Source organism: Mesoplodon mirus (genome assembly GCF_964341445.2).
Source record: "Mesoplodon mirus genome assembly, chromosome: 3".
Classification (NCBI taxonomy): domain Eukaryota; kingdom Metazoa; phylum Chordata; class Mammalia; order Artiodactyla; family Ziphiidae; genus Mesoplodon; species Mesoplodon mirus.
Genome location: NC_138978.1, coordinates 123,075,208 through 123,136,470, shown reverse-complemented (window position 1 = coordinate 123,136,470; position 61,263 = coordinate 123,075,208). Strand labels below are relative to the sequence as shown.

At 49.7% G+C, this 61,263-nt stretch overlaps 2 protein-coding genes across 3 annotated transcripts; both read left to right on the top strand.

Moving 5' to 3' along the window:
- Nucleotides 1-5,376: 5,376 nt before the first annotated feature.
- Nucleotides 5,377-28,130, top strand: CFAP45 (cilia and flagella associated protein 45). 2 transcript variants are annotated; one of them, XM_082613200.1, is made up of 11 exons: nt 5,377-5,610; nt 8,075-8,211; nt 10,070-10,214; nt 10,549-10,719; nt 12,480-12,658; nt 14,970-15,099; nt 18,678-18,824; nt 21,510-21,623; nt 22,210-22,403; nt 27,326-27,550; nt 27,929-28,130. In XM_082613200.1, exons 1-11 carry the CDS (start codon nt 5,455-5,457, stop codon nt 28,005-28,007), a joined length of 1,677 nt encoding a protein of 558 aa, XP_082469326.1. In that variant the 5' UTR covers nt 5,377-5,454; the 3' UTR covers nt 28,008-28,130. The 2 variants fall into 2 exon arrangements, with proteins under 2 accessions (XP_082469326.1, XP_082469327.1); XM_082613201.1 differs by lacking the exon at nt 21,510-21,623.
- Nucleotides 28,131-37,894: 9,764 nt separating this feature from the next.
- On the top strand, nt 37,895-45,422 carry VSIG8 (V-set and immunoglobulin domain containing 8; the record flags this gene model as incomplete). Its single annotated transcript, XM_082612207.1, has 7 exons — nt 37,895-37,943; nt 41,537-41,712; nt 42,269-42,470; nt 42,594-42,812; nt 43,559-43,684; nt 44,020-44,197; nt 45,140-45,422. The coding sequence occupies 7 exons, from the start codon at nt 37,895-37,897 to the stop codon at nt 45,420-45,422; spliced, it is 1,233 nt and encodes a 410-aa protein (XP_082468333.1).
- Between the last annotated feature and the right edge of the window lie 15,841 nt (nt 45,423-61,263).

Below are 61,263 nucleotides of genomic sequence, written 5' to 3'. Positions count from 1 at the left end.
CTGGGGCCTCCATGGGCTGGGGATTGTGGGATGTGATGTGGGAAAACCATTGGTAAGGAGGCCAGATAACAGGTTATGGTACACGTTCTGCCTCTGACCAGCAGGGTGACAATATGTAAGTCACCTAATGTCCTGAGCCTAAGTTTTGTCTTCTGTTACTGGGGCTCTGGGTCACTCTTAGGTACTCAACAAACATTTGCAAATGAATGAATGAATGAATGAATGCAGAGGGTACCAGATTTGAAAGTCCCTGGAGAGGGATTGGGACTGTCTAGCAGGCCTGGGTTTCCCCAGGATGGAGAGGACAAGAGTCATGAGGGTTGAAAGGGCAGCGGGCCTGGGAGGAGGTATGAAGGTGATGTCTGGGATCCCATGAGGACGGTGTGGTCCCTGAGGAATAAGTGAGAGGGGCAGAGGATAGGTGTTGGAGCCTTGGGTTACTGGAAATAACCTTAGAATTTCTGGGTGCACACCTGGTGGCAAAGGAGTCTCTGATGTACCTGTGGACACACTTTATGCTCAAAGGTCACACTGCTTTTCTGGGACTCAGTGGTTCAAATTCAGGGTCCCCAAGTCAGGATTTCAAGAAGAGCCTTGTTAATTATAAAAGAAACAAATCTCCCACAAAGAGCATTTATGCATTTTATGATGGTGCATATTTATCTCCAGCTTTCCTGGGTGATTTACAGGCCCAGTACTGTGTGTCTGTTTCTGAGAGCCTAGCATCACACTTGGCATCTAAGGGCACACAGTAAATGTTAGTTCTCTTTTTCTCCTGTTTCAAAAATGTCATATTTCCAAGTCCAAATTAATCAGTGAGTTGCACTTGGGCTAGACTTGTGGGCTGTGGCTCATGCAAATCAGGGACTACTCACCCAAGGGGTCACTCAAGGAGGGGTTTTGGTCTGTTGATTGAGCCCTTCTGAAGTCCCTTGGACAGGACTGGGCATATGGGCACCTTTGAGAAGCAATGGGTCAAGTTAATGATCTCTGCCCTTCTGTGAGACCAAGTGTGTGTGTGTGTGTGTGTGTGTGTGTGTGTGTGTGTGTGTGTATGGTGCTACTTACTAGCTTTTGAGAGTGTTTGGAGGAGTGGGGAGAGGTGATAGTTGGGGAGAGGGTCACAATTAGGCAGACCTCCAGGATTCTTACAAAAACAATGAATAACATCCCCCAGAAGGAGGGACAGGGCCTCAGTCCTGAGTAGGATGTCATCTTCAAATGGTACTCCACAGATGGCCAACCTAGTCTTATTTGAGGAAAGAGGTGACCTGAATGTATCACTCAGTGGAAGGTAAGGTACCTGGTTCATGGGCATCCCCACCTTAGTAACCAAAGTCTACAGAAAGCAGGAAGAATCAGGCTAAGAGCTCAAAGCCTGAATTTGCCAGCCTGTGGTGAACCTAGATGTAAAAGAGACACTAGATCCCAGGGTGGAGAGGACATCCAGGAAAGGACAAGCCTTTGTCTTTGTTCAGTTGACAGGTGTTACAGTTACGTCATGGAAACTCCACACTGCCCTGTTCCAGCCCTGTTCGAGATCTGTCTTGTTGGATTTGAGCTGAACATCTCGGATCTCGGGACATCTGGCACTGCAGCTTTTTAAGGGCTGCACTCTCTGTGTTCAGAGTCAGGGCACCAGGTCCACTGCTTTGTTTTGTAGTCAAATAAAAATAGTTCCCCCCTCCCCCTGCCCCAGTCATAAAGAGAGTTACCTACTCAGTGCAGAACATTATTCAATACAAGAAACAACTTAAGATGCTAATACTCACCTGAAATTACTGTTAAACATTCTTGTGAACTTTCTTTTAGTAACACATTCTGGGTGCATACCCTTCATTTTTACTGCTGTACTTGCATGTTTCTTATAATCTGCTTTCTTTAACACTTAATATGGGGACTTCCCTAGTGGTCCAGTGGTTAAGAATCAGTCTTGCAATGCAGGGGTTGCCGGTTCAATCCCTGGTTGGGGAACTACGATCCCACATGCCGCGGGGCAACTAAGCACGTGTGCCACAATTAGTGAGCCCGTGTGCCACAAGGAAAGATCCCACATGCGGCAACTAAGACCCGACATGACTAAATAAATATTAAACAAAAAAAGAATGGAAAGCAGGGACTAGAACATATATATATATATATATAAACTTAATATGTTAGGGAGATCATCCTGTATCTATAACAGAGTGAAAATCATCTTCTGAATACCAGCTAATCTTTCGGCATCAGTCTCTCCCAGAGCCCCCAGCAATGGCTGAATTCTTATAAACCTGGGATGGAATGGTATTTGAAGAGACAGGGAGTCAGCTAGGTCACCAAAAGGAAAATATCAAGGCAGAGCTGGCATCTTTTTCTGTCCCAGTCCTCGTCTCTGCCAATCATCCTTGTCTCCTCAGCGGTCTTTCCTTACTTTCAAGAGCTGCCTTGGGAATTCCTTGGTGGCGCAGTGGTTGAGAATCCGTCTGCCAATGCAGGGGACACGGGTTTGAGCCCTGGTCTGGGAAGATCCCACATGCCACGGAGCAACTAAGCCCGTGCACCGCAACTACTGAACCTGTGCTCTAGAGCCTGCAAGCCACAACTACTGAGCCCATGTGCCACAACTACTGAAGCCTGCATGCCTAGAGCCTGTGCTCCGCAGCAAGAGAAGCCACTGCAATGAGAAGCCCGCGCACCGCAAGGAAGTGTAGCCCCTGCTCGCCACAACTAGAGAAAGCCCGTGTGCAGCAGTGAAGACCCAGTGCAGCCAAAAAAAAAAAAGAGCTGCCTTCCCCCAGGGAAGACTAGCCGGCTTCTCTCTAGGTATGGCTCAGCTTCTTGGGGATATTTATTTGGTCATGCAAGAAATAAAACCAGCCCTTCACCTCCTGAAAGAACCTCTTGGCTATTGCCTGTAGCCCAGAGGGTTCTAACTTTCCATTTCTGCTTGGTTCCTCATTTTTTTCTAGTACTTTTACACAGTGGCCTCCCTAATCCTTCTTGTTGCTTTTGGCAAAACTGGTTATTCTAACCCTGGTGTAAGGCTTGTGGCTTCAAAGTCAGCATTTCCCCAATAAGGTTTTTCAGCCACCCAACCCCAAAGCTCAGGGCTTCCTTCTGCTCTGCCCAGTGGCCGCTTTTCTGTGGTCATCATCTGTTTTCCTTCCTATGTTCTGACTTCGAAGCTCAGGCAGTCGAGTATCTCTTGTGTGACTTCCTTTTGACCTGGGTATCAAGAGCATAGGAGAGAAGCGATGCAGTCCCAGCCCTGGAGGAACCTACAGTCTGGTGGACACCCAAGGCCAAGGGAAAAGCTTGTAGGAGCCCTTGGAAAGAAACAGGAAAACAAATGCAAAACGACAATAATGCTTCCCATCTGTGCTCCGAAGCCCTTTCTTATACATTATTTTCCACAGTGAAGAGCACATCCGTGATATGGAAAATGTGGAGTGGTGGCATACTCGGGAAAGGCTTCCGTCTCAATCTGGTCTGCAGCCCCCAAGAGGACGTCTTGTTTGGCTTCATTCATTCATTCTTCCTCAAATACATATCGAGCTCCTACTACGTGCCAGGCACCTTTCCCCTTAGTTGTCTACAGAATTCACACCATCTCTCATGTTCCATTGCCCTCCATCTTTTCTGGTTATTCCCAATGTTTTGCCTCAGTCCCACCTATAGTGGTTTCTATTCATTTCCTCTTATTCTATCTTTGGTGGAAAGGGGAGCTGTTGCTCCCCAGTTACCATATGATAACCCTTCAGAGTCTGTTATTAGGCATCCTTGGGGCTGCTGTATTTACCTTTTAATAAAGCCGAGCTTCTCTGCTCTACTATATGGGGGCTGACTGAGGCTGTAAAGGGAGGCGCCCTCTGTAAGCCTTTTGCTGGCTGTGCCAGGCTGGGAGGGAAAGGGTGCACACAGCAGTGCTCGTTGTATGGAACAGAGCCAGCTGGAGAATAATTGCCCGATTTAGTGTGAAAACCTGATACAGGTGGAACAGGTGCTGCTGGGGTGGGAGGGTGTCTGAGTGGTCATGGCAGATCAGAGAGAACTTTCAAAACACACTGTCCAGTGTTTAGTGACATGGAATGCATCTCCCTGTCCACCCTGTCCTCTTGAAAGCTGCTCATTCCCAGGCTTGGTAGACCCGAAGTGTCCAGCCCATTCCCCCTAGGTGTCCCAGATCAGAGAACTGCGGGAGACGTGGGCTCCTCCGGAGAGAGATTTGAATCAGCTTTAGATTAAGCCTGGAGTTGTCCTGCAGTCCTCACAGAAACTGCCTCCTGGAGATAGACTTCTCCTCTTGGGTGTGAGCTGAAGCTGGACTGACCTTGGGAAAAGGAGGTTGTATCAGTCAGGGTCCTTGGTTATAAGCAACAGAGCCAGAACTGGAATTTAAGGAGAAGGGAATGTATGGAGAGGATTTTGGAGCACGCACAGACTTCGCAGCAATGCTGGGCGAGTAGGCTTGGAAAATGAGAACAAAGGAGGCACTGCAGCCAGAACCTAGGCCTAAATCACAGTCCAGAAATGGTCTGGCAAAGACCCTCGATGCACTGCTGTACCTCCAGCACTGGCAGCTTTATTGTGGGCAGTTGCCGCTGGTACCCTTATCAGCAGTGCCCCAGAAACGGGGTGTGGCTGCCTTTGTCAGAAGGGGTTTCCATGTTCTCCTTCTTGCATCACTAGTTCCCTATTTATTGTCAGGCTTGGGGCATCTGATGGCTCAGCCTAGGGGTCCTTTGCCCAGGCTTGGACGGCAAACATCTGGTGTTTTCAGCTTCTACATTCAGTGATGAGCCTTGTCTCTCTCACCTCATTAGATGGGGAACTCCCCCAATCTAGAAAGTACTGGTTGGTTAAAAACTGACTAATGAACATGAAAGGGGTGCTGGGAGCGAAAGAGCATCATGGTGGATGCTCTGAACCGGCCTGCCTAACTGTAGCTGGCAGCTGTTAATACACTGAAGTTTATCAGGCACCAACCACCTGCCAGCAGTGGGCGAAGTGCTCTTCCATCCTGAGTGCCCTCAGGTCCCCACCACAACCTTGTGAGATGGTGGGGACATGAAGGAGGGCAAATAGTAGTGTCAGTTGTGAAGGGGGTTTGGCGCTTGGGCTGAGGATTTTGGAGGTGAAGAGGACACTGTACAAATCTGGGCAGGAAAGCCCACGTGGCCTCACAAGACTGTGCTTGTGGGAAACTAGAACCGAGCTGACACTGAGGCCATCCTCCTGCCATCCTGTGTCCTTTCTCCTTCCTTCCCTGCTGCACGGTGTCTTGGCCTCCTTTAGCTGAGGAGCCTCAGGAGTCCTCCTCCTCACTGAGCTGGTGTGCCAGCCTCTGCTCCTGTAGGGTGTCCCCTACATTTCAGGGCTTACCCAGGGGCTTTCCCACATGCCCATCCAACGTCCCCCCAGCACGGGCTGGCGAAGTGTCTACCTTGCCCGGGGTCCAGATGGCACTCAGTACTGATGACCCCAACTCTCTGCCTCTCCCTGCAGCCGTTAAGCACAGCCGGCGTCCTGAGCTCCTCCTCTACCACTTACAACAGGTCAAGGAATAGGCCTTGCTATCGGACCAAAGCCCTGAACTCCGAGGTAGATGAGAGCCTCTTCGGAGCTATCAAGGTAACCCTCACCCAGCCCCTCCAGGGAGCTGCCACTTGGAGGCAGTGACCCAAACTAGCGTTGCTCAGGACAAAGCTAGCTCTGGGCAGGCCAACCCCTCCCAGGTAATTCTCACACTGAAGACAGGGAGCGGTTCTGAGGCTCAAGTGCTTGAGCTCGGACGCCTAGTGGAGCCCAAGCAAACAGGGCACCTGGCTTCCTCCACCATGAAATCCTTAGGTCTTCACAGCATTTAAAAATCTGTTATAACTTTGAAGGGAGTCTCAGCTGCAGAGCGCTCAATATTCACTGTTTGCTCAGTGAGCGCCCCGTGATGGAAATGCTTGAGGGCCACTGGCCCAAGCTTGCAGATACAGACCAACATAATTTCCCCTCCATAGGAGAATAGCATCAGAGTGAAAAAACACAAAATCAGCCTTCTTTCCCAGTTGCTCAGCTAAAACAGTTACTTTGGGCTTCCCTGGTGGCACAGTGGTTATGAGTCCACCCGCCGATGCAGGGGACGCAGTTTCGTGCCCCGGTCCGGGAAGATCCCACATGCCGCGGAGCAGCTGGGCCTGTGAGCCATGGCCGCTGAGCCTGCGCGTCTGGAGCCTGTGCTCCGCGATGGGAGAGGCCGCAACAATGAGAGGCCCGCGTACTGCAAAAAAAAAAAAAAAAAAAAATACAGTTACTTTGCTTGGGAAACAGGCAGGTGTTTGTTTGCAAATGTCATCCCACCTAAGAGGCTGATGACTAGAGAAGGAGAGCCAGAGTGTAACTTGGAATAACCTTGGTACACGTGATGTTCAGACGGTAAGAAGGAAGAGAGGCAAGGAGTGAAAGAGGATGAGATATGGAGAGAAGGGTGGTGAGAGATTGAGAGAGGAGAGGGACACTGCCTGTATGTTATCTATGAAAGTTATTAGAGTAAATCCTAAGAGTTCTCAACACAAGGAAAATGTTTTTCTCTATTTCTTTAATTTTGCATCTATATGAGATGATGGGTGTTCCCTAAACTTATTGTGATTTTCACTTTATGATGGATGTAAATCAAATCAATATGCTGTACACTTATACAGTGCTGTATGTCAACTATGTCTCAAGAAAACTGGAAGAAAAGAAAAAAGAAGCAGAGAAAAACAAAAAAGACAAAAGATACCAGTGGTGGTGTGAATACTAGTGTGAATAGCTCTGGCTGCAGGCAGGCTGGGGAGACGAGAGTTGATGTCTACCCCTGCCCCTCACTATCCTCACTGTGAACAAAAAAGGACTTTCCAGAGTGTTCCAGATGGGCATCTTTATCCATTTAGAAGATGCCCACTCTGCAGCAGTTTCCTATTGACAAGGGAAAGAATCAAAGCAATGCACTTTCACTTACAGACGTGTCGTTTATTTGTTTTGAGTCCATGGGGAGTCTTCTAGTTAAAGTGAAGATAGATTTGGAAATGGCCGAGTTCTCCAAACTTAGTCCTGCTGACTTGCAAGAGTGTGCAGGCAAAGTAATGCCTATTCCTGGCCTGTCCTTTGGCCGTTTTGCTGGGTGAGAGTCCCGGAAGCCTCCCAGCCAGCAGTAGGGGGCAGAAGGGGCCTGTGGCCTGACTGAGTTGTGCCACTTGGAAGCAGAGATGGGCACCAGGTGGCGGCAGCAGTCCAGGGACGGGTGTGCAAAGCCGGATTCTCCAGACAGGAAGGACCTCCACCGAAGCCACGCCCCTGCCTCTACTCGGGACCACAGATACTGCGGCCCTGACAAACGAAAGTCTCTCCTGTGTTCAAAACTTCCTGAAAAGTGATTTCATTTTCTTATTATGTAACTCCTTCATGGTCAGAGCATTTTTTAAAAACCTCATATATCTAATTTGTATTCTCCTTGCTGAATTCTAACTCACTGACTTCCTCACCCCATTAGATTTAAGGGCAGGTCTCCACCGGGGCCATTTAGCTATTTCTAACTTCCTCCATATGGCTTTTTTGGGGGATGAAAGTAAATGAATCATTAGAAAGGATTAAAAAGAACAAATATCATAGATTGGATGAGTCTGTAACAAATTGTATGCTTCAAACCCACGGTGTGGTCAGGAGAGCTAATTCTTTTTTCTTTCGTAAACCACGGAGGGAGGAGAACCTAGAGAACCCAAATTTTCGTTCCTGATGGTTTTAGGTTAGGAATGGACGTTCGCTAGCAACCCTCCCCCCGCGCCCCCATCCCTCTGGGAGTATCTGTACAAGGTATAAGAAGCCTTGCTGTCAGAAGAGTTGGTCGGTACAGAGCACATCTGGCCATGTTCAAGGGCAGAGTACCCTGCTGCTCTCTCAGTGCCCTGGCTACTCTTGGTGGTCCTGCAGTCTGGGCCCCAGCCAGCCTCCCCTGCCACTGGATGGGGTAGAAACCCCAGGAGAGGGGAAGGCTGCACTTGAAGTTAGGGCTGACCAGCAGGAAGTGTGGTGACCAGCTTTTAAGCTGTCCTTCCTGACATCACAGCCTCTGACCCAGAGCGACAGCCCCATCGTGCTGCTCCGAGATAAGCATGTCATTCGGAAAACTCTCACTGCCCTGGGCTTGGACCACAAGCCAGAGACCGTCCAGCTCATCACCCGGGACGTGGTCCGGGAGCTCAAGTGAGTACCTAACACACAGAGCCGTTCCGCTGAGGACCTCTGCGTAGAGATGGGGAAACCCACCTTGTCTCAGTCTGTGATTGCAGACCCCACCTCTTTCCTATTCATTTCCCCCCTTTTGTTTCTTTGTTCTCCTGTTTTCTCCATTTTGGTTTCTTTTGTTTCTCCCCACCTTGAATCTATTACTGCCATTGCCCTTAATTCCCAGCTTCTTTCTCTTCCCTTTCTTCTGGCTGCTGTGGGTCCTATGGGGCTGGTAGAGAGGAGGTGCTTAGGGGTCCTCTCTGAGCCCCCATTAGCGCACTTTCCCATTCGTAAAGGGAAATGTCCAGATGAGTCACTTCCTTTTGGCTGCATCAAGAATAGGAAGCAAAGGGAAACCGACCAGATGCCTAATTAGCCCCTTGGCTTCTTCCCAGGCTCTGAGGCCAGAAGAGGAAATTCCCAAGGGCTCTTGGGTTCCTTTGGGATTAGCTCAGCATGGCTTCCTGACTGGAGCAGCTCCCTTGCTTGGGCCCCTCCTGTGGGGTTTAGGCCCAGCTCAGCCATTTGAAATGAGCCAACGCCATCACTCCGTGGTGTAACTCTTGTACCACTGCTTCATTCTCCAAACCGTTCTTCCTACTCCGGCTCCACTCGCTAAAAACCTGACTTCCCAGAAAATGCAGCCTGTGTCACAAGCTGGGGAGGCACGACTGGGACACAGCTCCAGGAGTACTGTCTGGTCAGCTCTGGCATCAAATGGCCAGATGTGGTAGCAGCCCTGCAGATACTCCTGGGGCCCAAGAAATGTCTCCTTCTTGGACTGGTCCAGTCCTAAAAAACAAGTTGGAGGTGAAGTTGCTGGTGACTTGTCAGGGCTGCTGAGAGCAGCATGAGATGCTGTCTCAGATTTAGATCATTTTTTGTTATTCCAGATCCCAGATGTTTGGGGCCACGCCACCCAGTGAACCACAAGATCTTGGCTAAGCCTCAGGTCCACTCGCTCATTCGTCCACATCCTGGACACCTCCCCTGAACCAGTTTTATTGGAGGAAGCTTAACTTCCTGCCTCCTAACCATGTACCTGTTAAATCGCCTCACCCAGAAACACCTTTATCCCCACCCCCCCGCCGCTCCATCTTTAACGTGTGTCATTTGTTTGTAATCATTACAATTATCTGTTGGGTTGTTGAATGTGTTGGGCGGCTAGAAAGGTCTATAGACATGTCTCTGACTATTGTTGATCAGAGAGTTTAATTAATATTTAGGGTTCAAAGCTCCTCTCTGGGCTGGATGCACAGGGATGTTTTTGTTTCTCACTGGCATCCACTTCATCCTTGTCTGGCATCCCCTTGCTCTTTTCATGTCATCCTTGAGGAATCATCTATTTTAAAAGTTCAATTCAACAACTTTATTATGAGTCCTCACTCTGTGCCCAGCACTGTGCCAGACACTGGGCTGCCTGTGGGGTTAAGACAGAGTCCGTATCCTGGAGGAGCCTGTGATCCAGCAAGGGAAACAGAAGTTGCCCACAACACTGGCAGGTAGAGCAGAGGGAAGGAGGTGGTGTATGTATGTATACATGGGGGAGGGTCATACACGGCGGCGCAGAGAAGGTAGCATATGAACTGGACCTTTTAGAAGAAGTCCTTAAACTGTCCCTTCTTTAGCCCGTGACGCTACTCCACCCTTGCCTGGGACCACTTTTCCCCAGTGGACCCGTTGCACAGTTGGCTGTCTCTCCTACCCTTGCCCGAGTCCCTGCAGGCGGGTGGGCAGTGATGAGGGGTGGGGAAGAGAGCCGAGCAGCCTGCAGTGTGGTGCTGAGAGCTTGCCCTCCCCTCCCCTCCCTAATTTTGTTCAATCCTTGTGTCAGCATCCCCACCAAGGACCCCTTCGGGGAGTCCCTTATCATGAGCCCTAAGGAGTTTGAGCGGATCAAATGGGCATCCCACGTCCTGACTAGAGAAGAACTCAAGGCCAGGGAGCAGGCCTTCAAGAAGGAGAAGGAAGCCATTGTGGTAGCTACCCCCGTCCCCCATCTATGCAGAGGGGGGTTGAAGAGAAGGGCTGGGGAGAGGCTGGCTTCCCACGAGACTGGGAGCTCTAGTTAGGGGACCATGAAATGGGGCGTGAATGTGCTAAAGAGGACATGTTGTAGAATTAAGAGTGGGCGTGGGAGGAACCGCAGGGCAGCGGGAAGGGCGAGGAAGCCAGGCTGAGAAACCCCTGGGCTCTGACAGTGCCGTGGGGTGAGGCGAAACTCATCTGGGGTCAACCGTGGCAGCCAGACTAGCGCCCAGGGCACAGAGCACAGGCAGCAAACCCCCACTAATCCCGACGTGGCTCCCACAGGATGCAGTGACCACACGCAAGAAGATCATGAAACAGAAGGAAATGGTTAGGAGGAACAGCAAGAAGCTCAACAATCTGGAGGAGGTGGACAAGGACAGGGCCCAGAACCTCCTTCAGAGAGCCAGGCAGCTGCAGATGGAGCAGGTGGAGGAGCTGAAGGACATGAGCAAGGTGAGCTCTCCATTCTCCCTACCGCCTCTTATCTCTCTTTCTCTCTCTTTTTTTGTTTTTTTAAATTTAATTTTATTTATTTATTTTTGGCTGCGTTGGGTCTTTGTTGCTGTGTGTGGGCTTTTCTCTAGTTGTGGTGCGTGGGCTTCTCATTGCGGTGTCTCCTCTTGTTGCAGAGCATGGGATCTAGGCGCCCAGGCTTCAGCAGTTGTGGCTCACGGGCTCTGGAGTGCAGGCTCAGTAGCTGTGGTGCACGGGCTTAGTTGCTCCGCGGTATGTGGGATCTTCCCGGACCAGGGCTCGAACCTGTGTCCCCTGCATTGGCAGGCAGATTCTTAACCACTGCACCACCAGGGAAGCCCCTCTCTCTCTCTCTCTCTCTTTTTTTTTTCTTTCCTTTGGCCGTGCCACACAGCTTGCGAGATCTTATTTCCCTGACCAGGGATCAAATCCATGCCCCCTGCAGTGCAAGCACAGAGTCTTAACCACTGGACTGCCAGGGAAGTCCTCTCTTCTCTTATCTCTTATTCACACACCTGACAGCATGGGCTCCAGCTGGAGACAGGGTGCAGGGGTGAAAGGTCAGGGTCTGGCCTTGGCAGGGGAACGGGGTGGAGAGCTGCACTTGCCACGTGCCTGCTGTGTGACCTTAGGCAAGTCACTTTCCCTCCCTGAGCCTCACTTTCTTCATTTGTAAAATGAGGGTGGTGAAACTACTTAGCAGAATTATCGGCAGGATTAAATATGCTAATATATGGGAGAGGCTTTGCGAACTGTGGGTTGATAAATGCATGTGAGGATGTTACTTGTATCTTATCCTGCTAGTTCAGTTCTGGCCACATATGGTGGTCCCAGGCAATTGGGTTCTTTTTGTCATTTTCAAAGCACTTGCCTTAGCTGAGAGCATAAAGAAGACTAGAGGTTCATTTGGAATTCCATTGTGTAACTCAACTGCATGTGGTTCACTTCCTGGCCAAATGAAAAATGCTGACTCCCCAACCCCTTCATCTACAGTTTCTTTCTGTCTCTCAGGTAAATCTTCTCTACTTCCTTTTATTTTCCAAAGCTTGTACTCCATAGTTCTTATTGATGGCTCACGGTTTTTCATTCCCTTATGTGTCATGTTGGGCTCTTCTAGTTTAAAAATCTAGTGGCTTGGCCTCTGCAAGAATGTTTGTTTCCCCGAAGTGTAGAACAGCGGGTCTTCACTCGGGGTTCATGGGTCTCTAAGGGGGACCATGAACTTCTGAAGTTTTATGGAAATTTTGTGTGTACAGATGCAAATGAATTTTATGGAGGAGAAAGCCCATGGCTTTCATCATATTCCCAAAGCGTGATCCATGACCCCTCAAACACTAAGATCCAATACCCTGAAAGACGCTATTGCTTTTTTTTTTTTTTTTTTTTTTTTTTTTGTGATGCGCGGGCCTCTCACTGTCGTGGCCTCTCCCGTTGCAGAGCACAGGCTCTGGACACGCAGGCTCAGCGGCCATGGCTCACGGGCCCAGCCACTTCGCGGCATGTGGGATCTTCCCGGACCGGGGCACGAACCTGTGTCCCCTGCATCGGCAGGCAGACTCTCAACCACTGCGCCACCAGGGAAGCCCCAACGCTATTGCTTTTCTGGGCTTGTGTGCGCACTCAATAGGATTTTGCTCCCATTTCTCCCCGCTCCAACTTCCACAGCCCTGTGATGCAATCCCCCCCCCCCCCATCCTTACTCCCAGGCCTAGTACCACAACTTTATTTCCACTCCCCAGATCATCCTCAATGCTAAGTGCCATGCCATCCGGGATGCCCAAATTCTGGAGAAGCAGCTGATCCAAAAAGAACTGGATGCAGAGGAGAAGCGGTTGGATCAGATGATGGAGGTGGAGCGGCAGAAATCCATTCAGAGGCAGGAGGAGCTGCACAGAAAGAGGCGGGAAGAGAGAATCCGGTAAAGAGATGGCTTTGGCACCTCCCTCTCTAAGTCATTTCCATGTGTCTTTAGGTCCATATAGCCTTGCAAAGGGGGAAGACGCGAGAAATCGTCATTATCCTCCTCTGTTATTATCTCAAAACCTTTATGGAGTGATTCAGAGAACCACAGAACTTCTTAAAGCTTATTTCCAAGATCACAACAGGTGCTTCATAATCTGGCCCCAATTCAGCCTCATTTTGCACCATTTCCTGCCATCCATTCTATGAGGCTTTCCTTCATTTCCCCCAACATGCCAGGTCTTGACAAAAGCTCATGACTTTTGTTGTTCCCTCTCTTTTGAATACCCTTCTCTTTCTTTTCCCCCCGAAAAACTTGCTCTCTTCCTTTAGTATGTAACTTTGCTGTCTCCTCCTCTGAGAAACCTCCCTCACTTCACCTGGCAGGCTTTAGGGCCCCCTTCTCTGGGTCCCGCCACACCCTGTTTATACTCTGGCACACCCCTCCTTGCACTGTGGCTCCCTGACCCTCACCAGGCTATTTGCTCACTGAGGGCAGGGTCCCTGTCTTATTCATTTCTGTAGCTTCTGGGCCTACCAGAGTGCTTGGACTGTAGTAGGTGCTTAATACATGTTAGAATGAGTACATTCAGTCCCCTTCATTTTGCAGGAAAGGACAAGTCCCAACGCTGGTAAACTAGAATCATAGTATCCTGGATTTAGAACGCCAACCATATAATTCAAGAATTACCTCTATAAATAGTCCTTGTAAAAAAGATAGTCATTGCACCACACTGAGTAGCAGTTCTTTCTCCCCATCTGTATTCTGTTCTCATGTACCATTCATCTTTGTACTTCTAGTAGGTACCTGGTTCACTATAGCAGGCTCCCAATAAAAGTTTATTTCATGGCCAAGTGGCTCTTCATTGTTTGCATAAACAGTTTCAATGAAAGGAAAATCCCTGCCTTATCAGCAGCTCTAATGATTTGACCTGGTCCTTATATTGAGTCTAAACCTGCTTCCATGTAACTCTTTTACTCATTGCTCTAGTGTATTTCATCTAGAGTCATGAAGCCATTCAAGATCTCTATCTGAATGTCAATCTCATACTCCTTCCTGGAGATTCTTACCCGAATCTGTGTCTTCTCCCACTCTCCCAGCCTTTAGTCATATAGCATGGGGCCTGGATGCTTCCAAGTTTATTGACATCCCAATAACACATAGGGAGTCCCTGGCAACACTGATTGTAGAATCTGGTTTCTCTGCTTTCCTTTGTTGAGCCAGGGCACTGCTGAGTGGAGAGACTTCCTCAGACTCAGCCCTGTCCACCCGCAGCTGACGGTCTTAAAATATACAATTGGGTATAAGAAGGACACTTAGCAAACTAGGCATGGGAGATGGAGTGGGAAGACGAGATACACTGGGTGATAGCAGATGCACCAGAGACAGGAGAAGTCATGGGCTTTTTTTTTTTTTTTGCGGTACGCGGGCCTCTCACTATTGTGGCCTCTCCTGTTGCAGAGCACAGGCTCAGCTGCCATGGCTCATGGGCCCAGCCACTCCACGGCATGTGGGATCCTCCTGGACTGGGGCGCGCACCCGTGTCCCCTGCATCGGCAGGCGGACTCTCTACCACTGCGCCACCAGGGAAGCCCAGTCATGGGCTTTTTAACTCTGGGAAGCTCTGTGAATCCAGCTTGAGAAGGTCACTCCCTCTGATTACTCTGGGAAGGCTTGGGAGGTGGTAGGATTTCAGAAGCTCTTACACACTGAAAGGGAGAAGGTGTATTACAATGTGGATGCCTCTTGGGCAAACAAATGAAGTGAGGGAATATCAAGAAGGGTGAGGGGCTTCCCTGGTGGTGCAATGGTTAAGAATCCTCCTGACAATGCAGGGGACACGGGTTTGAGCCCTGGTCCGGGAAGATCCCACATGCCGTGGAGCAACTAAGCCCACGAGCCACAACTACTGAGCCCGTGAGCCACAACTACTGAAGCCCGCGTGCCTAGAGCCCGTGCTCTGCAACAAGAGAAAAGTACAATCTATGAAAGAAAAAAAATCAATAAAGTGGACTGCATGAAATTAAAAAAAAAAAAGAAAAAGAAGGGTGAGCCCCAGAACCAGGAGTTCAGAAGGGAGAGGACCAACCTGCCAGGACCCTCTGGGGAAGGACTTTGGTCTGGGTTCATGAAGCATAGCCATGTTTAGGGGGCACTTGTCACATTGTTCCTATGATGCCTCCCGTCTTGGGGGTTATTTGGGTGGAGGTGAGAACAGAGAGACACAGACCCTTGGTTTCTAAGACACCGTGGCACTGTTTCTTCCCAGAGGAAGAAGGCACATTGTGGAACAGATGGAAAAGAAGCAGGAGGAGCGATCGCTGCTTGCCGAGCAGCAGGAACAGGATAAGGAGCAGATGCGCGCATATATGGAGCAGCTCCAAGAGGAGGATCTAAGGGTAACAGGGCTGCCCAGATAATGCCAACTTCCACCGGCAACAGCAAAAAAGCCCTCCAACACTGTGGGGTTTGAGCGTGTGGGCTGATGTTCTGTCAGGCACATGCTCATTTCACATCATTGTCACCATCAACTTTTTATTGCCATATGAAACTTGTTTGGCTGTGGAGTCATGCTGGGGGAGGAGCAGTGATTTGGATACCGTCCCTGCCTTACTGGGACTTGGGGTCCAGAACTGACATATCTGTGTGAATGGACACATGAAGGAAAGATATGGCTACATGCTTCGCACAAATAAACATAGGGATGTTTTATTGTCTTCCCTCAATTATCTAGGGGTATCATAGACTTTGTAGGTGAACAGTAGCAGTGTCTTAGGTCTAGACTCCCTGCTGTTGCCTCATCCAAAGTACATTGCATCCCAGTGTCATTAATTGTGTTGAGGAGTCACACCCTTTTTTCCTGTTAGCGTAAATATAATTAGTAAGCATATCCATTGCAAAAGAAATGATGACACACCTGTTCAGACCAGGTAGACTTGAACAAATCTTCTTCTATTGACCTTAGCTGATCTGCTGCAATATACAAACGTCCCTGGCACTGTGAGGTACATGGCATGCATTTGGGGCATTTATTCTTTTTTCCCCTCAATTTTTCACTTTTAAAAAATTTTATACACACAGACAAGTTGAAAGAACTGTATCACACCCATCAATGCTTCACCTAGATTCAGTGGTTGTTAATCTGCCTGAGTTGCTTGTCTCTTTTAGATGTATATACATATTTTGATATTGTTAAACTATTTGAAAGTAAGTTGCCAACATCTTGACAATTTGCTCCTGAATGCTTCAGCCTGTGTCTCTGAAGAAGGACATTTGCTTACAAGTCAACAACACCATTATCAACAAAATTAGAATCCAATGATTCTATAATATCGTTTAATATTTACTCTACACTCAAATTTTCTCAGTTGTTACAAAAATATATTTTCAGTTATTTTCTTTCATTCAAACCAGGATTCAGTCAAGGTTCACACATTGCATTCACTAAGTCTTTTTAGTCTATTTTGATCTAGAAGAGTTCCCTCACTCATTCATTCATTCATTCATTCATTTTTATAGCACTGATATTTTGAAGCATCCAGGACATTTGACTTGAAGAATGTCCCACATTCTAATTTGTCTGATTATTTCCTCATGGTGCCATTTAACTTGTGGAACACATATTCTTTTATTGTTCTCCTCCTTCCCCATGTTTATGGGTGACTGAGTTGTCATCTCCCAGTGAATCTGATGGTGAGGAGTGACAGGGGGCCCTGAAGGATCTCATGGGGGGCCTTATAATTATGAGGGCTTCTTGAGCACTTGCAGTATGAGGATCTGTGTGAGGGGTGGGAGGCTGATCACCAGATGGTCAGGGAAGATGAGGGGCAGGCAGCCTTGTGAACTGCTTGAGAAGGGGAGCAACAGGGCTATGAAGACAGACAAGACCTGGCCAAGCTCCTGGCTCAGGAGAGAGAGGGAAAGGGACAGGAAGGACAGTTCTGGGGTAGATATGCAGGAGACTGGAAAATCCACCTTGATTGTGGGGAATGGACATTGGTGGGTTCATTGAGAAAGTTCCAGGTGTCACTGAGTCAACGCAATTACTCCAGTGTTACATCATTGTCCTCTTCCTGTCCTCCTAGGCACTCCCTAAGTCTCCAGGCAGTATCATTGGGCAGAGATAGAAACCTCTGCCTCCCCAGCCTAGAACTGGGTCATCTCACGGTGATGCAAGGGCAGCTTTCCCCACCTTGCTAGCAAGATGGAGAGAATGAAGGGAGTTTATCTGGGGTTGCTTTATGATGGCTTCAAAGATGAGAAACAGGGGAAGTCCTGGTTTCTTGGAAATGAAATGAACCCACAAAAACAACAAACCAAAAAGTAAATAAATAGGCAAAGAAGTAAGTAAATGTATGATTATATGTATGTCATAGATCAGAAGTCAGCAGCTTTTCTAGCTTTGAGGGTCAGTGGGATTAAATACTGCCTGGGGTACCAATGGCATGCGCAAAACTGATGGGAAGAAGGTAGGAAGGAAAGGAAGAAAGGGAAAAGGGGAAAGAAGAGTGTGGGAGTTGGAGTGTGAAGAGGGGAACTGTGGCGTGAGCAAGGAGGCAGGTGCCCGGAGAGTGAGAGGATGCTGGCGGCCCTGACTCAGGCACCACGTGGACCTGGGGGGAGGCACACAGCACTGTGCTGGTCTGGTTCAGGAGGCTTCCTGGAGGAAAGAGCCCTGCACTGGGCAGTGAGCCAAGCTGGGGGAGGGTCAGCAGTGTTGCCTGGGATGCGTCAGGGCAGAAGCTGGGCTGAGGAGGAGCTGGGAGGCCAGGTAGGGGTTAGTCTTTGAAGAAATGGAAGGAGCTGGGAGCAGTGTGGGAGGTGGGGTGAGTTGATGGGTAGGGGAGTTTGAAGCAAGGAGTCCAAGTTTGAGACGATAGGGAGGCCACTGCCCAAGGTCCCAGTGCCCCTCCACATTGGGACCTGAGGATGTGCTCAGAAGTGGTCTGATCACTGGGAGCTTTCAAAGGCTCAGGCTCATTCCTTAGAAGGGATCTTGTCACTCAGGGTGGTTGGGATTCTGATGTCCATCACTCACTGTTTTTCTCTCTGAGGTTTTTTCTCTTTCTCACTTGCCACTCACCTCGGCCCCCTCTTCCCTGCCTCATTAGTGAGTATTTGCTGTTTCCCTCTCAGTATTGGGAAAGAGAATAAGTGTTACACATGGTCCCTGTCCTCTGGCTGGGACAGAATGAACACACAGGAAGCGAATGGGATCCTCACGGCAGCATATGATCAAGTCCGAGGAGGTGTGGCACCATGTTAAGTCTCAAAGGAAATTCAGAAATGCAGAGAGAATGAAAACTTGGGGCAATCAAGTAAGAGCTCCAGAGAAGATTGGAACTTTAGTTTAGACAGACCAGGTTCCAAAATTCTGGCTCTGGAGTTCATTAGCTGTATGGCCCTGGGCAAGTTGCTTAAACTCTGAGCCTCAGTTTTTCCACCTGTACAAGAAAGATAACAAGGACTACCTTTCAGGGTTTTTGGGGGTATATTTAGGTGCTAGAGGTAGGTTATATAAAGTGTCTTATGAATAAAAAGTACTCAATTAGTGCAATACTCTATTTTATCTATTTTCATCATCACTATTGAACAGAGACCAAAGGTTTGGGTTTGAATAGGGGAAGGAAATTGAAGGCAGGAGGAAAGCATAATGAACAAAGGATAGGATTTTGCCTGACATGGGGGAGACACTGAGTAGAATTTTAGGAGCCTCCACTTCCTGAGAGTTCAGAGAGATCAACAGTGTCAGGGGCTGCCGCAAAGTCAAGGTGGATGAAGACTGCAAAGGACCATTTGGCTAGAAGAGGTCATTGATGACCCTTGAAAAAACAGCTTTAATCAAGGGCAGTAACTGGAGCTAGACTTCAGAGTGTGCATCTCTCTCTCTGCCTCCATCTGTGTCTCTCTGTCCTAATAGGCCAGTATCTTTTGATCTTTCCCCTTCTACTCTGAGCCTCTCTCCCTTCGGTGGCAGGACTTGGAACGAAGACACCAGCAAAAGCTGAAGATGCAGGCTGAGATCAAACGCATCAATGACGAAAACCAGAGGCAGAAAGCAGAGCTGCTTGCTCAGGAGAAGCTGGCAGACCAGATGGTGATGGAATTTACCAAGAAGAAGATGGTAGGGATCTGCTTACTGATGCCTGGGACTTCTGAGCAGGAATGGAGTGTCTGTCTCAGGGAGATGCAGGCATGAGAACTAAGCTAACTCAACAGAAGATAGTTATGTCATCATCCTAAAATTCATGTCCTTAGTTCAAGGGCCTGGCTTCTTTTTCTCTTCAACTTGGCCAGTCCCCTTGTTCATTACCAGAGAGTAGCCTGGAAAGGACACCCCAATTAGGGTGTTATTGTCCTTGTTAACACCTTTGATTAGAAGTTGGGGTGAGGGTCAGGTGCAGGCGGGGAAGAAAATTAAAACTATTGGTGAAAGTAAAGTTTTCGTGGATTCCTCATGACCTGGATAATTATATCTTCAGTAATCAATCATGAGTCAGCTGCCCCATAAATTTCTCGTGAAAATTCCTATATTGGGTATCCATCCTATACTGGAGGCTAGGCTCAGAAAATAGAGCCTTCAACCACCACCCCCTGTAGTACTTGTAAGAACAAATGCACCATGGAACAGGGAGCAATACCCTCGAACAGTTATAGGGAGATGCAGCTCATGAATGTGTGGACTCATTCTGGGACAAGAATGAGTAATGGCATGATTGGGGTCTGTGAGGAATGGAGGACAAAAGGAAGCTTTTAGACATGGTTTGGATGGAGTGAACATGGATTTCTATAAGAAGAGAAGGAAAGACTTGAGGTGGCAGGAAAGTTATTCAACTCCTCATGCGTGAGTCCTGCCTTCCCTGCTAGCTTTGAGGTTCCATGACAATTCCATACTTCTCTATGGTAGGGTTTCTTAATTATGGGCAGGGGGAGGGTGTGGGTGCAATTGGAAAAGGCATATTTGATATACCTCTATACTCCAAATGCAAACGATAGAAAATGAAGCTCAGCAAAGCTCATTTATTGGCTTTGGCTTCCTTACTGGATGCCAGAGATATGCAGGCAACAGAGTGAGAACGCGAGACTGGGGACATGGGGGTTCCAGCATACTAATGATCACACAACTACCATTAATCAAGCACTTAGTCTGTACACAGGCTCTGTGCTAAGGGCTTTGTGTGTGGTCTTATCTAGTCATTACAACAACCTTGTGAACCTAGTCATTGACTGATTGAAAAGATCCTGAAAGCTTCAGTGTGTGTCCACTATCAGACAGGCTGAACGTACCTAGAGTAATGTTATGTACAACATATGGAACTCAGCAACTGTTTCCCTGAATGGGCGAAGGTGGTGATAATAAGCCAATCACGTGTTGGAATTGGTGAACAGTTTCACTGGCTGCAGCAGAGAGTCTCTGGTGATTGTGATGGGAAATGAGGTAGTGAGATGATGGAGAGCTGAGAGCAGTTGTTGGGAATGCCTTGGACCTTGAGCAGAGCTGGAAGTGTGGAATGATGAGGAATTGCCATTGATTTCTGAGCAGGAGAGGAATATGTCTTGTCTTCATACATGAAAATGTCATTGGCAGGAGGAGCTGGGAAAGGCAGGAAACTGGCAAAGGGATCGGGCACTTGGGCATGCCCACAGCCCACCAGAAGTATCCAAGTATATCACAAGCCCTTCCCTGACCTCACAGTGGTCTCTGCTCTTACAGCCGGGGCTGCCGCTTTAGAGCTAAAGGCAGAGACTGGTGGTGGAAGCCTCCAGAGTTCCCTGCCCTGCCATCTAGGGCAATGTGGAGCAGAGAAACCAGCTTGACACACAGCCAGCTGTGCACAGCTCACAAGCTGACAACTCATTGGGTGCACAGAAGTCTGGAAAGGTGGAATGAGGTTAAGGAACATTCTTTGAGGGATGATCACATTTCCACCCAACCTAAGCCATTATTAGTCTTATGACTACCCAAGAATTGTAGTTGGGAAGCTGTGTATGGAAAGCTTTTAGGGATACGTCTGCTCATTCAGAGAAGTGGCAAAGGGAGCTAATTTTGGTAGTTCATTCCTTAGATATCTTCTAACCACTGGGAGGCCGCACATCGCACGGTTGGCCATTTGCCCAAAAGGACTAATGAGATAACTTCCACCTCCTGTACTTTACATGACAGGCAGGAAGCCACAGTTGTTACCTCTAGAAACTTGGCCCAGCAGCCTTGCAACCTGGAAATTGTGAAGTAGCAGACAGAGCATGAAGGCTGGGCTCACCTGCATTTGAATCCGTTTGGTAGTTTACTAGCTGTGCCATCTTGGACAGGACCCTTGAATTCTATGAACATCAGTTTCTTTATAATATCAATCTAATGAGATGTTGTGAGGACCATCTGGGATATTACAGGAGAAGGCATTTTTTTTTTTTTTTTTTGCGGTATGCGGGCCTCTCACTGTTGTGGCCTCTCCTGTTGCGGAGCACAGGCTCCGGATGCACAGGCTCAGCAGCCATGGCTCACGGGCCCAGCCGCTCCGCGGCATGTGGGATCCTCCCGGACCGGGGCATGAACCTGTGTCCCCTGCATCGGCAGGCAGACTCTCAGCCACTGCGCCACCAGGGAGGCTCAGGAGAAGGCATTTTGTAAGCAACGAAGCATCTTACAAATGCCGATTAGTTTCATGTCAATGCATTGCTAGTCATTTTGCCCTACCTTAAAAGGAGTCAGGAAGGGGTAGGGGGAATATTGAATAGACAACGGGCTCAGTTTCTCTCTGCAAGTCTGGGGCAATGGGAGCCATGCTGTGAGGCCTTTTCTTCCTGGCAGGCTCGAGAAGCAGAATTTGAGGCTGAGCAGGAGAGAATCCGGAGGGAGAAAGAGAAGGAGATCACCCGCCTGAGGGCAATGCAGGAGAAGGCCCAGGATTACCAGGCAGAGCAGGTACCTATTCAGTCTCAGCTTCTCTCGGCCTCTCCCATCCCCTTAACTATTCCTTTGACAGCCTGTAGAATGGTCTCAAGGCTGAGGGTATAGAAGAGAGGATGCAAGTTATCTTCAGTAGCTGGAGGGCGGAGGGATGGGCCTGCTTCCAAGCCTATGGCGGCAAGGATCGAGAAGTGTATTACGTGCTTAAGGTCCAAGAGAAAGATTTTGGCTGCCACATAAAGAACTTTCAACCTTAACTAACCATTGAAATGTGTCACCAGAGGAAACTGTGCCATCTCCATCAGTAGCAGTTATTAAATTAGAAGCAATCGCAGGACAGCCGGGAAGTGTTTCAGGTATAAGGAAAGCACTGGGATGAGCTGGGGGTGGGGGAAGGACAAGATGACCCCTCAGGGTATCTTCTGACCTGAAAGTTCTATGACAGGATTCCCTTTATTCTTTCCTAGCATAACCCTGCTGCTAGAGAAATTCGGGGGGCTTCTCAAAGTAAGCTGGGGCAGAGTCCGAAGTAGGTGTCTTCCTAAAGGGACCTGAGGGTATTTCACATCCTCACTGGTCTCCCCACCCTCTCCTTTCCCAGGATGCCTTGCGGGCCAAACGCAACCAGGAGGTTGCCGACAGAGAGTGGCGCAGAAAGGAAAAGGAAAACGCACAGAAGAAGATGGAAACTGAGGCCAAACTGCGGAAAAGTCAGCTAGAACAGGTGGCTTTCAAGGAGCACGCTCTGGCCGTTCAGGTGCAACGGGACCGGGATGAGTTCGAGAGAATTCTTCGGTAGGAGGAGCTGGAAACCTCAGCTTCCCTTCCTGGTACTGTGGCAGGGATGGTCCGTACTGGGTGGAAAGGCAGTTTCTGGCATGTCCATGGACAGATGTGCATCCACCTTGACTAGGTTGGTGGGGTCATTCTAACTAGATGGATAATTGAAATATTTCAAAGACACTTGAGCCAAGAATTTTATTAAAGAATTGGAAAATAGCACCTGGAAGTGATTAAGGAATTGGGGATTATAGGGATTATTTCCCCGGGAGCATTAAAAGTGTAAGTAAAGGTATAAATCTGATCCCTTCTGCCCTCCCCACCTCCATGTCCCTCGACAAGTTTGGGCTGAAACTGCAGCAGGGGAGGTTGAAGAGAGAGGGAGAGAAGAACTCACACACTCAGGGTTGCGAGTCATCAGAGCAGGGCTTTGAAGGAGGTCTTTTGACAAATATGTACTAAGCACGTAAAGTCAAGGCTCTGTGTTGGATGCTATGGGAGATATAAGAGATGAATAAAACACCATTCTTGCCCATTCATCTAAGAAGGATGTTAGAGACTCATATTTGGATGGACTTCACCTGTATTTCTCCATCTTTCTGGCCTTGTCAGCTCTTTGTCCTTTTATTTTTGTTCTCTAAGTTGGCTTAGTTATAATTCCAACACATAAGTGGAAGTCAAGTGTTCCCATCTCTCACTGTCTGTCTCCCTTCTCCTACACCAAAGCAGTGAGCAGTCTCAGTAGTTCTACTTTCTACCAGTTAGATCTGCCACCACCTGACCTGGACCCTGAGACGTTCTACTGGCTCTAAGTGTTCTGGCCTAACTGGGAAAGACTCTCTTCTTGCTCTGATCCAGACTCTATAACATCAAAAAAAATTTTAAAGGAAACAAACAAGGGAATTCCCAGGCTGTCCAGTGGTTAGGACTCGGCACTTTCACTGCCAGGCCCATTTTTGATCCCTGGTTGGGGAAATAAGATCCTGCATGCTGTGCAGTGCAGCCATTAAAAAATAATAAAAATAAAATAAAATAAAATAAACTAGGAAATAAACCAAACAAAATTTTAATTAGGGTGAAGGGCCACAAAAATTACAGAAGTTATGCTCAGATAAGTAGAGATTGAGTGATGCAGCCTATCTTTCTTTTTTTTTTTTGAATTTTATTTAAGTTATTTTTTTATACAGCAAGTTCTTATTAGTTATCCATTTTAAACATATTAGTGTATATATGTCAATCCCAATCTCCCTATTCATCACACCACCACCCCACCCCTCTGCCACTTTCCCCCCTTGGTGTCCATACGTTTGATCTCTACATCTGTGTCTCAATTTCTGCCCTGCAAATTAGTTCATCTGTACCATTTTTCTAGGTTCCACATATATGCATTAATATACAATACTTGTTTTTCTCTTTCGGACTTACTTCACTCTGTATGACAGTCTCTAGATCTATCCACGTCTCTACAAATGACCCAAGTTCGTTCCTTTTTATGGCTGAGTAATATCCATTGTATATATGTACCACATTTTCAGTATCCATTCATCTGTCGATGGACATTTAGGTTGCTTCCATGACCTGGCTATTGGAAATAGTGCTGCAATGAACATTGGGGTGCATGTGTCTTTTTGAATTATGGTTTCCTCTGGGTATATGCCCAGTAGTGGGATTGCTAGGTCATATGGTAATTCTATTTTTAGTTCTTTAAGGAACCTCCATACTGTTCTCCATAGTGGCTGTATCAATTTACATTCCTACCAACAGTGCAAGAGGGTTCACTTTTCTCCACACCCTCTCCAGCATTTGTTGTTTGTAGATTTTCTGATGATGCCCATTCTAACTGGTGTGAGGTGATACCTCATTGTAGTTTTGATTTGCATTTCTCTAATAATTAGTGATGTTGAGCAGCTTTTCATGTTCCTCTTGGCCATCTGTATGTCTTCTTTAGAGAAATGTCTGTTTACGTCTTCTGCCCAGTTTTGGATTGGGTTTTTTTTTTTTTTTAATTTTGAGCTGCATGAGCTGTTTATATATTTTGGAGACTAATCCTTTGTCCGTTGATTTGTTTGCAAATATTTTCTCCCATTCTGAGGGCTGTCTTTTCACCTTGTTTGTAGTTTCCTTTGCTGTGCAAAAACTTTTAAGTTTCATTAGGTCCCATTTGTTTATTTATTTTTTTTATTTCCATTGCTCTAGGAGGTGGATCAAAAAAGATCTTGCTGTGATTTATGTCAAAGAGGGTTCTTCCTATGTTTTCCTCTAAGAGTTTTATAGTGTCCAGTCTTACATTTAGGTCTCTAATCCATTTTGAGTTTATTTTTGTGTATAGTGTTAAGGAGTGTTCTAATTTCATTCTTTTCCATGTAGCTGTCCAGTTTTCCCAGCACCAATTATTGAAGAGACTGTCTTTTCTCCATTGTATATCCTTGCCTCCTTTGTCATAGATTAGTTGACCATAGGTGCACAGGTTTATCTCTGGGCTTTCTATCCTGTTCCATTGATCTATATTTCTGTTTTTGTGCCAGTACCATATTGTCTTGATTACTGTAGCTTTGTAGTATAATCTGAAGTCAGGGAGTCTGATTCCTCCAACTGTGTTTTTTCCCCTCAAGACCACTTTGGCTATTCGGGGTCTTTTGTGTCTCTGTATACATTTTAAGATTTTTTATTCTAGTTCTGTAAAAAAATGCCATTGGTAATTTGACAGGGATTGCATTGAAACTGTAGATTGCTTTGGGTAGTATAGTCATTTTCACAATATTGATTCTTCCAATACAAGAACATGGTATATCTCTCCATCTGTCTGTAACATCTTTAATTTCTTTCATCAGTGCCTTATAATTTTCTGCATACAGGTCTTTTGTCTCCTTAGGTAGGTTTATTCCTAGATATTTTATTCTTTTTGTTGCAGTGGTAAATGGGAATGTTTCCTTAATTTCTCTTTCAGATTTTTCATCATTAGTGTATAGGAATGCAAGAGATTTCTGTGCATTAATTTTGTATCTTGCAACTTCACCAAATTCATTCATTAGCTCTAGAAGTTTTCTGGTAGCATCTTTAGGATTCTCTATGTATAGTATCATGTCATCTGCAAACAGTGACAGTTTTACTTCTTCTTTTCCAATTTGAATTCCTTTTATTTCTTCTTCTCTGATTGCCATGGCTAGGACTTCCAAAACTATGTTGAATAATAGCGGCGAGAGTGGACATCCTTGTCTTGTTCCTGATCTTAGTGGAAATGGTTTCAGTTTTTCACCATTGAGAACGATGTTGCCAGCCCTAGCTTTAAGTTCAATTTCATCTTTTTCTAGGTTAGCATCTGGACCTAGGGTCTCCAGGGCCATGTGACCACCACGATGGGCATCTCCAAGTGCTAGGAGTGTCTCTTCCATGGCCAGCATTCCAACTTTTCCTACTTCAAGAGCATGGCCTCCTCTATGGCCTGTATATGGACTTCCTGCTTCTGGACAGAGTGATGCCTTTAACTGTCAGCCTGTTGACTAAGCAGAAATAGCTGACCTTCCCTACCCAATGGTTCTTAGAAATGCCTGGCAGCTTTCAAAGAGTACTGGTGCCCAGGAGCCAACTCCAGAGATTCTTATTTAACTGGTCTGGGGTGAGGCTCAGGCATCAGTAGTTTTGAGAGTCCCAAGATGATTGTAATGCAGCCAGCCTCCAGGATCCCTGCCCCAGCCCTGTGAAATGACCAGGCCCTTCCCCGTTTAGATTTCCAATTGCCTGCCACCCCAGGGGCTCTCTAATGACACATACAGTTTCCCCATTTCCACCCTGTTTCACATAATGTGAAGCAATAGAAAACTGCTCTCTATATAGGAAAATAATGGCAAGGCAAGGAGGATAATCTTTCTGCTTTCATAGATGTGTCTGAGCAGTGGGGATTTGGTGTATAAGTACAGAGGGGCAAGGAAGTCAGCAGTTTTCTTCTGATAAACCTGAAAGGTATAGAATTTTAGGAGGTGTCTACATGGTGTAAAAGAGTTGCTGAGCACTGAGAGGACATGCCATGCATGGTGGAGCTTGGAAGATAGCTAGAGGGAAATGAGTCTGTGAAGTGGTGCTTTTGGTTGGGGTATGAGTGACCTCAGCTGAGAGGTCCTGGCCAAAGGTGATTTTACATTTAGTTTTTATTTTTGATTACATTGAGGAAGAAAGAAGGAGTTAGCTCAGGATGGCCTATGACTGCATTTCCTCTGAGATGTGAATACATTTCATTTGAGTTTTTTTTCTGGGGACATCTGGTCTACATTAGCCGTTTTCCTTCTGATGTCAGGGTTCATGAAGTTTTCTTGCGGAAGAGGCTCCTGAGAGTCGTAAGAAAAATCAGAGATAACAGGCTAAGTTCCTTCTTCTTCCAGCAACTAAGAAGAGCCAGCATTGCAGAGTTTACAACTTCTTTGAACTTCCTAAACATCCTCTTTGTTGGTTTTGTTAATATCATTATTATTGTTAGTGGAAAGGAAGGAAGAGAGAGAGAAAGAAAGCTATCTCAGAACAAGCTGGAGAGGAGTTAGGTATCCTTATAGGAGAGAAGAGTAGGAACAATAGCTTCCAGTGGGTGACATCCTGGGTGTAGGGCCAGCTACAAAATTTTCAGGGCTCAGTGAAAAACGAGAATGTGGAGCCCTTTGTTCAACAATTAAGAATTTCAAAACAGTGACATCAGAGCCTTAGCTCTGGGCCCAAGTGTTGGGCCCTTTTAACATGCCCATGGCATAGAGTCACATGCCATGAACCCGGGCCTGGCTGGGATCAGCCTTTGGGGCTGATCTCTGAGCCACAGAAGAGGAGGGCCTGAGTGTGGAGGGCCTTGGTCTCTGCAGCGTGTCCCCTGGAGGAGCCTACCCAGCAGCTGCCCCAGAGACTTCCCTGGGCTGGGACAGCTCAGCTTAGCCCATTCGAACGTGTCCCTCCTCTAGGGCTCAGAGAGAGCAGATTGAAAAGCAGCAGCTGGAGGAGAAGAAAAAGGCCATGGGACGCTTACAGTATGCCAATGAGCTCCGGCGCCAGGTGCGGGAGAACCAGCAGAAGCAGGTGCAGGACCGGATCGCCACCTTCGAGGAGGGCCGGCGCCTCAAAGAGGAGGCCCAGAAGTGGCGTGAGCGCATTGAAGACATCAAGAAGAAAAAGATAGAGGAGCTGAGGTGTGCTGGAATCCCTTCCTGCCCAGCTCCTCTCCTCTTCCCCAGGGAGGTGGGCTGGGAAGTGTGGGATTAGGGGAATGAAGGGATGGTGACAGGGATGCAGGGAGGGCCTTCCTCCTGACTCCAGGCCCACATGGGCTGTGGCCCTCTGAAGGGGGCTCCTGGAGAAAGTTCCGGGATGGGGTCTTCCTGGCTCTCTGGGAACTCCTTGGCAGGATGCTGGAGCCTTGACAGGGATGTGTTTGGGGGATGGATGGGGGGACCAGGATTGGAGTACAGGTCCCTAGATTCTGTAAACACCTGCTTCCGCTGCCTCCTCTTTGGTCTCCTTCTCTATCCCTACCCCTTACACCCCTTACACCTGTGTTTCTCCTGCAGAGCCACCGGCCTTCCTGAGAAGTACTGCACTGAAGCTGAGCGCAAAGCTAACAACCCACCCGTCACCTCTGTGTACTGAGGGTGCCTCTCTGCCCCTCGGGATGCCTTCAGAGGGCAGCTTCCTCCCAGGCTCTCGGTGTCCATAACTGCAGCTAATCTAGACACTTCTGAGTTACAGATTAAATCTATTCTACTTCTGTAAGGAACAGTCCAGCTTTCTTGCTGTGGGGATGTGGCTGCCACGGGCACTTAACGAGGAGCAAAATAGGTTATGGGAGCCCCAGGTTGTGGGTGGTATGATGCTCAGAGGCAGAGAATGGAAGGATGCTCTCTCATGGTCAGCCCTCCTAAGCCAGATGGTCCCTTTATCCTGGTGTCTCTTGGCTTTTCTGTGACTCTCTGGGATGCTGTCATCATGTCCACTTTCAGCTCAGTCTTATCTCTGTCCTCGTTCCACGCCAAACTCAGAGGCACTTTAGGTCAAGGAGCTAGAGATGCTCTCTCAGCGTGGGGCTGGAGCAAGGGCTGGGTTGGGCGGTGCTGGGGAAGGAGGTGTCAGAGCTCTTACCAGTTGCGCGCCTGTGACTCAGATAATGAATGTGGAGAGGGTGATGTTTGAACCTGTGGCTCACACTCCTGTCTCAACCCTGTCATGCCAGAGCCCTTTCAATGCCAGGCAGTGTCACGACATAGGCACCCACTCCATCCTCCATCGGGGCATGACCAGGGCCCAACGTCTCAACCTGCCAGGCTGGCACCCTCACCCAAACACAGCCCCCCACCCCACTCAAGTGGCCGGCTCTCCTTAGTCCACCTTTCTCCAACAAGTGAGGCTCTCCAAAGCTTTATCCCCAAAGATAAAATCTGTGTTAGCTTGCCTCGCTTTCCCCCCAAATATTCTTCATTCATTCATTTACTCATCCAAGTACCTCTGAGTGCCTACCATGTGCTAGGTACATTCTAGTGAAGTCAGTTCTCAGTGAATCAGCAGACCTGTTTCCATCTCCACAGAAGCTTCTCATCAGTGTCAGTCAGTCTGCTCTTGCTTCCCACTGCCCCCGTGCTGCTTCCCACAAAATTTCTTGTAGCTTTAGAAGAGTCTCACCCTATTTGGAAGGACCTGGATGATCAGGCTCCCATTTTGGGCTGTGTGCTAACTTTCCAGGATGGAGCCATTTCCCCCATTTTTGTATACCTTTGAGGGGAAAGGACCTCCATCCGGCTCCCATCACTATGGCAGCCTCCTTCCCCCTCGGTTTCATTTCTCAAATCCAAAGCCGAGTCTTGTCTCCTTCGGTGGGTTCTGCACTAAGACAAGGCAGAGGATAGCTGCTGGGTGCGTCCCCAATGTTTACAATGCCAGGTTACAAGGACCTCCGGCAAGAGTCCTCTTTTCACAGGGCCCAGGGAGAGTGGGCAAGCTGCTTCCTGTGCTTCCTCTGCCTCAGGACAACTGCAGCTTCCCCAGGCACCTTCCTCACCTTCCCCACTACAGAAGTCTGTGGCCCCCTTTTCCCCCAAACCAGGTGGGCAGCCCCACCAGCTGCTAGGGGAAGAGACTTTCTCACTTTCCCTGCTCCATACCCCTAAGTGCATACCTCGTACCTAAAGAAGTTAATCCCTTCCTCCCTAGGGATCTTGGGAAGATGTGGTACCCAGCCTGGGATGGGAGAGAAGACATGGCAGTGCCACTGAGGCAGCTGGCATACTTGCTTAGGTTCTCTCTAAGCATTCCTATTGCACGATTAAGAATACCTGCAGGGACCAAGGAGTGAGACTTTACTTGTTTCAGGGGACCCTCTTCCCAGGAAAGCCAGAAAGGACCTCAGGTGCCTGGAGTTTGCCCAGCTTCCTACTGATGTCATCCATCTCAGGGCTGAGAGGAACAAGCTCCCTTGGAGTACAGGCCAAGACGTGGACCTCCCCCCAGCTGCCCCCACCTGCCCTGCTCAGGAACAACCAGCCTCAGACTTGTTGCTAGAGGTTGGACTTTTGGGTGGGCAGTGTTTTCTCCTAGGGATGGATTCAACTTTCCCTCTTAGGGCTCAAGGGTAGAAATAAACTCTGTGCACCCCTCCAAGCTGCTGAATCATCTTCGGGGTATCTAGGAAGCTGCGAGATTCCAAGCTGTAGAGCAGTGTTGGGGAAATCCGGAGATAAGTAAGAAGTGCCGTTTGGTACATTGTCTTTGTTGATGTAAGGATATTAGAAGCTTTCAAAAAATAAAAAAATAAAAAGTGCCCAAGCTACTAACTTTGTCGTATGTGTACCTGATTGACTTCCCAGCTCCCTTCCCAGTTCCTTGGGTCTTTTGGTCCTTTCAGTGTCAAACTGGGCTGGTGCAGCCTGGACTATCCAGTGGCTGGGTGCCACCTTGGAGCACTGAGTCAGGTCTTCAGGCAGCAGCCTCCTGGGAACGTATGCCCCAGCTCCTGGCTGGGCTCCATGCTCTCCCTGCCCATGTGTGCCTGTTGCCTGTCACGCTGCACTGGGGCTTGGAGGCAGTCTCAGAACCTTTGCACCTGTTGGAGAAGCAGCACCAGTTGGGCGTGACTCAGCAGCCCACACTGGTGGCCCAGCCAGGCTGTCCCTGACTCAGTGGGGTCCTGGGATGTCTTCCAATACCCCTGAAAGCCTCAGCATCCCTTGTCAATGACTCTGGCCCCCCACTGGGCATTAACTGGTTTCAGTAAAAATCACTCTTATTAAGCTCGAATGAAAGGGGCTCAGGAGATTTCAAAGCCAATCAGGGCTTTTGGGGTGAGGAAGAGTGGCAGCTGTTGAGGTGACAGTGGAGGGGAGACGCTTTAGTCTTAGACAAGAAGTCTGGGTGTTGAGGCCATGGAGCGCCTCACTCTGTTTTCTCATTCATCCAACCCCACTGATGCTTCTGGGGAGCTTGGGGCCTCGGAGAGGACTGCTGGGGAGGGGATGGGTCACTCCAGACCAGAGGTCTCTCTCCAATTCTAGGCTGCTGCCAAGGTGACCTGCCCCCCTTTCCCTCCCCCTCCCACACTCTGAGAGATATCCTGGCAAATCACACCAAGGTTACCTGGAAGAAGCTCATGTCCAACATCACAGAAATCTAGAGTCCCAGAAAGGGCTAAGTTATTCTTGATTTGACTGGCTTTAAATAGCTTAGACTTTCCCTCTGCCTTAGCTCCCAAAGCTCCCAGCCTCCCAGCTCTGCGTTCTTCCTGCATTTTCCATGTCCTCTTGGGAGCGAGGTAGTCATCACCTCCCTGCCCTTTGATGACTTCGAGGCTGGGACAGGAATAGGGTTGAGATTTTGGGTGACTTTCTCAGGAGACTCCTGGAAAGAGGAGTCAAGGGAGTGGGTGGGAGTGGAGAGTCAGAGAAACTGCCCAGAGCTCATGTGCATTTTTGCATGGCTCCTGGGGAAAGACTGTTTGTCCCCAGGCTAGTGGGGGTGAGCACCAAATTTTAGAATGTCAAGGCTGGAAAGGACCTCCAAGACTCTCTGGTCCTTGAATCTCCTTTGTAAACGAATCCAATGGTTGGACAGTCTGAGTTTGCACACCCTAAGTGATGGGGTGCTCATTACCTCATAAGGCCAAACGCAAATTGTCTCAGATCAGCCCTGATGCTCAGAAAGTTCTTAATGTTGAGTCAATACGTGTCTTCCTGAGCATCCTTTGTGGGGCCCTAGTTCTGCTCTTTGGGATCACATAAGTTTTCTTCCTGACACTTGTTCAGGGATCTCCTACCCAAGCTGCTGTGTGGCCCGACCCCATGTGGGGAAGTGTCCGAAGTTCTGGAACATGATGCTGTTCTGAGCATTTGGTGGGGGGAGAGAAGGGTGAGTTGGAGGGAGGAAGTGGGGGAAATTGAGGAACATTCCACTTTGTCCCCTGGGCTGGTCATGTTGCTCTCCTGACACAACACTCCCACTGTCTCAGGCAGCCTTGGCTAAGCTGTGTTGCCTCTGAGCCCCACCCCCTCTGGTACCACCTTCCCCTCTGACCAGTGTCCAGGAAACAAGAAACAAACAGGAAGAGCAGAGTGAGGCCTGGCTGGAAGGACTTAGTGGGGAAGGCGTTGAAGCAGACACACACTCAGCTTTGCTCTGCTACCTGCCAGCTCCACACACCTTCCCTGGAAACGTCCAAGAAGGCCAGGCAGGCCTGGGGCTGCCCCAGGGGCCAAGGGGGACCACAGCTCCCTTCTGTGGATATGTGTTGGGGGATCCAGATGGCAGAATGCAAGGCAATTTTTTTTTTTTTTTTTTTTTTTTTTTGCGGTACGTGGGCCTCTCACTGTCGTGGCCTCTCCCGTTGCGGAGCACAGGTTCTGGACACGCAGGCTCAGCGGCCATGGCTCACGGGCCCAGCCGCTCCGCGGCATGAGGGATCCTCCCGGACCGGGGCACGAACCTGTGTCCCCTGCATCGGCAGGCAGACTCTCAACCACTGCGCCACCAGTGAAGCCCCAAGGCAAATTTTATTTCTATAAATTCAAAGGTCAAAGTCCCATTGGACACGTGGATTAATCCATCACAAGGTCCTTCTCTCCACATCCAAACATACACAGTTCGGGATGATCAATCTTAGCTGCCTAGTTTATCCTGAGGGTCTGGCTCTGACCCCAGTGAGCACTCAGGAGGTCCCAGAGGTTCAGTTCTCAAGGATCTTCCCTCCTCAGTCCAAAAATACCCATCAGCTGTCTATCCTGACTTCACTCTCTTCTCTGCCGTGTCTGGCAGGGCCCTGGTTTATTTTTCAAGGACTGAGATACTCTTCGGGCCACCTCTCTCCACTCTCAGTCCTGCCTGACACATCCTTAGTTATCCTTCAGATAGCCGTTTAAAGGTCATTTCCACCAGGCCAGGGGGCTTGCCAAATATCACCATAGCTCAGCAGCCTGTGACGAGGGGTTGGTGCCCCTTCCCTCGTCTGTCTCCCCCTCCAGACTGGGCACTCTAGAAGATAGAGTTTTGTTAACCGCTGCTTCCCCAGGGCCTAGCACAAGGCCCCGCTGGTTTGTTGAATGAATGAAGGATATGGTTGATCTCAGCCAGGTGCAATATCTTTTATCTTCAGGGTATCTTAATTCTTCTTCAGGTTTGTCATCAGGAATTCACATACTCTTTACAAGCAAATTCTTCTTTCTTCCACTGTTCCCTTGATAACAGTTCAGTTTATGACATTTAATCAGCCTCCCTTTGCTAAGACGCTTTGCTGATAAAGTAGGTTAGGCCACTCCTTTTAGGGATGGGGACCATTTCAGGGCTGTTTGATCCTATGAGTCTGGGTCAGCTCCAGGATATCATCACCTGCTGGGAGAGAGCTGGGCATATCCAGGCTCCCTCCTAGGGTCCTCCTTCTTCTGAAGTGGACCAGCAGGAATCACTGTGGCTTGGGAAGCCTGAGCCAAGACCCAGGGAATCTCTGGGTCTCACGTGTCAGAAGCTCTTGTCCACTAGCCTTGATCTGGAGCTCAGTCCTTAAACCCCAATCCCGTTCCTGAAACTGAACCCCACACATGGATCTTATCTTTCTCTCTAAAACTAACTGTAACCCTTCGTTGTCTCAACGTAATTTCTCCCATCACACCACCTCTAAGCTCCACCACTCTTGTCGTCCAAGCCAGGGCCTCACCTGGGGGCCCTCCAACCCCAAACCTTCACTGAGAGCTGGTGGAAGGGCAGCAGCTGCTGGGGCTCCCTGACTTCTCTGTGACTGTGTGTGCCCTGTGCCTCTGTCCATCCTCTGTAAGCATGGCGTTTTTTATCCCATGGCCTTCCTGCTCCCAGACCATTTCCTCTGAGGTTTTCTCTACATGGCCACTCCAAGGGCTGCTTCTCACTCCATGGATGTTGCAGGGGTGAGCCTGGGTCTACAGGGGGACTTGGGAGAGGGGCTCAGGAGCCTGCTGACTCTGTGTGTGAGGGCTTAGAAAGGGTCAAGCTGCAGACCCGGGGCCCTGGAGGGGAAATGGGGAGCTTGAACCTGAGCCTGGGAGGCCTGGGGAGAGGGGTTGGGGGTAGGTCCAGGCAGGTGAGGGGAGAGCCTACAGGCGTTGTGCAGAGTTGCTGTGAAGGGCACTTTGGAGGAAGAGTAGATGGACCACATCCTTGGCCTGTCCCTCTCCGCGATGTTCTGGGGTTGGGCTGTACCTCCTCTCAGAAGCAATCTCTGGGCTTCTCTGGGTCCTTGTCTCACCTCTTCCCACTCCTTTCCAAGCTTCTGTCTTTGTGTTTCTGCTTCTGCCTTAGAACAGAAGCTAATACAGCCCAATCTTGGGGGGGGGTATGCAGAAGAGAGGGGCCATTCTGCCCCTGGGGAGCTATGGATTACTCAGGAAAAAGCAAGGTGCCCTTTTGGAAATTGGTGTGCTGGGACCCTGATTGTAGCCTGGGCCCTCTGCCTCCTGTCTCTCTCTCAGCCTCTGGTTGGGCCATTTGGATGGCACATGTGTTTCTCTGCTCCTTTTCTAACCACTGCCTCTCCCAATCTCTTTCTTCCTGGGGGCACAGAGGGAATCCCAATAGTCTCCGAGATCTGTCCAGACCTTTACGGGACCTGAAAAGGAAGTGGATGGGACAATGGGATGTTTGGGGCTGAGACTGGTGGGGAAGAAGAGAGGGAGGAGTTGGGGGCGGTGGCCTCCCAGGAATGGGCCCTCTTCATCCGCTGAGGATGAAGCCCACAGAGTAATGTGAGCTGTGGGCTGGTCCCAGGGGAGGGGCCGTGGGCTGGACTTGTGCTATGAAAACTGAGCTGATGCCCCAGTGCCCTCACTCCAACACTGCCCCCTCAAAACCCTTGCAGGGCTCAGGGCACAGGGCAGGAATGCTGACAATTTCTTTAATGGGCCCCAGGTTGCAAGGAGGTGGCAATTAGACCTAGGTGGGTCAAAGGAGAGCAACAATGTGCCCTGCCTTTTGAGGCTTTGAGGGGCCCCTGTATGGAGCCCTCAAAAGTGGCTGTTCTGGGCTTCCCTGGTGGCGCAGTGGTTGAGAGTCCGCCTGCCGATGCAGGTGACGCGGGTTCGTGCCCCGGTCCGGGAAGATCCCACGTGCCGCAGAGCGGTTGGGCCCGTGAGCCATGGCTGCTGAGCCTGCGCGTCCGGAGCCTGTGCTCCGCAACGGGAGAGGCCACAACAGTGAGAGGCCCGCGTACCGCAAAAAAAAAAAAAAAAAAAAAAAAAAGTGGCTGTTCTTCCGAGAGCATCTAGGCCCTCAGTCTTCCCCAACTCCCGTCTCCTAGACTCCCAAACCAGGACTCCCCTCCTTCCTAGTAAAACTGCCTCTGATGGACCCCATCTTCCAGTTCAATTTGGTGTCAGAGCCCCACTCATTGCTGTACGTTCCTGCAACCCCTCCCCAAATGCCCTTCTGGGAACTTGACCAGGTGGTGAGCTTAGGTCGTGGAACAGAATTTCAGAGGTTACATTTGTTGTGGGATTCAGTTGCTTCATACCCCTGAGATGGGCTTATGTGTATCTGGAACTCTTGCCAAAATCTTGGGACCCCGATCAACATGTGCCATTGGTATTCTCCGAGAGCAAAGGGATGAAAATTCTAACCAAACTTAGATTTAGTGAATGGAGGCTAAGGTCTTTCTATATCATAAATAAAACCTAATTTTTGATCCCCATGAATCCTCTGTCCATATAACTTTCACCCAAGTTCTAACCCTAACCACAGCCTATTCTAACTCAATCCCAAACTAAAGTCTAACACAGTTATTAATCCAATCCTAAATCAATCTCCCCAGCCTTTAATTTAGCTCTAACTGTATTCCCAGGAAAAGCTCTAAATGAAGCTAAAACACTTGTTCCTTATCGTAACATGAATCCCAGCCATAAACCCTAGCCTCAGTTATAGCTGTTGTTCTAGGTTTAATCTCAGTGTTAACTCTCATCCCAAACTCAAATCTGACCTCAACCTCATTCATCATTCCACCTAACTAACCCCAACCTTAATCCCAGCTCCAGCCTTCACTCCAACTGTAACATCAGCTAAAATCCAGAACCCAGTTAAACTCCAGCCTTATACTTCAGACTAATGGAACCATGAACTTACTGCTCTCTTTTCAGACTCCCTCTTCCTGGTCCCACGTGTTCACCCCTCCATCCATCACTGACTTTCCCCATGGGTGGGTCTGGTAACACATAGGGTCACCATGCCCTTTTCTTGGTCCACTCTGGATTGAGAGTCAGGACGCCTTCACACCCCCCACTTAGTCCCAGCAGCATCACCTGTGCTGAATCCTCGTGTATCTCCAGGCTTCTGTTTCCCTATCTGTGAAGTGGGGATAATGATCCCTTCTCTCCAGAGTGCACAGGACAACCCCATAATCCTCAAAATAAGTAAGGAAATAAGGATATTCACTGTGTACATTTTGTGGGTCCCAGAGCACCCTGTTATTGTTGGGAGTGCAGCTGGGGGGCTGGAATGCAGAGATGCATGGAGTCCTTGTGCCTCTTTATTGTTCTGTCTTATTTTTTCCCAGGGGGTGGGCCCTGGCAGCATCCTGAGCCCCATAACTTTCTCCAAAACTCTTTCCCCCCACTCTTCTTGTGCATCTGTCAGCGACTGGGGCAGGCCCTTGATTCCTTTGAGAGGGCTGAGCTGTTGAACAAGGCAACTCATGACCAGACCCCTACCACTGTTTATGGGGCAGTCCTGGAATCAAGGGGAGGTCCAAGGCCTGTTCTGGGACCCCCTGGACCAATGAGCAAGGGCTAGCCCTCCATCTTCTCCCTCTACCCAGCAAGACCTCCCCACCCCAGCTCCAACCTGCCCAGAACTGTGATGCTTAGTTACCTGATGCCAGTCCAGGTTATGAGGTCCTTGATTTCCCTTCCTGTGCATTGAAGCCAGGGCACCAAGCGATCCCTAAAAGAGGGGCACATAGAGGGGCTTGGAGCTCCTCAACAAAGATGCAAGGACACATCCTGGTGAGGGGGTATACAGGCACTCAGGCACACCCCTTTCCTGGCCCTCCTGGCACTATTCTCCCTAGCAGCCCCTCACCCACCTGTCCACTCACCTCACTCACTCCACACACCCTGGTCCCTCTCCTCTCAGGCCTCACTGAACTGGTTTTAGATCTGTGTGGGAGATGGGGGTCTGGATCCCCTGTAACACCCACAGCTCCCAGGGATCCCCTGAACCTGGGGGTGACCTCACATCAGGTACAGCTCCAGAGGGGGAAGCCAGGGGAAGACCCTGTTCCCTTACACACCCCTTCCCTCCTTCTTTCAGCTCAGGAGGCCTGACTCACTTTGAAGTCTTGGGGCCCTTTCATCTGCCGGGACCTCCCCTCCAGCCCCAGTGACCCCTTCCCTGGTGCCCTTTCCCACAGACTTTGACCTGGGTGGGAGGGGGTCTGGAGGGTCAGGGATAGGAGGAGGGGACCGCAGTTTGGAATGCTGGAGCCTGTGCTGGGCGGGCGTGTCAGACACCAGTGTCCTGGGGTCAGTGTGAGCCCTTCAAGGCCTGACCACCCTTCCATCCCCAGCCTGGCTTCTCCTTCCTCTTCTCCATTTCCCCTGGGGAAGGAGGCAGTAAATGTGTGGTGAGGGGAGCTCCGTGGACACTGTAAAATTGGGCAACTGTCGTCACCCCGAGGCTGGGGCCAGGAGGAAGTGGAAGTTTAACAGGTGCCTAATTACATGTCCCGTTGGCCATCTTGCACCACTGTCAGCATAGGGAAGAGCTTGGGGAAGGGCTGGGTCATTCCCGGGTGAACCACTCTGTCACCCTGCTAATTAGGGCTCCTGGGACTCCTCCCCAAGGCGGGGACCAGGCCCCTCCCTCTCATAGTAATAACACTGGCTGCTCCCCAGCCGGGCCCTCACTGCACCTTCCTGCCACTCCGGGCAGCATTTGGGCCCTCAGTTACCCCTCCGTCTACTGGTCCCTACAACACCGCCGGCCCCATAGTCACCGGCCCCAGGGATCCCAGCCCAGGCGGAGGAAACGCTGAACCTAGAGACATGAGAGTCCGCGGAGCATTCCACCTTCTGCTTGTGTGCCTGAGCCCAGGTATGGGGCTGGGGAGGGGCAGGGGGGCCTGCATGACGCTGGATGGGCAGGAAAAGGGCAGCGAAGGGCTCACAGAGGAACCTGGAAGGTGGACTGAGATGCCTTCTCACCTTCGCCCTGCTGCTACCGGGGTTTGGATGTTGCCAAGGGGGCCTCTCCCCAGGAAAGCCCTGCACCTGAACGTTTGGGGCATGTGTTCTTGGATCGTTCTTCATTGTGTCTGTGAACGTGTGGGGTTCATACATGTATGCACATGTTGTGAATGGGAGCATAGGGCTCGCCCTGAGTTACTGGGGGATCTGGGGGTGGGGTAGGAAGGGCAGGTGAGCAGCAAAGCTGGTTGGGGGCTGAGGAAGAGCCTGGGAAAGATTCCCTTTCCATTGGTCTCTGTGCTTCCAGCAGGAGGGCCTCTCCCCCAACTCTACTTGCCTTGAGAGGGCAGAGCCTCAGGCTGGTGGAGTGTGAGTGGGCCAGGGAGAGCCGGGGCCTGAGACTTTTGCTCAGGGCCCCTGTGCTGTGAGAGTTCCAGGGTAGCACCCACCCCCTCTACGGTAAGCCTGGGAGGGTGGGGAGGGTAGCTCCCAGAGCCCCCTCCCTGGGGCACGTCTGGAGGGCAGGGCTCAGGATTGGACATCATGGCTGCCTGCCTCGGATGGGGCAAGTCCCAGCAAGGGCCCATCTGTGTGGGCATTGCTGGAAATGGCTCTGAGACCCTCCTGGGGGTCTGGGTTCAGGCTAAAGGGGTCTGGGGGAGGAGCTCAGGAAGGGGGGAGCATTTTCAGCCTTGGTGTGAGAGTGTGAGTATGTGTGAATGACTGCATTTCTAGCAGGATGCCTGCAACACCCTCTCTGTCTGGCAAGAGCTGGCCGGGCAGAGCTCACTCAGGAACTGTGCTGTGGGGACCTGGGACATCTCTGTGTATAGTGTGTCTTAATGTCATAATGCACCAATACCCTCTGTGGGAGCCACCTTTTCTCTCCTCCCTTTTCTTCCCCTCCCTCATCTGCAGAGGGAGGGTTAGGAGCTCTGGAGGAAGATGAAAAATTCACAAAGGACTTACAAGCTTATAGTAGACATGACTATTGAGGTGTCTGCCCTCTTCCCTGGCGAGCCTGTTGTGATTTCCTTCCCTCCAAGTCTCTGCGCCCATCTCTCTCTCCCACTCTGGTCTTCTTCCCTCCCTCCAGCCTCTCTCTTCTCTCACATTCCCTGGAGGTACTTCCTCAGTGCCACAGCAAGAGGAATGAAGGTGAGACACCAGGGACGACTTCCCCAGGAGAGCGAGGGGTGCAGAAAGGCTGGAACCCTTGGCAGGAGGTTGAGAAAGCTTTTAGGGAGATGGAAAGGCTAGGGTGAGGCTCCCTGGCCTGGGACAAGGGCAGACACTCTGCCTAGTGCAGGGTGGAGGCACTCTCTTCCAGCCTGTCCTTCCTTCTCAAGCCCCCTTCCCGGAATACTTACCTTCCTGTCCGGCTGGCTCCCAGGGCATGGAGATCATTCTCTTGTTGTGGGTTGCTTTCCACAGTCCTTCCCCAGGGTGGGGCCTCTGCTCTCTGCTGAGTTCTGGCTCATTCCTGGTTTGCCTTGTGACAGCCCAGGACCTGGCAGATGGCATCAGGATCCTTATCTCAGGAGTGGGCTGGTGTTAGCTTGGCCTGGCGCTGGAGGAGGCATCACCAGGTCCCGTTAGAGCCCCAGCAGCTAGCCTGCCTGCTCTGGGTTACCCGGGAGCCTAGGGGGGTTAGCACATGGCTGACAGCCCAGCCAGGATTCCGAGGGGCAGGTTCAGTGATGCCTGAGTTGTTAGGGGTGTTGAAAGTGTGCCTGCTGGCTCTCTAGAACCGGACTAAGCTTCTGCAGGTATGTTTGGTCTTGCATGAATACACATGTGGGGCTCTAAGTGTGCACAGCGGCTGTGTCTTCTGGATTTATACGCACTTGTGTTTGTGTGTAGATGTGTGTCTGTATGGATCCGACAGTGTGTGTGTGTGAGCAGGTGGGACTGCATAGGTAGGTATCTGCATTTTGAAGGCTTATGAGGGTGTGTCTATGTGTTGATCTCTTTGGATGTGACAGTGTCCAACTGTGTGTGTGAGATGCTCTCTAAGTGTGAAGGCGGTCCCAGGAGAGAGCCAGAGAAGGGCAGAGCAGGATGAGTTGCTGAGACCAAGGGCTGGGGCTCCAAAGGACTTGCTGACTCTCACAGGAGGAGAGTGAGCCAGGCTGGGTGAGGGGTTGGCAGAGGGAGGATTGCAGGAGGCTGGGAGGTGGCATGCTGCCAGCCCAGCCAGGGTTGGGGCCCTGGGCACACTTCCACCTTCATATTCCTCTCTAGGTCCAACCGGTTGGGGCTAGCACTTGCCTGGGGATTCAGGTTAGGGAGGGAGAGATCAGTCCTGAGCTTCCAGATCCTGGCTCTTCATCCCAGGCTGACTCAGTGTGGCTGAGTCTGGCAGTAGCGGGAGGGGCCCCAACTGGAGCGAGCACGTGGGGGTGGCCACACGATCACGCAAGGGGAAGGACGCAAAGCGCACAATGCCACACGCCTCCACGTGAGGCTCACCAGTTCTACAGATGCATGTGGCCATGGTCCCAGCACCATCGTTCACTATCACACACAGACCCAGCTAGGCTCCCGGTCACAGTCACGCAGAGGCACGCACTATCACTCAGAGCACGTACACAGCCAGGCACTCACTGTCACACGGGCATACAGCCACAGACATACGCTGTCATACACAGACATACGGAGACATACGCATTCTTCTGCTCCTTGGGCTGGAAAGGTGCTCCAGGGGCCACGGTGTCCATCCTCCTCCCTCTAGACACGACCACCTCACTTGGCCCAGACAGAGGTGGCTTTTAACCAACGAGCCTCTTCCATCAGAGCATTTAACAACTCTATGTGCTCCATGTGCCTGTACACACACACACACACACACACACACACACACATGCGCTGTCATGTAAATATATAAGCAGACACTCTACATGGTCATGTGCATGACTCTCCCTACAGTACACATAAGCAGCCACAAACACTCGTAAACATACAATGGACATATGTGTATACACCTGTACATGGATACACAATCATGCAAACATACAAGCATACTTTTTTTTTTTAAGATTTTTTTGATGTGGACAGTTTTTAAAGTCTTTATTGAATTTGTTACAATATCACTCTGTTTTATGTTTTGGTTCCTTGGCCACGAGGCATGTGGGATCTCAGCTCCCCGACCAGGGATCAAACCCGAACCCAATGCATTGAAAGGCGAAGTCTTAACCACTGGACCACCAGCGAAGTCTGCCATACAAGCATTCTTAACAGCTATATATATATACAAACTGTATAGATGCAACCCTACACAATCATAGAATACAGACATTCTTACACAAGTCCGCATAGACATGCGTCTATCAATTCACACACACACCTATGCACACGCTCAGAGCAGCCCCTCCTCCTTGTGGAACCCCCACTGAGCCCTGGGTTGCCACTGGCAGGAATGGTGGAGGGAGGGGGGCTGAAGCTGACCACCCAAGCCCTGGTCCTGCTCCCCTTACCCCATCTGCCCTGCCTGTGTCCTAGCACTGGTGCCCACTGTGCGGATCAGTGGGGATGAACAGGAAGTCCTGCAAGTGGCGGAAGGTGACAGCGTGAGACTGGGCTGCCCCTACATCCTGGACCCTGAGGACGATGGTCCTAATGCGCTGGGCATCGAGTGGAAGCAGGTCAACCCAGATCCCTCACGTCAGAAGAAAGTGGTAGGTACTGGGCACAGGATTCCCCTTACTCTACACTTCATGGTATCTACCTGTTGGGCAGCCAGCACCCTGAGGGGAAAAGCAGGTCAGATAAGAAAACCAAGGCCTTGAACTTCCCCCAAGACTTCTCAGAGAATGAGGGAACAGGAAGGAGCTTTGTAATCACCAATCAAGTCAGCCAGTCAGTCAGCTTCCTCCCACCGCACTCCAAAGGGAAGATGAGGCACTGTCCTGGCCCAGACAATATACTTCCAGATCTGATGATAGTCTTTGATTTTGAGTACCAGCCAGCTGCTCTGTGTGCCAGCAGCTTTATACACCTCATCCCATTTAATCCTCAAATGCCCCTGGAAGGTAGATGTCAGGCAGATAGTGCTTGATCTTATCTGATCTCACACATTCTGGTAAAAGTCAGTGGATCAGGCATCATCGTTCCCATTTTTCAGCTGAGAAAGCTGAGTCTCAGAAAAGTTCAGTGCGTTGCCCAAGACAGCCAAACCACAAGGCCTTCCTTGGCTCTCCCTGTCTCACCATCTCTGTTTTCCTCTCTTCACAGTTCCTTAGTTACCAGGACAAGAGGGTCAACCATGGCGAACTCCCCGATCTGCAGAAGAGGGCCCACTTTGCAGCCCCAGATCCCAGCCAGTACGATGCCTCCATCAACCTCGCGAACCTGCAGATATCCGACACAGCTACCTATGAGTGCCGGGTGCAGAAGACCACCGTTGCCACCCGGACGGTCATCATCACTGTCCTAAGTATGACCAGACTCCTCTGAGCTCCTCTTCCCCAGACTTCAGAGCCAAGGGCAGCTTGGCCACCCTGAGCCTGGATCTGCCTCTTGGCTGGACCCTGGCTCACAACTGCCCCCTTCTCTGCAGCACGGCCTCTGGTGCCCACGTGCTGGTTTGAGGGCGACATGGTATGTGGCAGAAATGTGGTGCTGAAGTGCTTTGTCAGTGGGGGCAGCCTGCCTCTCACCTACCAGTGGGACAAGATCAGCATGCTCACCAACGCCTACAGTGCTGGTTCCTACCAGTCCCAGAACGGCGTAAACTCTATGGTCACCTCCAACATGTCCTACAGCATCGTAACTGAAGGTGAGGGGACCCGGGGAGAGGGGAAGATTGGGACGCTGGGTCCCGCTGGGGCTTCCCTGGTTCATCAGTGGCACCAAGTCAAACATAAAACCCCTGTGGGAGACCCCTCCTCTGAGCCTGTTCCAGAAGCTGCTATTGAGGGAAGAGGAGGCAAAAGGGGAGAGCCAGTTGAAAGCAGTATGGTTAATTTGGAAAGAGCATGGTCTGAGATAGAGCTGGGCTTGAATCCTGGCTGGACCATGACTGGCTACAAGATTCGGGCAAGTGGTTTCACCTCTCTGTGCCTTAGTTTCATTCTACAGTATATGAAAAGGGAATGATAATGTCTATCTTCCAGGGGTGTGTACGGATTAAATGGATGAGGTGTATAAAGCTTCTGGCACAGGCAGAAGCTGCCTAGTACTCACAGTCAAAGACTATCAGAGCTGGAAGAGACCTTAGACTTCCTCTGGTGTAACCCTGTCCTCGCTGTACAAATGAGGAGACCAAGGCTCAGGGAGGGGACATATTCCCCTAAGGTCACAGAGTGAATTCATGGTTTCTCTCCTGTTGCTGGGAAAGGGCCCCTTCCTTGCCTCTCTGTTTCAGCAGGGAGAAGGTGACTCACCTGGAGAGTGGGGTGGACCTGTGTGTGTGCATACACCCTTCCCTCCTTCCATGCCCCACCCTGCAGTGGTCTAGGCTGGGGTGAAGCTCTCAGAGACCAGGCCCCTCGGCCTCACCATAGCCCTCTGATGCTCTTTCAGTTTCAGGCATGCACAATCATGAGCTGGTGTTGAAGAACATCTCCCCAAAGGATAATGGGCTGTATCGGTGCACAGTGGCCAACCGTGTAGGCTACACCGTATGTATGGTGATGATGAAGGTCTCAGGTGGGTACAGGGGCAGTGGCCCTGGAGGCCCCGTGGCTGGGAGGGTTGGACTGGAGGAACTTGTGCTGTATACTGGAGCCTCAGCTGGCTCTGCCTTCCCACTGCCATCAGTGCATAGCTCTGCCAGGGGCAGCTGGGAAGCCCTGGGAGAAACATGCAAACATAAGGGGTTAACTTGCATCTCCCCATATATTCCTCCCTGTGTGTCCAGGGGCCCTGAGATCCCCTGGGTCCCCCATCCTCTTTCCCACAGACACCCTGGCCCTGCAACTCCTGGTTAGCCAGGCATCTGCCAGGCTGCAGAAAGCCTGACTGATCTTTATTTCTCTCCCCAGGAGGCTGGACCATAGGAATGATCATTGGCGTAGTGCTGGGCTCTTTACTCTTGCTGGGCTGCCTGATATTGGGCATCTGGTGGCTCCGCCGCTGCTGCTGCAGGGGGCCCCGCGGTGCCTTCTGCCACTGTGGCAAGGCCCGCAGAGAGGCCTGCTGCGACTTGCCTAATGATATCAGGTAAAATCTGATGCATGCTGCTGTGCTGCCGGGGGCTGGCGCCCTGCCCCTTCTCACCCCTGCCTGCCACCGGCTGGCTGGGACCCCCACCCTAACCCTGCCTGCCATCGCCACGGAGTGCTGGGACCCCAGCATGTTGACCGGCCACTCGTTGTATGGCTTTTCCCTCTCCCCCTTCCCATATCCAGTCTTCACTTCTGCTTCCCTGCCCTCCATCTCCCTCCCGTCTTTGCACCTGTCTGTCTGTCTTGTCTAGACTGTAAGCTCCTGCAGGGTAGGGCCTGTATTTATTTTCTCACTTTTCCCCTGTACTGCACCGGTGAGAACTCTTGGACATGCTTACTTAAGAAGAGTTAATTAATATAAATAATAGCGCTAATAACTTATATTAGAAACAAACTAGAAATAAAAATAGAACAAGACTAGCAGTGCTAATGATTGCAATGCCCTGGGTATGGAGGAAAAGAGGGGGAAGATTAAGAGGCAGGTGAGAAGAGGGAGAGAGACAGAGAGACAGAGAGAGAGAGAGACAGAGAGAGAGACAGAGGGCAAGGTCAAGGTTAGTTAAGGAAAGGACAGGGAAAGCAGCTCCTTCTGGATCTCCAAGGTGCCCTCTCTTATCCGAGCCGGTGGCCTGCGAAAAGATCAGAAGGGGAGCGGAGGGCGCCTAGATGGGGCTGCCTGCCTACCGTGGGCTGTCCGGACACGTGTGGACAAGCCCTGTCTGGAGGGTGGGGATGGTGCCCCCGGGAGTGCTGTGGGGTCGTTGGCCCAGGAAGAGGCAGAGAAAAGAGTAGGTCGAGGCTGAGGTTGAGAGGCGAGGGGAGGCGGAGGGAGGCGCGGGAGAGGAGAGGGTGCCAAGAGCCCCCGGCTCTGCCCAGGCAGTGCCCACGCCGCGCGGCGGAGGAGCCCGCTCACCCGCGCGCCTGCTGTTTTCCACAGAGAGGACGACGTGGCTCCCGGGTGCAAGGCCAAAGGGCACGGCAGCAGCGTTACCCACTTCCTGGGGTTCCCGATGCAGAAGATCAGGCGCTCCCTGAGCCTCAAGCACGCGCCTCCTCCCTGCGAAGGCCCCGAGGACTCGGCCATGTCTTCCAGCGCCGCCGCCGCCGCTCTAGACTGCAAAGCGGACCAGTCTCGGGTCTACGTCAAGGTCAAGAGTGGAGAGCCAGCCGACTGCGCCGCCGAGGGGCCGCTGCCGCGCAAGGACGGCCTCCTGGTGTGAGCGCGCGGCGCCCGGCTCCTGCCCGGCCAGGAGGAGGGTGCGGGCTCTTGCCGGCAGCTGGGGACTCGCTCGGGCCGGCGCCGACCTCGCCTGCCCCGGGCCGCCCGGCGGCAGGGGGCCTGGAAGAGTTTCCCTCCGGAGCTGAGTTGGGCGGCTGCGCCTCCTCCCCTAAAGTGGGAGGGGGCGGGGAAGGGAAGAGAGGCCATCTCGGCCCTCTCCGCGTCCCCGGGGCCCTGAGGCTCGGGCAGAGGGAGGGAGGAGGAAGTGTCCGAGAGCGCTGGAGGCCGGAGGCCAGGTGTCCCCAGCCAAGGCAGAGAGCCCCGGGGGCCGGGTGGGTGGGGGTCTGGACTGAATTGTGCGTGTGAGGTCTGAGCTCCGAGGCGGCAGTGTTAGCACAATAAAGAAAATGTAAGACTCGAGACTGAGGTGACTGTGGTTCCACGGAGGGTTGGGCATGAGGTCAGGGTGGTGGGCCCTGCTCAGGGATGGGGTGGGGTGGGGCGTTCCTCCCTCTCTCATGCCGCATCATTTCTGCACCATTTCCCTCCTCCCCCTCCTTAGATCGGGAACAGTTAGAGCTGGAAGGGGCTGTCTAATCCGATCCCTTCCCTATGCAGATGGGGAAACTGAGACTCCTCAGGCTTGATTTTAAATCCAGAATCCCACTTTTCTCTTTTATTCCAGAAATCAAAAGAAAGGAAACAAGGTACTGGCAGGGAGGACCTCTCTGAATATTCCCTGACCATTCTCAGCATCCTCCTTCCTTCTCCCCTTACCTACCAAATCTTGACTTCCTTATCTCTCCCAGATGTATGCCATCCTTCTCAAAAACCAGGAAGGGTTTCAGAGTCATACTCTGGGGGTAGAAAGACCAAATTCATCTAAGCTAGTCCCCTTTTTAATGGAAGGGGGATTGACATTTATTGGGCACCCTCTGAATGCCAGGTGCTTTCCCATATTTTGTCTAATTTAATCCTTACTTTAATCCTATGAGGTGCAGTATCCATTATATAGATGAAGAAACTGAGTCTCAGAGGATCTAGTTATCTTAACCAAGGCCACAAATGTAATAACAGGTTTTGATCCAGGCATGTTTGACTCTGGGACATCAGGCTCTTTCTTTGACATTTGAATTCCTTCTACTGCATTCCTGACAAAAGATATTTTCTTGACAAAAGACCTCTTCTTGAATACCTGCAGTGGCATCTCACTACCTCCCAAAGCAGTCCATTTGGCCTCTGACGGTCAGAGATATATCCATATTTCTCCTATTCAACCCAGTTTTGGACCCCACATAGTTTTTATCCCTTGGTCCAAGTTCTACTCTTACGGAGTCCTAAGCATCACATTTCCAATTCAGCTGCCTCTAGTGGACCAAGTGGCTGTACTCCATACAGTATGACTGCAACAGGCACACAAATGGACCGATGCCTAGTCTAGGGGTTGAGGGTCTTCTGAAGAGCATAGTACTTGAAGGTCACTCTGTTCTACCTGCCTCTGCCCAGCCACCTGCCTGTTGAGAGCCCAGGCACTTCCTTTTCTTTTTGCCTCTTCTTCTCTTGAGGAGAAGCTGGGCTTCCTAATTCTTTCTGCTTCTACCCAGTGGCCATGTGAAGCGTGGGGTATGGATGGACCTCAGAGTTTGTTGACAGAGGAAGCCCCGAAACCCTGCTTGGTTGTACATAACTAGGAAGCCCTTCTGGTTGGTTTGGGTATTTGCAAAAGGGTGATGGCATCTCTGGGTCTGCCTTGATAGAGCTTGGGAAGAGAAAGTAGAGATGATGGTGGGACAGAGGGAGCCAGGAACAAATGTCTTGGAGTGAGGGTGGGGAGGTGGGGATTATTGAGGATGGATGGGGATACAGCAGGTAAGGGGATTAAGCAGTGAGGGGAACAGAACTGCAGGAACTATCCATCCCCTCATTTATTTGGAAACATTTATGAGCACCTATAGGGTGATTTGTTCATAAATAGTTAGAGCTTCAAGCAGGGTGCTGGGCCTGGCACACTTTTGCCCTAAGGCAGGGGATTGAATAGGGTGACTTGGGGAGGGCTCTCCCAGTCTGAGGAGCCTCCAGCTCAGCTTCCTGCAAGGAGGTGAGGGACAGAGTCAGTCAGCTGTACAGGTTGTGTTGAATTACATCATCTTCCCCATTCTAGCAACCAGGGATCTGGGCTCAGACTTAGCCTTCCTTTGAAAGGTGAGAACAGCGAGGCTCTGGCAAGAAAAGCTCATTAAAGAGCAGTAAGAGATTTTAGAGAGACTCTGCAAACAACTTTTGGCAGGGTGACTCAACAGGGAAGCCAGGGGAGTTCCCAAATCCCTAAATAAATTATCACTGCACTCATCACCTCTGGGTGAGGAGGGAGGGAAGTTTCTGCTTCTAAGGTTTTGCTTCAGGGACACCTTGACCTTTTTTCATTTCTCCTGCGTGAAACCTTGTCAGTGTTAGAGGAGAACATTTCTGGTGGTAAATGTTTACCAGTGGCTTTGGGAGCGCGGTTGAGGGTATAGGGGGCTGGGAAGCCCTGATGTGTATCATGTGCTATTTCCCTGAAGAAAATTCTCCTATCATGGCTGCTTTCAGGCTACCAGCGTGATGTCCTGGCGTGGAGTTGTGAGAAATGTGCAGTATCACAGCATCCCTGCTGAAGTAAATAACCTCAAGAACTGAGACAATCATGAACTATAGAAACTAATTAGGAAGGGATGAATTTTGAGTACTTATCTCCTGTGTCTCAGTAGAATTCACTTAATTGTAAATTGATATAGTTTAAATTTTAATAATGGCTGCATTAAATGATTGGCTTGCAAAACTTAGGCAGACCACGTCCCCAGGCAGGCAGAAGGCTGTGTACACAAATGTTGCTTCTTGGGGCTTCCCTAGTGGCGCGGTGGTTAAGAATCCACCTACCAATGCAGGGGACGTGGGTTCGAGCCCTGGTCAGGGAAGATCCCACATGCCGCGGAGCAACTAAGTCCGTGCACCACAATTACTGAGTCTGCGTTCTAGAGCCCACGAGCCACAACTACTGAGCCCACATGCTACAACTACTGAAGCCCGCACGCCTAGAGCCCGTGCTCTGCAACGCGAGAAGGCACTGCAATGAGAAGCCTGCACACTGCAACGAAGAGTAGCCCCCGCTCGCTGCAACTAGAGAAAGCCTGCACGCAGCAGCGAAGACCCAACACAGCCAAAAGTAAGTAAATAAATAGAGAGGGAATCTTAAGTTCAGTCTTGATTTTTCTCATTTTTCCGGAGAGACACAGACAGCACCAAGTCAGTTGTCTTCATCCCACTTCCTAGTTCTGCCTTTTTGTGTCCCAGCCTTGCGGAAACTGAATTCTAGTTCCTCTGGTGGATGAAAACTTATTCAGATAATTTATATGTCCTTGGTAACCATCAGAAACCTAACTTGGCATCCATAGAATTTCCGTGAATGGGTCTCCCAGGGCATCCAACCCTGGAAAATCTACTCAAGGGACATTCTGAGTCCTTCCTGACTCAGTTCCTTCTCTAATCCTCTTGCTTAGGTTTTAGGAAGTAATTCTGTAGTCATCTTCTCTTAAACCCGAAATTCTCAAGAGCATGACTGTATGGAATCCCAGTGATTTTTCTTCTGTGCTCCTAGTAGAATAACTATCCTTGCTGCCCTGTTACATTTCAGTTACTCTAGGCCCAGTCACATTGTGTGACTCTGGGGAGGGATTAATTTTTTCTTTTTTTCCACACTTCGCTGGAAACAAAGGAGTTTTGAGAATTCATTACCCAGTCACAACTTAGGCAGCAACCTGTCTGGAGGTTTAGCCCTGTAGCCTCTGCTCCAAGGGAGCCTCAGGTGAGTCTCTGGAGTTTACGCTCTTTGTCCATCCAGCCCACATGGAGGAATCATTTCATTTATTTCTGGTGTATGGAAACAAAATTGTTTCCATTCAGTTCCTTGCAGTTAGATTAGGAAAAACATGGCAAAGGGAAAGAATGTTGAGAGATGTGGAACTGTACAGGCAGGGAGATGGAGGCTGCTTTGGAGAATCTGGAAAAGCATGGGCATGGTCTTTGTGCCTGCCAGTGAGGAGAGGACAAGATAGTCTTCTACTACCCTTCTGTGGCCATTGCCCTCAGCAGCCTTCCCAGGTGTATTTTATTTTATTTATTTTTTTTAATTTAAATTTTTATTAATTTATTTTTTCCAGTTATATTTTAGAAGGACAGCAGGATGGGACACTGTTAAGGAGGAGACTGAAGCCCTTGACAAAGGTAGCACATTGACCAGAGGAGGATAGGGTGAAGCTTTCGAGCTCATTTTTATAGTGGCTGAGTTTGAGGTGATGGTGGGCCCATGCTGGGTGTCTTGGGCATAAAAGAAGGAAAAGAGGGAGGAAGAAAACTTGTACTAAATATTTGTGATTTAGGCATGCCCACATATGCAAAGGAAAAGTCCTCAGTTTTGGATTCAGACAAACCTAGATTCCTCGTTATTATTAAGCTCCCAAAGCCTTAATTTCTTCATCTTTAAAATGGAATAGTAATAGGGCTATTTTGTGTGATGTGCTTATTACAGAGCCTGGTACATAGTAGGGGCTCTGCAAATGGTTGATCCCAAGTCCCTAGTCTTCAATGTAATTTCATCTCCCAGAGGAGGGCAGGCCTGGAGGCAGAGATCTAACCATACAGGGGTGGCAGGTGGAGGCTGAGGCAGTGGGAGTTCCAAGGCAGGGAGGGAGTGAGGAGAATGAAGCCTTGGGATTGAATCTGGAGATGGCTCACCATCTAGGGGATGAGTCAAGCAGCCCAGGAAGCAGCAAGTAGAAAAGTAGGAGAACCAGGCCTTGCTTCTGAATCCTGGGAGCCACGTGCATGTATTAATATTGATGACAATCCTCCTTAGTAACAGTGACACTAATAAAAACAGGAAACACCTGGAACACAAGCACAGCAGGGTCTGGAGCCAGGCCTGAGGATGAGCTGTGAGAATTCTCAAGGCCCCTCCTTGGACCAGGGTGTGCCCTCTGTGCCCTTTCCCATCTATCTGCCTGCTTGCAGTTCCTGGGGCTCAGGCCACATCCACCGCCCACTGGGCCCAGTGCCCACTGCAGCACCCCATGGAGCACTGACCTGACAGCCCCTCCAGCAGGGTCTCCACACAGCTCTCCCAAAGCTGAGGAGAGACCCTCCCAGCTGAGGGCACAGAGATTTTCTTCAACATTTTTGGGAGAATCAGTTCCACCTTGGAACTGAGCTCCTTCAGTGACGACAGGCCCCACTTGCTGCCTATCAGGCCCCACAGACACCCCTGGTCAGGGCACCCTCCCTTCTTCTGCCTGGCTGCCACCTGCAGCCTGTGGCGCCTCCCCTTCCTGCCCTGACCCGCCTGAGCTTGCTCATCTCCTTGGCTACACAGTTGCTGGGATTCAATTCAGCTCCCAACCCCGACTCCAGACCCAGCCCCGAGCAGGACTCAGCCCCTTGGTCAAGGTTGTTTTCCTTGCCTGTAACTCTCTCTCTCTCTCCTCCTCTCACATCCTCTTTCTCACCCAGCATCCGTTCTTCAGAAAGGTGGCCTGGCCATATCCTGTTTTACGATTGCAGTCTCTACCCTGCTCCCAGATAAAGGGAAGTGGTGTTTACTTGGCGATCTTTGCCCTGTCCTGGGAATGTTCTGTCATCCTCTTATATCTGTCAAACTAGGCTTCCACTGAGGGCAGGTCTGTGTCACCTCTTTTCTCAACATCTACTCCCTTCAAGAGTTCAGAATCTCTTCATGAGCTGACCTTCCCTAAACTTAGTGTGATGGATAAAGATTGGACTAAATACTCCTCTCCTAACTTAGGGTGACAATAGCCAACGTACATGTGAAAACTGCCCTCACTGAAAGGGCCTTGCAGCCAATAAGCAGAGTCATGTAAGACCTGGGAAAGCTCCCACTGATGCTCCAGGCCTCCCTGGACTGGGGCAAATGGACACTCCAGGCATGGCTCTACTGAGCAGGTCAATGTGCCCCTGTTCCTTTGACTAACAGGCTCCTTAGGAAGCTCTTTCTTGTACAGCATGAAGGCTTTCCATTCAGTATATTAAGGACTGGTGGAAATACCATCTTCTGATCACTGCCATTAAAAAACTGAGCAACAGGTTCTTGGGCAGGAGCCTAATCTGCTATGATAACATTGTTCCTGTGGGGAAATCGGATTCCTTCCTTTCAATACCCATCAGCCTTTCCAGGAATGGAGCACTCAGTCGGAAAAAGTGAGGAATGAGGATGGGAATCATCTCCTACCTGGCCCCACACCTTTCTATCTCTCCATCCATCTAAAATCAATATGCCCAAGGACCTCTGTGTAGTCCTGAATGGCTGAGGTTTTTCCTTCAATTACATGGCTTGTCCCTATACTTGTGCTCCTGAGTATATAAAGTTATATAGTTATACCACACCCTAGGTTGTCTCTAGTTGTTGAATACATTGTACCCTCAAAGCTGCCTGTCCATTTATCTTTATATCAAATCTAAATGTAGGGCCAGTATATGCTTGAGCTCATTGTTTGAAATGTAAATGTTAATTAAAAAAATTGGGCTTCCCTGGTGGTGCAGTGGTTGAGAGTCCGCCTGCCGATGCACGGGATGCGGGTTCGTGCCCTGGTCCGGGAAGATCCCACATGCCGCGGAGCAGCTGGGCCCGTGAGCCATGGCCGCTGAGCCTGCGCATCTGGAGCCTGTGCTCCGCAATGGGAGAGGCCACGGCAGTGAGAGGCCCGCATACCGAAAAAAAAGAAAAAAAATAGTATACCCCTCAATAAATAAATAAATAAAATTGATATGCCTACAAAACCCGAATTTATGCACCCAGGCCAGGCCTCTCTCCCACATTGCACACTCCCTTACCTGCTTCGATGTGTAACAGACACTTCAAACTCAGCATGCCCCAAACCCTGCCCCTGGTCTTCCCCAAAGCTACTACCCCCACTGCCTTGCCCACTGCAGTTGATGGCCACTCTGCCCTTCCTTAATACCTTTCTTTCTCTCACCACTCTCCCCACAATATCCAATCTGTCAGGAAGTCCTGTTGGCTTTACCTTGCGTAGATCCAGAATCTGACCATCCTCTCCTCCGCCACTGTTACCTAATGGCTCCCAGCCACCATCATCTCTTGCATGGGTTACAGCAGCAGTGTCTCAACGGATCTCCCTGCTTCCTCCCTTGTTCACCTACACTTTGTCTCAGCAGAGAAGCCGGGGTGATATAGAATCTCCCAACCGGAGACTTTTGGCTTCCTCACTGAGGGGATGTCTGAACCATGGTCACTTGTCTTCCACCTGTATGTCCCCAACTTCTGCATCAACCATTTAGTTCATAAGTATGTTTGGCGATGCACTTACTGCATGTCTGTGGTAGGACTGCAGTATTAAACCTGATCCTTCCAGGAGCTCCCAGCCTCCCTAGGGAGACCATTAATCCATTTGGAAAAATTAAAGAACGATGCGCATGATTGTTGATTCAGGTTCATGCAAGGCTGGGAGAGGTGATGCTATGAGATCCCTTGAGGGAAGTCTTCTGGGAGGAGGAGTGCCTACGGCTGGGCTTTGAAAATTTGATTGGAGAACAAAGTAGAGAAAGAGTATATTTTAGGCTGAGAGGTAGGGGAAGAGCCTGCAAAAAGGGGCAGAGCGCATGAGCTTGTTAGGTTCAGGGACGGACAAAATCTGGGCCTGTCTGGAACGCAGGGTGTGAGATGGGGCTGCTAATTGCTGAGTCATCTCCATCTTAAGGCCTCCCAGGGTGGGGTTGGGGGAGAGGGGAGGTGAGGTGTGTGTGTCAGCTGGTATGCTCCTCACTAAGGGGTAGGGGTGAGCGTGAAGGGAGGTGTGTCCTTCTCCATGCTCCAGTCTGACGGCCCTTATTTCTTTCGCTGAAAGTGACCCTGAAGCCTCATCTGTCCGGCACTCCAACTTCCTCTCCATCTTCCCTGGACTTACCTGACCCTCCTCTTCTCTTTAGAGTAAGGGACTCAGATGACTCAGTCCTCCAGAAATGAGGCTGTGCTCTGATGGCAGCATTTAAGCTATGTTGGTCCCTGAGGCAAAGAGGGAACTTGGTGATGGGATGTCTGGGTGTCCCTCAAACCGGGTGCTTGGACTGTCTCACAGGAGGCTGTGTGTCAGCAGAGAGGATGTTCACTGCGGTCAGTGATGGCTAGATGACCACAGCTTCAAGGGATGGGACACAGCAGACCACTAGTACCCTTCTCTGCTGGACTGAGAACACCGCCACCCCAAGGCCCTGATTCATGCTGTTTCTGACTCTCAGTACTGCCCTCCCCTCCCCTAAGTACCCACTGGCACTTGGGAAGAATAAGGAACATTCCCAGTCCAGAGCACTGAGTAGCCAGATAGTCTCTGTTTTAGTGCTACTCCAGCTCTGTGGCTGAGAACCCCCTGCTGGCAGGCACTGGTTTCCAACCCAGGAAGCTGCACACTCCTTACCGTCCAGCAAGACACAGCCGACGACTCTCCTTTCCCCAGCCAGCCTGACCCTGAGGCAGCTCCTCTTGAAGTCCCCCCACGAAAGGATGCCTCAGAGAGAGGCCCAGGGCCTCTGACCTGGCTGGTGAGACCTAGCTCTATGGGACAATCATGGTGTCTGACGATGACTCCTTTGGAGTGACTGATGTGCTCTTCTCTGTCTGACCATGACACTGCCTCTGCTTGGAAAGGCTCTCCTGAGACAGCATTGGGGCTCCACCTGGACAATCTAGGTGGGACTCTGAATGCTGAGGGAGTGGGTTGCATTCAGAGGGTGTTGGGGTCAAGGACGGCCCCTCATGGCCAGGCAGGCAGCTCCAGTGTGCCCCACCATTATTAACCTCGGGTCCTGAATGTTTAGGGGCTCTCTGGGGTGAGTAGGAAGGATTCAGGCCAGGTGGCTGAGAAACTGACCAGGACAGGATGTGCTGGGGCAGTTGGCGCTGAGGGTGCTGTGGGAGGCCCCCTCTGCCCGCGCTGTCTTGCAGCTCTTTCAAACTCAGGTTCACGCTGGGGGGTCTAGAATGTAATTCTGGAGCTGAATGTAAAAACTTAACTGGTTACAGGCATGAAACAGCTGTCCTGGGTGGGAGTGGACTGGGGCAGGCAGATCGATGGCTTCTCTTCCTTAAATCGATTTACATTGAAATTATTAGTTTGGGTCGTATGCAATCGCCTATATTTGAGCATTTTTTAACCTATAAAAATGGCCATTTTCATATGATGCCACCCAATACACTGTTCAGCCTCCAAATGTCTTGTTCCTTTTAAAGTCCTGTTCCCTGATAATTAAGGGCCAATTAACTTTTAACTTCCTCTTAAAACCTGCCCTTCTTTCTGTATTTCCAGTTTGGGTAAGTGGCACCTCCATCTGCCTAGTTACTCAGGTCAGACACCCCAGTGTCATTCCTAACCCCGCCCAGACCCCCCTTCCCATAACTAAAAGTCCTGTCTATTCTAGCTCCTAGACATTTCTTGAATCATCCACTTCTTCACCCCGCCCCCGCCCTCGCGCACCTCAATTCAAAGCTATCATCGTGTCTTGCCAGGATCCCTGCACTAACTTCATCTTCCTGCTTTCACACTCTCCCCGCATCAATCCATTCTCCACACAGCCCCCAGAGTGAGCTTTCAAAAGCGCAAGTCTGATCATGTCATTTCCCTTCTTAAAACTCTTCAGTGACCTCCGTTTACATTTAGAATTAAAATTTAAATCTTACCATGTCCTACCAGACCCTGCATGATCTGACCTCTGCTGTTTTCTCCTCCCAGGGTCCCCCTTGCTCATTAAACTCTGGCCATGGGGACCTTCCTTCAGACGTTCGTATATGCCAAGGTCTTTCCAGAAGGGCTTCCCAGCACACTCATCCTCAGCGTAGCAGGCCTCCCTACTTTGCATTACTAACTACTGTCCCTGCTAGTCTCAGCGGGAACATCTCTCCTCAGAGGTGCCATTGGGGTTGCCCTGCACCAGCTATATTCTGCTCCCTTATTATTCTTGCTCACCATTTTCAATTCTTTTCCTCTCTAGAGCTTAGCACAATTTTAATTACATAGTTGTGTGTATTTGTTTCATGCTGCTCTCTCCAACTAGATGGCAAGCTTCCTGGGTGCAGAGCCCCATCTGCCCTACTCACAGCTGTATTCCCTGTGTCTCTGTCCACGGTAGCTGCCTGCAAGAGACACGCTGAGTGATGAACGCTGGAGATGCACGGCTCAGTCCTGCAGGGAATCAGGGGCTGTTGTCCCCCGTTTGATTCCAGAACAGTTTGATTCTGGGCTGCAGTGTGAGCTGGGGGCTTGCTCTTCATCATAGGGCGGCAGGGGGAGGGTCTCATGTTCAGGAGGTGGATGGGCATCATGACAGAAAAAAGTCCAGGAAGAGGGGTCCCCATATTCAGGCCTGCCCTTAACGTTTTTAATGATAATTCAGGCTAATAAACTGTTACGTAAAACATGTCCTGTCCTCCTACTTTGACACATATACCTTCAAAATGGCCTGGAAGTCTAGATTTGGATTCAGAAATTTTGGACTATTGGAGTTTCTTCTTTTTTTTTTAAATATAAAATTTATTTATTTATTTATTTATTTATTGGCTACATTGGGTCTTTGTTGCTGTGTGCGGGCTTTCTCTAGTTGGGGTGAGCAGGGGCTACTCTTTGTTGCGGTGCACGGGCTTCTCATTGTTGTGGCTTCTCTTGTTGCGAAGCACAGGCTCTAGGCGTGTAGGCTTCAGTAGTTGTGGCATGTGGGCTCAGTAGTTGTGGCTTGCAGGCTCTAGAGCTCAGGCTCAGTAGTTGTGGTGCACGGGCTTAGTTGCTCCACGGCATGTGGGATCATCCCAGGCCAGGGCTTGAACCTGTGTCCCTTGCATTGGCAGGCAGATTCTTAACCACTGCGCCACCAGTAAAGCCCACTATTGGAGTTTCATACCAGAACTTGGTAGCATAGGAGGAACTGGCCCTTTGCCCCAGAGCCAAGGCCAGCTCAATCTTTTGTTGAGAGTTTTAATCTTCAGTGAGTAACATGGGAACAGAAAACAGAACAGATTTATCCCACAGTGGCCCCTAAGGAAGGGGCCTGAGGCTTGCATTCCCCAAGGCCACCGGGCTTTTTTCTTTCCAAGGCCTGGTTGGTCAGGGTTTTCTTTGGTTCTCTAAGTACTATAGACTGAATATTTATGTTCCCCAAAATTCATATGCTGAAACCTAATTCCCAGTGTGATGGTATTTGGAGGTGAGATCTTTGGGAGGTGATTAGGTCCTGAGGATGGAGTCCTCAGGAATAGAATTAGTGTCCCTAAAAACAGACCCCAGAGAGCTCCCTTGCCCCTTCCACCATGTGAGGACACAGCAAGACAGCTGTCTATGAACCAGGAAGTCTGGCTCTCACCAGACACCGAATCTGCTGTTGACTTGATCTTGGACTTCCCAGCCTCCAGAAACATAAGAAATCAATTTCTGGTGTTTATAAGCCACCTAGAATATCATATTCTTTTACAGCAGCTAAGCTACGACACTGAGCTACCCACAAATTTCTAATAAATTCTTTCTCTCACTTTAGTTAGAACCAGAGTTGGTTTCTGTTGCTTGCATCCAAAAATAGTTTCCCATCATTCTTAAATATTTTGAAGAATGTGATTTTTAAATGGCTATATGTATTATATTCACTTATTTGGCTGATATCCTGTTTTTTTATGCTTTCCTGGTAATAGCATTACCACTTTCAATCCATCTCTCCTTTTTTTCAGTTCTGATACATTCCCTGAGCACATAATGAGTAAAATGGCAGAAGCAAGCAAACTAGAGAAAGTCTTCTTATAGGAAACATGGCTTGTTTCTGACATCCTAATGGAATCCTTTCACTGGCCAATTTTGTTCCACTGTTTAGTCATTCATTCTTTAATTTATAATCCATTCTTAACATTGGAAGGATCCTATGGATTTTCTAGGCAGGAATAGCATCTTGGCTTCCCGCTTCAATTAATTGGTCAGAATTACTTGAGCGTTGTGAACTCGGCGGGAAAATTGTGTCATAATTAGTTCTTCACGTTCGACATGGTCATGGAAGGTGGAAGTCTGGATATATGTACCACATATTTGTCATTCCTGATCTAATGCAACTTCCCATCTAGTCTGAAAATTCTCTGATCTATAGTATTGCTCTGAGATGGTTTCTGACTAAGCACATTCATTGGAACAGCTCACTTCATATTTGGATTTCTCCTTTTGTTATTAAGTTCTTCCCTGGGAGTATAGGGCAGAGTAAGGGGCTGGGTTGATTTAGATAACCTAAAGCTAATTCTGATTGACTGCCACTGACTAGTTATGTGATTCTAGGGAGTAACAGTCTCTTCGGGCCTTGGTCTTCCACCTGAGAAATGAAAAACTTGAACTGAGTAACCACAAAGTTTCCTTCCAGCTTGAAGATCCTATTATTCATGTGAGTCAGTATTTGCCTCACAGAGACATGTTCTGTTGGCCTCACTTACACAGTAGGGCTTACGTGAGAGCCCTTCAAATATTGGAGGACCAATGGCCTTCTGAGCTTTTTGTTACCAGCTAAACATGCCCAGTTTCTTTAATCATTTCTCATATGATGAGGTTTCCAGACTTTTCACCATCTGGTCATTCTTTTCTGGACACTTAAGTTTTCCAGTGTCTCCCTGGAGGTGTGGCTCCCAGAACTTGACCTGGGCTAGTCGTGCAGTGGGGGTATCCCCACTCTTTTTTTTTTTTTTTTTTTGATGTGGACCACTTTTAAAGTCTTTATTGAATTTGTTACAATATTGCTTCTGTTTTATGTTTTGGTTTTTTGCCACGAGGCATGTGGGATCTTAGCTCCCCGACCAGGGATCGAACCCACACCCCCTGCACTGGAAGGCGAAATCTTAACCACTGGACCACCAGGGAAGTCCCCTATCCCCACTCTTTACCCATGTGATCAGCCTGCCCCTCCTGGCCGATGGGACCCGTGCTGACCAGTGCACAGCCCACTAAAACTTTCCTGAATCTAGGGATATATTGTATATTTTAGAGGCCCTCCTTCAACCTGCATGCAGAACGGATGCAGGGAGCCATGGAGTCAAATCTGGAAGGAGATGGTGCTTCCTCCGAAGACCAGTACGTAACCAAGTGCTGATGAACTGAATAGGTGCTACTTCTTGATAAACATGGAAGGAAGATTTGCCAGAGATACCATTAATGTTTGCAGTAGTCTTTTTTTAGTTATCAATTTTTAAAATTGAAGTATAGTTGATTTACAATGTTATATTAGTTTAAAGTGTACAAAATAGTAATTCAATATTTCATAGATTATACTCCATTTAAAGTTATTCTAAAATAATGGCTGTAATTCCCTGTGCCATACAATATATCCTTATAGCTTATTTATTTTATGCACTGTAGTTTGTACTTCTTAATCCCCTACCCCTATCTTGCCCCACCCTCCTTTACTCTCCCCAATATTTTTTTGTTTTTTAGAAATGAGGCATTGGGTGCTCATAGCTCCACTGGTGAGAAAATGTGTCTCTAACCCTTCTCTCTTGCAATACCCTCTCCGCTCCATTCCCTCTGACATCTTGGCACATGACCCCTTTGCTCGAGCAGCTCTTGTATTTACACAGGACAGGTACAAAGGCTTTTGCTCAAAGGAGATATAATGAAAACAAGGAAAAGCAAACACAGATTTGGAGTGGATTCTGGTCTGACCGTGAGCCCACTAGAGTTAATGGTGCCAAGGTCATTACGGGAGGAATCTGACACTCAAACAGAAGGAGTCGCTCCTGGCTTCCCTAACCCCAGGGACGGGGTGTTCTGAAGATCACAAGGTCCCAAGTGCTGTGGCCCCAGACCATCACTATGGTCCTCCCCTTTCCTTCCCCACCCCCTTTGTTTTGGCCCAGTTGCCCTGGTCTCTGATCTCCTCTTCATAAACCCCAACTATGCTCCCCCTCAGGGCCTTTGCATCCTCTGCTCTCTGGAACGCTCTTTGCCCAGCCACTGCATGGCTCACTCCACTGCACTAGGCTTTTGTTCACATGTCACCTCATCAGGAGGAGGTGCTCTCTGATCCTCTTATCTAAGACAGACCCCTTCTCCCCAACACACCATTCTCTTGCCATTTACTCCACCTTAGCTTTCTTAATAGAACTTACCCACATGTGACATGTGCTTACTTGCTTATTTATATTATCTAGAATATAAACTCCGTGAAGGAAGGACATTGCTTTACTCACTACTGAGTCCCCAGTGCCCTGAAGTGTATGCTTTACTCACTACTGAGTCCCCAGTGCCCTGAAGTGTATGCTTTACTCACTACTGAGTCCCCAGTGCCCTGAAGTGTATGCTTTACTCACTACTGAGTCTCCAGTGCCCTGAAGTGTATGCTTTACTCACTACTGAGTCCTCAGTGCCCTGAAGTGTACCCAGTGCATGCCGCACACTCAATAAATATTTGTTCCTGTGTGACTTTTAAAGCATCAATCCCAATGCTTTTCAACACGAACACTGTGGTGGGTTAATTAGTCCACTAGTGGACAAATGAGTCGTTGGGGATGGGAACCTCAGATGATTTGAGCAGCGTGAATATGTTCAAAAGGCCCTGGCATACCACACAACAAAACCACTGTCTACATGAAGTCACCAAGGGTTACTGCGTGAAGGAGAACTGTGGGTCCCATCCCATCCAGAACTGCTCTGATCTGAGGCGGGGCCCTGGAGATGAAGGGAAGAGAGAAGGGGAGTGGTGTGTGTGTGTGTGTGTGTGTGTGTGTGTGTGTGTGTGTGTTTCCCACATTGAACCACCATTGGTCATTTGCTAGACCCTGGGCTTTCTCTTTCACATCAGTTTTAAAGACTAAGGTCAGTTTTGCCTGGTTCATTGACCAGGCCTGGGGAAAGCCTCTGATGACAGGTGGCAGCAACATTAGCTGCTGTGGCCATGTGCACTGTTCAGGTGGACTTGGAAGAAGGTGATAGGAGAGAAGTGGATGCAGGGGAGGCATAAGGACTAGGCAAAGTCAGGTGGCCAGCAAGGGACCTCTGTGCAGAGCCAGCAGGCAGGGAAATTCCAGGACTAGTCGTGTGCAGGAGTGGCCATATGAATCTGGAGGCCAGCTGAGCTGACCATTTGTCCAAAGTGAAGTGACTACCCAGGAACTGGGGAGAAGAGGGAAGCCCCTTGTACAGGGCTGACATCCTGGGTGGAGGGATTGAAGCCGCCCTGGGAAAATACTTCAAAATCTACCCCTGTTTCTTCAATGCCTTCATCCTCTATCAATAAGACTTGAGTGAGGTCCCAGAAAAAATCTAGTTACACTTGGGAGGGAGTAATGCTGGAACATATCATCTACTAATTCTTAAGTGTAAGTTTAGCTCATCAATTATTTTTTCCAGTGGCAATATTCCAGAGCTTTTTAAGACAGAATCGCTCAGTGGCAGATTGTGTTTTGCAGAGATGGCCACAATAATAATACCTTCCATCCCACATGTGCTCCTTTCAAAGTGACCTTGAACATCTTCCCATTGAGTGGTGGGTCACTTGAACTTGGGTGGATCTTCTGCACTTGCATCTGAAAATGAGTGTGGCAGATATTCGGATGCCTCAGCTCCTTTCCCTCCATAATTTCCCTTCTGTTTAGTTTTTCCTGGCTCCTCCCTCTCTCAGTCTCAGGCAGAGACCCTCATCCTGAGCTGAGCTGATTTTCTTGAAGTTGTGCAAGAACTTCCTGTTGGCTGAGAAATTTAATCTCTCTTTTTCTGGTCACTGTGCTAGACAGTGAGGAGAGAATCTCAAACCCAACTCCAGCTCCTGTGGGAGGCATG

Excerpts from the sequence above, each read along its gene's own strand:
- CFAP45 (XM_082613200.1), top strand. The coding sequence starts at position 5,455 with ATGACCCCAACTCTCTGCCTCTCCCTGCAGCCGTTAAGCACAGCCGGC. Across the intron at positions 5,611-8,074 it reads GCCTCTTCGGAGCTATCAAG|CCTCTGACCCAGAGCGACAG; the intron begins GTAACCCTCACC and ends CTGACATCACAG. Across the intron at positions 21,624-22,209 it reads AGGATTACCAGGCAGAGCAG|GATGCCTTGCGGGCCAAACG; the intron begins GTACCTATTCAG and ends CTCCTTTCCCAG.